The following is a 72089-nucleotide window of genomic DNA, read 5'->3' as shown; positions in this document are numbered from 1 at the left end:
CTATTTAAGAGTCTTTGGGATTTTTCTTCCTTCCTTTTCCTTTAAATTGCTCAAGTCGAGCACTCCACTGAGCAAAGAGGGGACAGTCCCCCAGAAGCAACAACTGCCACCTAATTTCACCAGCAGCACTTCTCCCATCTGCCTGGCCATTCTTCTTAAATTGCTGTCTAATTTTCAGTATAAAGAGTGTCCAAGGTACACACTTCCCATGATCGCAGCTTTATTGCAAACCTGCGAGACGAAAAAAGAGCTTTTGTTGGTTTAATTCCTTGGAACTTCTGAATTGAGCCTCCCCAAAACACATACACAGAAAATGAAGAAAAAAAGGTGCTGTTTGAAAGAGTGCAAGGAAAAAGCAGTGGAGCACATTTTCTTGTCATTCTTTTTTTTTTTTTTTAATAAAAAAACCCAAGCAAATAATCACATATCTGCAATTAGACCATTCATCAAAAAACCCTGTATTTTGAATTAGCTGTTGGAATAAAACCTAAAATTAAAATAAATGTATTTCTGGAGTGACTGATGGGGTGTAATTCTCTAACACAGATCCATCCTCAGAACAACGGGGACCTTCACAAATGCAGCTAATGGCTGATCAGCGGGTGAAAAATAAGAGCAAAAATGAGAGTGAAAAGAAGCAGGGTAAACACTTGCTGTTTGGTTGACTTCTGCCACTACAAATCTAGGCCAGATGCAGCCCTGGGTTTCCAGTCATTGAAGAAAGAGCCTCGTATAAAGAAAAATCTATTTTGCAAAATACACAAGCGAGAGAGCTTGGAAGGTCACCAAACCTAAACAGTTAAAAGCAATCACGTTTCAATTAAGATGAATTGAAACAAACAGGCTTTAGAGAGGATGGTAAACACAGCAATGTTTCACTGGGCACTAGGATGAACAAAGAGCATACATCTCCTGAAATGCCTTTTAAGAGCCATCTCATCCCAGCCCCAACACGAGACGCTGCGCCCAACTTCTCCCCGCAAGCAAAGCACAAAAATTAAACAGTTTCCATCCTCCCCTTCTGAGATGAAATAACATGGGGAGAACCACGTGAAGCAAAAGGGAGAGAAATGGCTGTGTGGTATTAAGAGAGTTAATTATAGATGCAGATTAAAAGGCAAGGCTGAGTGGTGGAAGAAAAGGGAAGAGTAACCTCCGGCGCAGAGATAGTGACATGCAGCAGTTGTCAGTCACCTAGCAACAAGTTTCCTATCCCTGCTGTGCTCTTTAATTCAGCAAATCTGCTCAGGATGTTGGGCTGTTCTCCTGACAAAACGCATTATGTAGTAGACTAAAGGATACAAAAATCCACTGTACACAACACTCTGCTCCCTATTGACCACTGATCCTTTCTCTCAACCCACAAAAGAGCCTTGCATAATGCTCTGAAAAGAGAAAAGTCTCAACAGAGAAAACATTTGCTTGTAATTGAGATTGACTACATAACGAAAATGATGTTCTTTTTTAAATTCAGCTTGTTGAGGCCACGCTTTTTGTCTCCTGGCTCTCAAAACCCATCCCTGCTGGGAAAAGGGGCAAACATTGTACAAACTCAAACCTGTGGGGTTTTTTTCCCTTCCTTTCACTGGGAGCACACACGCGCACGCATGCACGCACACGCATTCTGTGCCTGAATGGGCAAGATGGGCTCCTCAAGACTTAAACAAGTTTAAAAAAAAAAAAAAAAAAAGAGGAGACAAATAAGAAAATTGTGGAGTGTCTTTGTGTTGAAGGGAAGGTGCCTTACTTCCGAATGGAAGCTGAGGTGTGGAGGGCAGAATGTATTTTATAATTGTTGTGGCTGATTAAGGAGCAGCGCTGTTTGAGGAAATGAGTTGTTTTATTCCCAAATCCACACAGTAAGTTATCAGCAAACTCAGGTATCACAGAATGGTCTGGGCTTGAGGGCATCTTAAGGATAATTCCTTTCCAAACCCCCTGCCAAGGGCAGGGATGTCACCCAGTAGTTCAGGTTGCTCCAAGCCCCTTCCAGGCTGGCCTGGAGCTATCCCAGGGATGGGGCAGCCACAGCTTCTCTGGGCAGCTTTGCCAGTGCCTCACCACCCTCACAGCCAAGAACTTCTTCCTCATGTCCAAGCTAAACCTACTCTGGCTCCCCGACTGCATTCCCAGACACACACATCCCCACCTCTGCATCCAGGTCAGGACCATGCTCTGAGATAATAATTATCTAAATACCAAGAATAAAAAAGGACTGAGTTTAAAAGATCTGAATTTGGACACAATGAACTCTACTATGGCCCATGGCAGAAGTTTGGGTGAGTGCTGCTCACAGAGTGGCTGCTCCAGCTGAGGGAGCTGGACCAGCAGTGCCTTCCTGAGAATAATTGTTAGGTCTCATCTGGAGTCCAGAAGGAAGCAGAATGAGAAAAGGTGATGGCAGAGAAGCTCAAGCCCCATGCAGCCCACAGCAAACTCAGCAGAAGTAAACAAGCCCCTGAAGAGGAGTCTGAGTCTCATTGGGCACATTCAGCTCTTTGGGGTGGGAGTGGGTGCAGCTTGTCCACCTTACCACAGCCAAGGACCCTACCACATCCTGGGAGCTCCACAAGAGCAGAAAATGGCAATAAATCATGTCAAGCTCTTCTGCTGACATCAACCAGCCGAGTCTGCAGCTGTGCAACTCCAGATGAACCAGTGGTAATGCCCAAAATCATCTGGAGTTCTTCCACCAGACCAGGTGGCTCTGAGCCCCATCTAACCTGGCCTTGAACACTTCAAGGGATGGGGCATCCACAGCTGCTCTGAGCACCTTCTGCCAGTGTTTCTCCATCCTCATTGTAAAAACTTCCTCCTTACATTCAATCTCACTTGACCCTCTTTTAGTTTAAAACCACCCCTGCTAAAAAATTTGTCACCATCCTTTGGTTCACAATATAAAAAACAGAGAGGTGGCTGTGCACCAGGAAATGCAGCAGTGCAATTTCTCCTCCAAAAAAGCCACACAAAAGACTGAAAAAACCCCTTGGTGCTCCAACTGAGAGAAAATGGAAAGGTGTTTGTATGATTTATGACATAAAGCTCACAGAGCAGCATAACTGGGAGATTGTAGCTGGCCAGGGTGAGGCTGGTGGGTACAAAACTTCATCCCAGGAAAACAAACCCACTGGGAATTTGCTCAAGCTCAGCAATTTCCACCCTCAGCTCTCCTAGAAAGGGAAGGCATGAAAGGCAGAGACCATCATTTACCCTACAAATTACATATTTCCATATTTCCAGGGATGGTAAAACACATTCCCTACTTGGATCTATAACCCCCTGAATATAACACAGAATATAACAAAGCCTGTTCAAGTTAAAGGATTGGGAAGGGCTGACATGAATGTGTTCTTCAGACACAACCAAGAAAAAACAGACTCTTATTTTTTAGGTTCTCTCTCTTAAAAGAGAACTTCTGTTCCTTTAGAAACAATCAGATTGTTTTCAATAAATTTTCTCCCCTTTCAAAAAAGAATAAAAATTATTTTCAATCAGAAAATATAATATAAATTATACAAGAATTTATTTGAACTGATAAATATGAACTTAAGGGAGGTCTTCAGGAGCTGGGAATGTTCAGAAGGTAATGAGCAGCAGTAGGAAAGGAGGCTTTGTGAACCCCTTCAAGAGACACTGAAAATAAAAATCAGGAATAGCAGAAGGGTTAGAGGAATGCAATAGGGAAAAAAAGAAAATGTGAATAATTGTGGCGCAGGGAAAATACACCTTGTTTTCTTCAAAAACAATGTAGTGTTGGTTACTATAGAATTTAAGATTGTCATCAGAGAGTGCTTCAGACAGATTTCATAGATGTGACAAAGAAAATTCCCTGTGAGGGAGCTGGATCTGTCATAGAACATGCAAGAGTTCCAAACTACTGAAAGAAGAAAAAAGAAAAAAAACCAAAGCAATAACTCCTAGAAATAAATAATTTAAAGAACACAGAAAAAAAAGTATTTTCACACAGTTTCTGGAGCTTTTTGAATATGGTCTGCAGGGATATTTGTTGAAATGCACCTCCAATAACAACCAGTGTAAATCTTGCCCTGGTTAAGCCCTGGGTAGCCCAAGCAAACAAGCTGCAAAGGGGATCTTTTCTCCTAAAAGCAGAATTTCTGCTAAGCAGGATATGAATTTGCAGGTATAGTTTTTAGAGAAGTTTTCTCTCAGAAAAGCTAAAATTAAAGTGGACACCGGGGTCAACCCAGAATAGTTGGATCACGTCTGACCAAAAATAGGAATGGCGAGGGATTCTCCTGTTGATATTTTAAACTTTTGTCCGTGCAAGTTTTAATCAATTAAAATGCATTATCCACCCTCTTAACTTTCTCAGAGAGGATTATCTGACATTTACTATTCACCAGTTTTGCCGAAGAGGTTAATAGTTCACGGGCTGGGGCTGGGGGTAAACAGAATTGATCATTGCTAATGCCCTGGCTGGAACGGAGGGGCTTTGTGTTGACAGGCTGGGGGATGTAATGAGCCTCTAGTACATTCTTAAGGCTTGTTTCATTTGCCCCGTGAATGGGGAAAGTAAAATTATAGTCTATAGGTGTTTTCCATGGTCCTTTCATAAGCAGGCCTCCTGACACCAATTAAAGAGATTATGTCATCAACTGAAAAGAAAGCTATAACCTTGTATGTTAATGCCGTGATTACTTAAGACAGGGTCACTGGGCCCAATAGAACAGGGAATGACCTTGGTGAAATTAACTTCAGAGCTCAATTCCTAATTAACTGTTTTCAATGAAAGAATGTGTGATTTCAGGCTATTGGTTAAAATAGTCACTTTTTTCTGTACAAGGACTTTGCCACCAGAAGTTGGTCTCCAGCAGCATTAAAAAAAAAAAAAAAAAAAAAAAAAAGGGAAAAAAAATAGGAATAAGATTAGGAGATGGCAAACAGCATGTTCAGAGCTTTATGAAAGCAGATATTGTCCCCTGGATATTTTGCCTGAAAAACCTAATTCTTTTGAGGCGTCTTTGCCCACAGTGCAAAATGTACAATACTCGGGAGGAAATGGCACATTTGAACACACATCCAGGGCAGGAGAAATTGGAAAAAAAAAAAAAGTATTGAAAAAAACTTAGCTTAAAAAGTAGCAATGTGTAAAATACAAGCCTGTATTTGTAGCATATCAAATTTAACATTTTTAAAATGGAATTGCAGCATATATAAAAATTTGGCCAGGGAAGTTGTATTTTGTACCATTGGAGGAATATAAAAAGAAGGCAGGGAAGGGTTTTAACCAGCTTTCTCTCAGGTAGTGAGGTTCCAGAAGGACACGAGATTGCCAGAACATCCCTGCAGTTTGAACTCTATTGGAGATGCTCACTCAGAGATGCACTCTCAGTCCCGGTGAGGGCACTGGCAGGGGCTGCCCCTTAAAACCTTTTTTGGCCCTTAACCTACCTTGGATCTCTGGCCAGCTCTGCTAAAGTCACACCTGTACCTGCTTTACTTTCCCAGGAAGAAATACACACCTCAAAACATTTTCAACATTAATATCCAGCTGATCTGGTGGTAAAAAATAAGTTTAACCTGTCAGCCTTTTTCTATTTTGTTAAATAACTTTTTTAGGCGTGTCCAAGTCATACTCAGACTGGGAGCACAAGTCCTGAAGGTGTTGTGAATCCAACACTCCAAAACAGCAAATTCCCTTTCAAAATGGTTGCAAAGTTAATGGTAATTGTGATGTGTAGAAACACTTCAGCCCTGAGCTACCCCTCTGAACAGGTTCCACTCCCAACAGGTTGGGTTTCACAGAAGCATTGAATTGTTTGGGCTGGAAGGGACCTGGGAAGGCCCAATCCCCATCCTCAGCTGTGGCTCACAGGGCTCAGTGTTACCTCTGAGCAGGGCAGGGGTTCCTTCCTCTGGAGGCTGCGAGCAGGGCAAGCAGAGAGGATGTACAGGATGTCACTCTGTCCAGGGTGTCACTCTGTCCAGGATGTCACACACTGTCCATGGTGTCACCCTGTCCAGGGTGTCACTCTGTCCAGGATGTCACACACTGTCCAGTGTGTCACACACTGTCCATGGTGTCACTCTATCCAGGATGTTACATTGTCCAGCATGTCACTCTGTCCATGGTGTCACACTGTCCAGGGTGTCACACTGTCCAGGGTATCACATTGTCCAGTGTATCACTCTGTCTGTGGGGTCACTCTGTCCAGGGTGTCACTCTGTCTGTGGTTGTCACCCCATCCAGGGTGTCACTCTGTCCATGGTGCCACTCTGTCCAGGGTGTCACACTGTCCATGGTGTCACACTGTCCAGCATGTCACACTGTCCATGGTGTCACTCTGTCCAGGGTGTCACCTTGTCCAGAATGTCACACACTGTCCAGGGTGTCACACACTGTCCATGGTGTCACTCTGTCCATGGTGTCACTCTGTCCAGAGTGTCACTCTGTCCAGAGTGTCACATTGTCCAGGGTATCACACTGTCCAGGATGTCACAGTGTCCAGGATGTCACTTTGTCCAGGGTATCACACTGTCCAGGATGTAACAGTGTCCAGGGTGTCACACTGTCCATGGTGTCACCCTGTCCAGAATGTCACACACTGTCCAGGGTGTCACACACTATCCAGGTTGTCACTCTGTCCAGGATGTCACTTTGTCCAGGGTATCACACTGTCCAGGATGTCACATTGTCCATGGTGTCAGTCTGTCCAGGATGTCACATTGTCCAGGACGTCATATTGTCCAGAGTATCACACTGTCCAGGGTGTCACACTGTCCATGGTGTCACACTGTCCAGAGTGTCACACACTGTCTGTGGTGTCAGTCTGTCCAGGGTGTCACACTGTCCATGGTGTCAGTCTGTCCATGGTGTCTCACTGTCCAGGGTGTCACACACTGTCTGTGGTGTCAGTCTGTCCAGGATGTCACAGTGTCCCCAACCCAGGACAAGCCATGGGGCTCTGGATCTGCTCCTGCTGCAGAGCTGGGAGATGGAGCTCACTCCCCTCTGATCTGTGATGGGATGAACATTGAAGGGGAAGCAGGAACCTCTGCCCACATCTTATTCTAAAGCAGTGGTGACACAAAATGTCCCAGAGAAGGTCGGGGTACCTGACACTCAGACACAGCAGACACCTCTGTGCCATGGGCAAGACCCCAAAGGGAGCCTGCAGCAGAGCCAAGGATGAACCAGCTCCCTGAAACTCCACCTCTGTTCCCAATCCACATCTGTGCCAGCCACAGAGCATCACTGGCTGACCTGGGCCAGCTGCTCCTCTCCTCACGTGGAGCCAAAATCCACCTGGGCTTGGGCACAGACATCCCTGTTCATGGGAGCACTCTGAAATATCAGAGTGCAAAAAAGACTTTTCCCACAGTGTCCAGGTCATCCAGCAGCCTGTTCCAGTGGGGACCCAGCTCTAGGGGACAGCTAAAGAGGCTGGCACTGGGAATAACTGTGGTGTGACCACCGATACCTGCCTGGAGACTTGGCCTCAGATGGGAAGGGGTCAATTAAACATAGAGGTCTGTGAACCTGTGACCTTGTATTGCAGGCACAAAACACTCAATTCCCTTCAAACCCAACCAAATGTGGGCAGCTGCTCTCTCTAAGAACCAAGAAAACAAAACCTCATAGGGCTTCCTGGCTTTATTTTCATCCCTCTCACACAGGACATGGATGTCATCAAACAAGCCCCAGGGTTGGGCATCACCACCCTCCCAGAACACACTTTGCATAACCACCCTTCACACCCCAGCTCCTGGCAAATAAATGGCAAAGGAGCAGTTGGTAAATTTGCTGAAAGGTGCAATTAAAAGTAAATAGAGACATTCTGCCTGCTGAAGGCAGTGTATTCTTTGCTGCTTGTTTGGGGAGGAGGGAAAAGAAAAAGAAAGGAAAAGATTCCTCCCTTCCCTGTGGACCACCCATGGAACTTTTTTGTCCCCTAATTCTGACTGCAGAAGAAAAAGAGGCACTTGTTGCTCACAGCTCCTAAGCACACCCCTCCCCATACAGTAAAGCTTTGGGAAGTTAATTGCATTAATGTGTTCCCTGAGTAAAAACAGGTGCTGTAACACCTGCATTTTCTAAAGCTGGATTTCCCTAAGAATGGGAATTTTCAGAAGGTTGGAGCATGTGGTTTATACAGAGGTGATATTTAAGGGACTTGGGACTGAACAGAACCACTAAATTAGGAGGGTTCCCAAATAATCCCCCAAATTATTGATGACCAGAGCTAATTCCAGCTGTCTGCAGGAATTCAGCATGGGAGTGATTTTCAGGGAGTGGCACTGGGGTTCCTGTGTGTGCTTCCCCTTTTGGCCAGTGCTCAGCCCCTACCAGGACCTGACAAGGATGTTCAGCACTTCACAGGGTGCAGCTCCTTGGACAAAACCCCTGAGCCCACAGGGCTGAAACCTGCAGGTTCTCTGCCACATCCACTTTGAGGAGCCAGGCCAGAGAGGGTGGGATGAGGCAGCTTTTAGGGAATAAATATTACAAAGATGTTCAGCACTTCACAGGATGCAGCCCCTGAGCCCATGGAACTGAAACCTGCAGGTTCTGTGCCACATCTCCATTGAGGAGCCAGGCCAGAGAGGGTGGGATGAGGCAGCTTTTAGGGAATAATATTATAGTAAAGAGCATGACAGCAACACCACTGTGGCTGGAAAGCCTCCTGGCACCGAGGATTTTCTAGGAACAGGGAGCAGCTTACAGCTACAAGGGCTGAGGCGGAAGATCTGCTTACTCACGTGAGCAAGGGCTAGCAGCAGCAGGAAGGATTGCAAGATTAAGCTCTTAAGGAGTGAAGTGCTAATGGCTGTGACGGTGAAGTGGCTCTGCAGCTGCTCACAGGGCTGAGGAGATGGCCTGTGACACAACAGGCTCAGCCACGCAAGCTCCATGTGTACGTGTCCATGTCACACAACACCAGCAAACCTGCTAAGTGCACACCACCCCTGCCAGCAGAGACAGGGGCTTGCCTCCTTGTAAAGAGCATGTTAAAATCCTGACAATGTGCACTGCCTCGTGCCAACACTCATCTGTACATTGAATCGTGTCAGGGGGATGCATCTGGGGTGAGAGGCCCTTCCCTCAGTCCTCCCCCCCCCACTTCTCTGGGTTTTTCTGTGAATTAAAGGTTCACAGGCACAGGAAAGGGTTTGGGAAGCACTGGTAAGGGCAGGAAGATGATTCCTGCAGTGGAGGAGCAGGAGGTGCAGAGATTTCACCTTCCAGGGACAAGTTCTGGTGCTGAGGGTGTGCAGAATCCAGACCATAAAGAGGCAAAGCACTGAACAAAGCTGGGTGAGAATTAAGACAATTCATTCAAATACAAGTGGAACTGGGGATTTCTTCATGGTTGAGCATATTCAGAAATAATTTAAAATCTGTGTTGCCTCAAATGCAACAGGGAGCATGAGTCCAGCCCTGTGTCCTTCTATGCACCATGGCCATGTGTCATGCAGTGCTTCAAATTAATAATTAATACTTCTTTTTCTTCTTCTTCTTCTTCTTCTTCTTCTTCTTCTTCTTCTTCTTCTTCTTCTTCTTCTTCTTCTTCTTTATTATTATTATTATTATTATTATTATTATTATTATTATTATTATTATTATTATTATTATTATATTACTACTACTATTACTAGTACTATTATTATTATTTTATTATTATTCTTGCTCACATCCAGCCTTATCATACTCTCATGATCAGTAAATAAAGTGCTGCATGATTTCATTCCAACTCACTACAGTTTTTAGCCCAATCAAACCTTTTGCAGACGACTCTCAGTTGTCAGCAAACACAGAGGGAAATGCTGCTTTTTTCCCCACTGAGTGTACTGAGTTTCCTGGCTGGAATGCAGCACTTCCATGGGATGTTTGTTGTCCTGGACACACAGGCTAGGAACACAGCACAAGGGAAATAGTTTAAATGCTGGTATGAGTTAAAACATTTAGTCCAAATGCTTTAGAGCACAGAAAAGCAGTGGAAGGCTCTAAATATCTCCTCCAGAAAGCAGATTTACCTTGTAATGAGTGTGGGATAAAATTTTCCAGGGGGAAATGAGAGATGAGCAGCAGAAATGACCGACATACGTTTCCTTCCTTCTGTTGTGGGCTATTTTCAGACAAGGGTGACAATGCCTTTCCTTGCTTCCTCTGAAGTCCACTCTAGCAAATTCAGAATCACAGAACTGCAGAACTGGTTTGGTTGGTAAACACCTCTAACAGCCCAGCCATTAACCTGGCATTGCCAAGGCCACCACTAACCCATGTCCCCAGGTGCCACAGCCACAGAAATTTTAAATCCCTTCAGGGATGGTGACACCACCACTGCCCTGGGCAGCTGTGCCAGTGCTTGACAAACCCTTCAGTGAAAAATTTACTCCTGATACCCAAAGTAAAACTATCCTGGCACAACTTGAGGCTGTTTCCTCTTGTCCTGTTGTTTGTACCCTGGGAGAAGATCCTGATCCCCACCTGGCTCCACTCTTATGTCAGGGAGTTGTAGAGAGTGAGAAGGTCCCCCCTGAGCCTCTTTTTCTCCAGGCTGAGCTCCCCCCACATCCCTCAGCCTCTCCTGGTGCTCCAGACCCTTCCCCAGCTCTGTTCCCTTCTCTGGACACCTTCAGCCCCTCAATGTCCCTCTGAGGAGCCCAGAGCTGCCCCCAGGGTTTGAGGTGCAGCACAGGGACACGGTCACTGTCCTGCCCCTGCTGCCACAGCCCAGTGGCCTCCTCACCCACCTGGGCTCACCCTCAGCCCTGCTGAGATGCACCCCAGTTTGACTGAGGGATTCTGTGTCATCCTGAGCTGGGAACCCAGTCCCAAAGCCCCAGAGGCCCCTGCTGTCCTTTGGGGCAGCGCTGCTGGCAGCACACCCAAACCTGGGCTGTGGGGAGGACACGGGGCTGGGTCAGCCAGGGCCAACCTCTCCTGACCTCTGACATGCTGGAGCACAAACCTGAGGCTCTCACACAGTTTTATTCAGTGTCACAGAGGCTCTCACACGATTTCCTTCAGTCTCACAGAGGCTCTTACACGATTTCGTTCAGTCTCACAGAGGCTCTCACGCTGTGCTGCCTCCAGGTGTTCCCCCTCCCATCCCCTGGGCAGCCGGGCACAGACACGGCGTGAAAAATGCCAATCTAATTTAAATGTTAAAATTTAGAATGTTAAAAATTTATAAGTAATGAAATAGTTATAAAATTAACAGTATAATTAGAGTAATAATAATTTGGACAATTTGGATTAGGACAATATGAGACAATAGAAACAAAGAGTTATGGACAGTCCAGGTACATTTTTCTGGGCAAAATAAGCCAAAAAAGGACCCATGTTAACAAAGGATTAACCCTTAAAAGCAACAGCCTGCTGCATATTCATACACCTCATACATGATGCATAAATTCCATTCAAACACAGGATTCTGTCTGGTCAGTGTCAGCTTCTTCCTCTGCATCCTGATGGCATCTTCAGGGCTAAGTGAAGCAGGAAGAAGTTCATTTCTTCTGATAATGGGGCAATAAATTCCCTTTCTCAGGGATTCAGGTGAAGATTCAGAGATTTATTCAAAGATTGAGGTGTCCTGTGGCTGCTATTTCACTGCAAATCCTTCCTTTAGAAAATAAGTATCCTACATAGCATAGTTTCTATTTTCAGAAAGGTTGGGTTGTAACCTTATGTTATAACCTAAAACTATATTTAACACACTACTTAAGAAAATTAATACAGCATAACTTTCTACCACAACACATATAATACTCATTTCAATATTTGCGAAAAGCCAATCATAAAATCCGCATTTTTCACAGAGGGCATCTCCTGCCAGCTCTGCTTCTCACACTCAGCCTCGCTGCTCTCTTCTCACAGATTTTTTTTTTTTTTTTTTTTTTTTTTTCACCCCTGACAAAAGGAGCTGGAGCCCTCTTGTGTTGAGTTCTGCGGCTTGCAAGGATCCCTTCGGAAATCCCTTCGGATGAAGCCGCCCCAGCTTCACCGGGATGCTGCGGGCGAGCTGCTATTAATAGGAGCCCATCTGCACTGCTTGTCTGTGCTTCTGGAGCAACGCTGCTCATCATAATGGCAGGAAATGGATTTCAGCTTCCAAAGCCACGTGCTTAATTGTGAAAAGGTAAATAAAAATCCTGTGGTTTGAAGCCCTCCTGCACTAATCTCATCTTTTGAAAAATGTGGGTTTTTCATAGACTCAGAGAATCATAGAATTGTTTGGATTGGATGAAACATTAAACATCATCCAGTTCCACCCTGAAGATGTCCAGGGACGCCTTCCACTATCCCAGGTTGCTCCAAGTCCCATCCAACGTGGCCTTGAACACTGCCAGGGATGGGGCAGCCACAACTTCTCTGGGCAATCTGTGCCAGGGCCTCCCCATCCTCACAGAGAAGAATTTCTTCCTAAAGTCCAACCTAACTCTGCCCTCCATCAGTGTGAAGCCATTCCCCCTTGTCCTGCCACTCCACCCCTTGTCCAAAGTCCCTCCATCTCTCCTGGAGCCCCTTTAGGCCCTGGAAGGGGCTTTGAGGTCTCCCCAGAGCTTTCTCTTCCCCAGCTCTCTGCAGAGCAGCTCCAGCCCCCTGTGCATCCTCACGGCCTCTGGATTTGCTCCAACAGATCCATTTTTTAATCCCTGCTGTTTAATTAATAGGGTACAGTATGTACCACACAGGTAGGAAGCCTGTGCTGGAAAGGTGACTGCAGGATTTGCAATTCCACTCGAATTTCAAAGGTGCATGAGGTAATTAAATCTGCTCACACCTGCTACAGAGCTGTGCAATCTGTCTGATTTCCTCTGATTTCCACTCAGTTTGCCTAAACCTGATCCTCCAGTTTGTGGCTGTGGTAGGACAGCACACACATTTGGGAAGGGGCAGCACCCTAATGGCTGAAAATTTCTGAGATTATTGGAAGCTGATGCAAATTTGGTGTTACTTTTCATTATTTTTATGCATAAATAATGCTTTTCTGCCTCATTTATATCAGCTTGACAGTGAAAGCTGATATTGAAACCACTTCAAATAGAAGCATCAAGATTTTATTTTGAGAAGCTATTACTCAAGCAACCACAACCATTAATTTGTTCAAAGTTGGGAAAAACCTGGCATGATTTTTGCTTTAGGTTTGTGTGTTTGGAGATACTTATATTTGTTGCAATACCATTCTGATAAAAGATTCTCTAAAGCAGTTGGAGCTTTCTGAGCTGATAAAACAAAAAAGGGATGTGGCTTTCTGTGACAACCTCTCCCAAATTTCAGGGCTTTTAAGATGCTTCTGGTTGTTTATTCATGAAAAAAAAAATATAAAAATGCCCCCCAAAATTAATTACGAAACCAAAATCTGTCTGCATTTGGTTAGAAACATAAATTCAGTGCAGGTGAAGGTCATATTTGATCTTTCCCCATTTTGCCTCCTGTTTCTCACCCCATGTCAAAGCCCTTGATTATAATCTGCCACAAAAGCATTTTTGGCAGGTGATGCATTTCCTCTGCTTGTGGTTAAGCACAACACCTACAGGCAAAATGATCTTTTTGTGGTTCAGGACTGCTGAGGAGCACCTGGAAGAGGGGACTGGTTTGTATTTCAGCTTTTGTGGTCTGGGTTTCTGAGCCATCAGGGCCTGAACTGCAGTGAGCAGTGCCTGAGTCCCACCCTAGCACAGCTGAAATGGAAATAATTGATGCTGATGGTACCTTTAAGTGAGAGAGAGTCCCTAATCCCTCCTGCCAGCAGCAGCTGAGTGTCTGAGCCAGAGCGAGGAGGGAAGGCTCTGACACAAGACATTATGGTAATGTGCTCTAATGGGACTTGCTGATTTGAATAAAGTAGCATGTTAAACACTCCACAGCCTCCTTGCTGTGTGCCATGACCCTATTTACAACTCCATATTTAAGATATTTGCACTCAATACAATTTGAGACAAGCCAACACGCCCGCACTACAGTATTTTTCCATTTGTTTTAGTCTTAAAAATTTAAAAAGGGTGCATAGAAACTTTGTCCCTTGGTGGAAATCTGACAGCTCAGAACAAGCTTTGCAGCAGCATTCCCACCATTTACCTCTTGGATGCATCTTTGGCAGTGAAATGCTTGTCCCAAGGTCAGCACAAAGTCACCTGTCACTTGTAGGCAGCACTGCTGATCTCAGGAAAGAGCTAACACTTGGCTTTGTAGTTGTTAGAGCAATAAACATGCTTTATTACCCACTCCTACTGGAAAATAGGAGCTAATGTTAATAACTGTACATGCTGATGGCTGCAGAGCACCATAACCTGTGTTCACACAGGCCCTGGAGAGCACTGTGTTCCAGCTGAGTCAGAGCAGCCCAGGATGGGTGTGATGAAAATAATGATTAAATCATTAAAGATTACACTCTGCTGCTCCCCTGACCTGTGTTCTCCAAACACCCTTTGCAATCCAGCCTCTCCTTCCACATCCAGAGGGGAGCATCCATTCTTCCCTGTCCCAAACCCTCCCTGCACCACCTTCACCCTCTTAAATCATGGTTTCCTTCATCACCAGAGGGCCAGGGGCTGTGGGTGCCTGTCCTGTGATGCAGCTCCTCCTGTTCAGCCCCTGCACTGCTGGTCTTGGACCAGAGGAGAATTAGGGCCTGATCCTCTTCCCAGAGGAAAACTGGGGCCTGATCCTCTTCCCGTCCCTTCCATCCCCTCAGATTGCAGCCTGCATTTATAAAAAGCCAAGGTTTCATTAAGCTGCAAATGTCATTTGTAGTCTTAATTTAATCTTGTGTTTGACTTGAAATGGGAATCTTTTGTTTTCCTTGAAGTTCCTTGATGCAATTTTCCTTAAAAATAAGGAATCTTAAAATGAAAAATTCCCATAGGAATAAAAAATTTCAATATTACTAATGGTTAAATGGCTTTTATGAACTTAATTGCATCAATATGATTTACAACTTATTAAATCTTATATTTCAGAAAGAATATTTCTTTCTGAAATATTCCAACCAGTGATTATTTTTTCACTCATTAGATACCCATCTTGGCCAAGACATTTTGAAGCTGAGTCTTTCTCCCTCTTTTACCTGGGGAGGCTGCTGAGCTCTCGTGCTCAGAGCTGTGTGGCACACAGTGGTGGAATGGTTTGGGTTGGCAGGAACCTTAAAGATCATCTCATTCCAGCCCCTGTCAAGGGCAGGGACGCCTTCCACCAGGTGTCCATTCCTGGGAGCCTTCAAGCCAGGCTGGATGGGATTTGGAGCAACCTGGGAGAGGTGCTCCAAATGGGAATGGTGGGATGGGAATGCAGTGGGAATGGTGGGATGGGGCAGCAGTGGCACTGCACTGCAATGTCACAGGCTGCTGCTGCTGCTGGGGCCCTGGAGAATTCATGAGAACTGACAGTGAGGTCAGGGAGATAATCTGGAGGAGCTAAAGCAGCTGGAAACCTGGAGAGAAAAAATGACAAGTTCTTTTGCACTTTTTTGAAGCTGAACCTTGTTTACTTCTGGGGACAGATGGTCAGAAGGACTGATGCACACCAGGGGCTAAGGTGGAAATTCCAGGAGAGTAAGAGAGCATCCCTTCAGGAACAGTTGGGCTAGCAGTGGAAAAAGAGGCAAGGATAATTCTGCATCTGAGATCAATGCTACTGGAATTTTTCTTTTGATTTAAGAAAATCTGCAGAAGATATCTCACTGTTCAAAAACCCCAAGCACACACCCAGATGCACTCAAGCATGGCTAGATCTGAAGTGCAATTCTCTCAGTGACACGAGCATCACCCTGGGTTTTCTTAGCAAATATGGGGCAGGAAGGAGACAGCAGGGAGGAGGAAGCAACTTCCCTGAAAAGGCAAATCTTTCATTTTGCATAAACCTAAGGTAATTCCATTCTTGCCACTGAATTCCTGGTTCACAGCCCTCTGTGAGCAGGTTTTTAGGGCACAGGTTTGTTTAACACAGAACGGACTTACTGTGTCCCAAGTTTAAGTGCATCACCTTTTGGGTTCTGTAAAAGCAGGAATACAAACTGGCCAACAAACTTTTGTGAATTGGACCATGAGTCATGATTAATTTATCAAGCTGTTCTAAATGCATCCACTGAAATAACAGAAATATAAACAGAAGTTATGTAATTCCTCCTTGCCTGTGCTTGGGCCGTGCTTGTGATGGAGGAAATATAAACTGAACTAGAGGGTATAAAAAGATTTCCAAGAAAAAGCCTTTGTTTAATGTTTCCTATGCATCAGATATCCCACTTGCCTCCCAGACACATATCTTCCAAATCATGCTTTTGCTGTCCACAGAAAATTCCTCCATCTATTTATACTTTTAAATCTATGATCTTATACATTAATAAATAGTAATGAAGTCCCCCAGTAAATACCAATGTGACTGTTTCACTGGAGATCTCGCTGACATTTATAAATATCTGCAGCTTTCATGGTTCAGGACACTGGCAGAGCTCACAGATTCTGTTAAACTTTATCATATAATTGTACATATGGTCCCTCTTTTGAAAGTATAATGCACAGGGCTGATGGAATATTTCTGTTAGGCAGCACTGCACGTGTTTGCCTGCTTTATGAAAAGCCATGTTCCTGTGCAGATGTATTTTAGCTAAACCCACCATTTTTCATCTCAGCTGACACCAAACAGCACACACAGCCTGGACTTCCCCAAGCTATGGAAATGCTGCTATCTATCTTGTGCTTACTCACTGCTCTCACTGAGTCATCCATTTATGTGTCTGTGCATTTATACTCCAGGAGATAATCCAAGGGGACTAAAAGCCACTGCACTCCTTGTGTGTGCCTTTGTCTGTCAGAGGGATTACAGGACTTGGGTCTCCATGGTGGAAAGTTCAGCTCAGTGACCCCAGAAACACTTTCCAATTGAATTCTGTCATTGCCCTGCTCCAAAAGGTAACACAGAGGGATTTCACAGGACAGCCCAGGACTGAACCCTCCACAGGACAATCCTGGGCCAGGGATTTTGTTGCTGGGATAAGCCAAGGTGAAGAGCTGCAGAGCAGCAATGAGTTTGAGTCCAGCTTTTCCAGCTGTTTACGTGACCAAGAGCAAAGGACTTGAGATAGAAATTCAATTCAGCCTCATACTCAGGGGTGGCACAGGGATTTCTAAGCCAGTTTCTTGCTGGAAACATTCAGGACTGCCTAACTGTGTAAAAAGACAAATTTCTCAATTGACAGAGGAGAAATCTGGGGAGATGGGGAAGTGGGAGGGAATTCTCCACTCCAGAGAGCTCTGACAAAGTAGAACTTTGCTCCTCATGCAACAGGGAAGGTCCTCACCGGCTTTAGTCTCCCAAAGCTCCTGTCATCTGAGCAGGAATCAAATAGATGTTATCCCTGATGATAACTGGTAGGAAATTGATAACTTCCAGATAAAATAATGGTTAAAACTCCCTTTTTGCACAGTTAAATTTTCATACTCTGAGGGAGTTCCATGCTCAGTCATGCCCCACCTGACATTCAGTGGAGGCTTTGGGACAACGAGAGCAGGGGAACTGCTCAGAAAAAACTCCTCAGTTTGTGTGCACATGAGACACAGACAGAGCTGCTCCCAGGAACTCTGGGATGGTGAAAGGAACTTCCATCTCCTGCTAGATGGATTCTGGAGCCCCAGCACTGCTCACATTTAAAGTGTTATGTGCTATCTCTCTGGGAAACTCCTTGAAAATGAACTTCTGGGAACAGTTGCTTTAATCCTCTGTCACTAGGGACATGAGACCTGTGACAGGTCACTGCTGCTGCTGAGGATGAGACTAGAAGGGAGCAGCCAAGGCAAATGGGGTGGGCTGCTGTTGAAATAAACACAAAACCCCAGTTCTGGTGGGATTTCTGCTTGCGGGCTGCAGGATGGAGGCCCTGAGCACGCTACACAAACCCAGCTTTTTCAAACAATGCACAAAGCACCTTTAGACTCTCTCCAGATTGCCAGAGATGTATTTACACTGGCCTAAACCAAATGGAGCACAGAGGAAGGGAGAAGGGCTGGTGCATATGCCACAATACAGATCAAGTCAAGCGAAACAGCCAGTGTTGGTGGCACATGAAAAATTAGCTCCCTGCAGCAAAGTAGGCAGCAACTTATTTATGCTGGCTGGAAAAAATGCTTGTTCTACTCTCTTGTTTTCCTCTTACCTACAGTTCTCCCCAGGTAAGGGCAACCAGCCTGGTAATTTTGCATGTCACATCTCTTTGCTGGTAATGTTTGCAGATGCTGGATGTGTGAGTTAAGCAGTGATTCGTTGCCAAGAGATTTAAGACATGTAACCCATCCCCAGTTATCGTTCTGATAGAGGGAGGAAAAGCAGTGATGAAAGCGTGTGCCTAAATGTCAGGATCTCTTGTTTGTTAGAGTGACCCCGAGAAGAGTTTGAAAGTCTCTTTTGCCAGCCCAGACCTTGAAGGAATCAGAGCTCTTCATTTCTCAGTCTCAGGGTTGTTTATTGTATCTTATCTATAAAATTCTTTCTCCTGACCTGCCGAGATCCATTCAGCAGGACAGCCCAGGCACTCTGCCTGCCCCAGGATTATGTTATGTCTTTATACTAAAAACTACGTGTACAATGTTTACAGTAACTTCCCAGTACCCATCACCTATGTTAGACAGTGAGCTTCTACTCTAAACCAGTCTGTAAGTGCCAACATTGCAGCAGAAGATGGAGGCCAAGAAGAAGAAGAAAGGCTGGACACACCCAGATCCCTCCATCTTGCTCCCTGAACCCCCATACCAAAAACCCCAAAATCTACTTTTTTGCCTTGTGATAAATTCACTATCGTTCTACTTAATTTGTCATGGCTTGCAGATCTTCATCTAAGGTTGGGAACTTGCTCCATGTGTCGTAATCAAACCCACAGGGGCATCTTGGGCTCTGTGCCAGGGTCTCTGAGCCCCCTGGCAGGGGCTGAGGACAGCCAGAGGGATGTCCTGGGTCCTGACACCTAAAGGAAGGTTGCGAAGTCTTGTTCTGATCCATATCTCATAGAGTCACAGGATCAGAATATCCTGAATTGGAAGGGACCCACAAGGATCACCAAAGTCCAACTCCTGACCTTGCCTCTGCTTTGCCTCCCCTGTGGCTGAAGACTTTGTCCAATTTGTAGACATGTGTGTGACCCCAACAAATGCTTCATGTCAACACTTGAGACCCAGGGGCTGTGCAGGGCAGCTGGTTGGTTTGAAACCTGCAGAAATGAAGGGTAGGGTAACCTGGAGCAGAGGGAAGGGAGAGGGCAGCTGGATGTGCCACCTCTGTATCCTACTGAGGGAAAGGTAACCAGGGCCAGGAGGGATGGAAGAGGCCTCAACTTGCACCAGGGGAAGTTTGAAACACATATTAGGAAAAAATTCAGGACTGAAAATGAAGCTGGGCATTGCAACAAGCTTCTCAGGGCTGTGGTAGAATCACCATCCCTGGAAGGGCTCAAAAAAATGTGTGGATGTGGCACTTGGGGACATGATTTTGTGGTGAACATGGTGGTGCTGTGCTAATGGTTGGACTCAGTAATTTTAAAGCTCTTTTCCAACTTCAATTACTCCATGATTCTATGAATATTGCTAAAAATGACCACTGGAAAAATGAAGTTTTAACATCCCTAGGTGAACTCACCACATTAGTGCCCTGGTTGCCTCGTTGCAATTTCTCAAGCTGTTCTCCTGCTAGCATGGATAATTACCCCCAGCTCAGATAAGCCCAAAGGTACCAAAATAACATCCTTCCCACAATATTTTTTTTTTTTTTTAAATCTTGATTCTCCGAAGACGAGGTCTTCTAAAGGTCATATCTTGACAGAACTCCCCTTCCCACCTCCCCCTCCATGTTGTGCTAAAGCAGATCAGTATTATTGACCTTGACAACAATGCCTGAAAGGTTTAGTGACAATCCATTCTGTATCAGCGAGCACACAAAACTGCTGTTCATGGGCACGGAGATCGGCTTCTCCTGACAAGGCGGGGAGTAAAAAGATTTAATGTATCCATCTGAACGTGAATTGGATCGGAGCCTCCTGACATGAGATCCCCAGCCCCGGGGAGAGCCCTGCCCGGGCTGTGGGGCCGCATTAGAGGCTCGAAATGGCCACGAGAAGAAACAGAGCATGACAAGAGATAAATAACATCAGAGTGGGGAAATCAGCCCCTCCGCTCCCCCAGACTTCTTAAAACCTGGGAAGCAATGAAATGCATCTAAAGGAGGTTTATTTTGCCTTCCGAACAGCTCTTTTTTAAAAAAATAAGCATTGTGGAGGTGGATGAAAAAAAGCATCCACACATGGCTCGTGTCCAGCTGCTCTCCTGGGAAAAGAGCCAATCACTTGTATTTAACATTTAAAAATTTTAATAATAATGAAATAGTTATAAAAGTAGTAATATAATTAGAGTAATAAAAATTTGGACAATTTGGATTAGGACAATATGAGACAATAGAAATAAAGAGGTATGGGCAGTCCGGGCACCGCTTTCTGGGCAAAATAAGCGCGAAAAAGGACCCACGTTAACAGAGGATTAACCCTTAAAAACAACAGCCTGTTGCATATTCATACAGCTCAGCCTTGATGCATAAATTCCATTCAAACACAGGATTCCGTCTGGTCAGTGTCAGCTTCTTCCTCTGAATCCCGACGGCATCTTCAGGACTGAGCAAGGCAGGAAGAAGTTCATTTCTCCTGATAATGGAGCAATAAATTCTCTTTCTCTGAAAGATTCAGGTGTCCTGTGGCTGCTATCTCACTGCAAGTCCCCCCTTAAAAAAAATGTCTTACATAGCATAGTTTCTATTTTAACCTTATGTTATAACCTAAAACTATATTTACCACACTACTTAAGAAAATTAATACAGCATCAGTTTCTAGCATAACACATTTAATATTCATTTTAATATTTGCAAAAAGCCAATCATAAAATACGCATTTTTCACATCTCCCACACTTAACTCCAGCCCTCAGCCTGTGTGTGCTCTTCTACCTGCTCTGGGGCAAGAGGTCCCTGTTAATGGAATTCTTGTTTTCCTCTTTTCTTCCCTGATGGCCTCTCCAAAATGATCAACAAAAATAAGAATTGAAACTCTGGCCTCAACAAGGGCAAATTGAATGTGCCCCTGGTGTCAGCGGGGGCAGGATTTCACTTGTTCAGTCAGAAACAGGTTTTGCCAGAATCCTGACTCTTTCCCCTCGAGTTATGGTGATTACTGGGGGAGAGGGGAAGGGGGAAGGGAGAGGGAAGAGCTATAATAGATAAAGAGGTGGATAAAACAAACAAAAAGCCCCACATACAGTGGTAAAATGTACACTGACTATTGTTGTTCTGGTGGTTTACAACAAAATTTGGAAAAAAAAGGCACATGAAGAAGACAAGATAAAAAATTAAGGGGTTTATTTCAGAGTTTACCTTTCTGTGGTTTAAGGAGTTGTAAATAATCCCTCCTAAAGGGCTGGGTTACCTCCCATCATCAATCTTATCTCCACAATGCCTGTTCCATCATGCTTGTTTCAGGGTCAAAAAATCCACCTTGAAAAGCCAGCAGCACCCAGCAGATTTCCCTGAGATCCATGCGAAAAGATTTCCCTGAGATCCATGCAGGGAGACTTTTTGCCAGCCCTTCCACTATTCTAGCACTGAGAAACCAACCCAGGCTTTGTGTGTTTGGCCTCAGAGTGGCTTTCCCTGGATCACTGTGGCTGGAAGCAGCATGGAAGCAAACTAACAGCTCTTCATGGTCTCTTCCGGATTGTTGCCCAAGAATGCTTTTATTTTAATCCATATATTATTGAATTGGCATGATTGGAAACAACATTTGGGAAGAAGAAGGGTCACTCACTGCAGCACAAGTCCCAGGCCTGGAGAACAGTGAGCACAGGGACATCATTGTCCAGGGAGGCCACAAAGGGGATCCAAGGCTGGACACAGGCTGAGAGAGATGGGGCTGGTCAGCCTGGAGAAGAAAATGTTCCAGGGACACCTTGGAACCCCTTCCGGGGCCTAAACTGGCCCCAGGAGAGACAGAAAGGGAATGCTTACAAAGGCGTGGAGGGTAGGACAACAGGGAATGGCTTCAAACTGACAGAAGACAGTGCTGGATGGGATGTTGGGAAAAAATTCTTCTCTGTGAGGGTGCTGAGGCCCTGGCACAGGGTGCCCAGGAGAGCTGTGGCTGCCCCATCCCTGGAAGTGTCCAAGGCCACGTTGGACATTGAGGCTTGGAGCAACCTGGGATGGAGGAAGGTGTCCCTGGAGGAAGGGGTGGGATTGGATGGTTTTTAGGGTCCTTTCCAACCAACCTGGCCTGGGACTGTCCCAGGGATGGGGCAGCCACAGCTTCCCTGGCAACCTGTGCCAGTGCATCTTTAAGCATATTTAATTCCTTCCAGCCCAAACCATTCCCTGATTCTCTGATTCTTCCCACCTGTATGGGGATGAGAGACTAAGCTTGGATGAACATTTGTTTGCACACACATTTCCAAACCCCAGTGTTTATGCAGAGACCCTTAGAAATCCCACCCTCCTTTCTCAAAAGGAAGAGCACAAAAGGAAAATCCCTCCTTTCCTTTCTCAAAAAGAAGAGCATAGTGTTACTCTCCCAGTTAAAGATGTTTCTCTATTTCATATTTCACCCACATGATGCCTGCAGTGGCAGAAAGCACAAAGAATTGCCAAAAAAGGGCTTTGGCCATGGTGAGCTCAGCAGCACTGCCCATCCCTGGCAAGCAGAGAAGCACCACCATCACTTACATCATTAAATTAGTGCCACACAGCTGCTGCAGGTCCAAGAAATCCAGCTTGGGTGGCTGGTGAAGCAAATTCCTGCTTCAGTCATTCAGCCAGTTTGCAGATCAAAGGGGTCCTGGTGAAAACTGAGGCACAGGTTATTGGAAATTCAATCTCAGCTGGAATAAACCACTGTGGGGTTTCCTACCTCCAGTTGCTGCTCTGGGAATGCAAACAAAAGGGGAGGTAGCAGAGGATGAACAAAATCCCAGAAAAGTCAAGGAAAGGAGGAGGAGGAAAAGAGAAAAGATGAATTATTCCATCACCAGCAGACTCCTGGGCAGTCCATTTGTTCTTCCAGCGGGAAAAGTCCTTCCTTTGCCATCCACAAAAACCACCTGGCCTCTGCCTTGCCTTCAGCCCTTTCCCCACATTTCAAGCCATAATTACGGGCTCCAGGTGCATCCTCCAGCCCATCCCTGGTGCATTCACGGGGAGGGATTGCAATTCCCCAGCCTCCCCCAGGGCTTTGTCCTGCCCGGCTGTAGCCCTGCATTGACCTGGGGCTGGGCACAAAGGGGAGGGAAATGGAATTTCCCGGGGGAACAAAGGGAATTAGAGCTCCACACCTCCTGCCAGGTGACCCTGCAGAGCTGCCTGAGGGATCTCTGGGGAGGGACAAGGCTCAGGGCAGGGAAAAGCCCGAGCAGGGCAGCAGGGCTGGCAGGTTGTTGAAGATTGCAATGCAAGATGTTTTCTATTACCATCTGTATGGCAGGTTACCTTTCTCAAGTGGGCAGTTTGCTTTATCTCTCTCTTTGAGTGACCATATTCACATCTCCCTCGGGAGGGGACATCTGCTGATAACAGCTATTGAATGTCACTGCATGGCTGATAAGAACTACAGCATCCCACTGGGAGATGTGAGCCCAGGGGGAGGAGCCAAGCATTCCTACCTGGATATAATCCAGAGGTTTTGAGACATCAGCACGGCTTTCTCCATGGGATTCCCCAGAGGAACAGCAGCTGCCTCTTCTTCCACTGGGTCTTCAGAAGAAGAAGACATCCTTCTCTACAGGATCCCCTTGCTCCAGCAGAACCACCCCTGACACTGCAGGAGGGCTGAGCCACAATTCCAACGGGACTGCTGCCAACAGCCTGACCCACAGGGTGTCAGGTTGGGTTCTGACTCTGTCAGTGCTGTTCTGGTGTACTGCATTGTTTATCCTATCCTTTATCTTTTTTTCTTTTCCCTATTAAAGAACTGCTATTTCCTGCTCCCATATTTTTTTGCCTGAAAGCCCCTTAATTTAAAATTTATAGCAATTCAGAGGGGTGGGGAGGGTTTACATTTTACATTTTCCATTTCAGGGGAGGCTCCTGCCTTCCTTAGCAGACTCCTGTCTTTCCAAACCAAGGCACATGTTGTCCTAGAGTGACATCATGATGCTTGTATCCCCATTTGTGTGCTCTGCTTATGCTGAATATTATGTTCTGTGCGTTCAAGACTGGCTTTGAAGAGTGAAAGTTTTGTTTTGGTTTTGTTATCAGCCGCTCCCCCATGGCTGGCAGGACACAGAGACAGGGCAGTACATGGTGCTGCTTTTGCTTTTTGCTGGGCTTTTTGCTTTGCTCTTTCTTCTGCTTTGCTCTTACTCTTTGCTTCTGCTCATTAGTTAGTTTAGCTAAACAGTCCAAATTTCTCCCTGGACTGTTTCTCCTTTCCCTTTTTTGGCACCACTCGAGCCTGCTCCGGGCTGGGCCCTGGCAAACCCCGAGAGTTTGCACCTTGTGGCCCAGCGGGGCCTACTCTGGGCAGCAGCTGCCCCAGCGCTGAGGGACTGAGAACAGAGCGAGCACCCCCAGAGAGACTTTCTGAATTTGTCATCTTTTTCAGAGTGGTGTCACCCAGTATTGTTCATTTTGTGTGCTGGGGGTGCTGTGCCTGTTAAATAAACAGGTTCTTTCCACTTCTCTCCCAGGATTCCTTACCAAACTGGCTTGGCGGCAAGGCCTGTGTGAGTTTGCTTTCTGGAGGGGCCCCTTTGGAGGATTTCTCCCAAATTTGCCCACTCTGGAAAGAGTCACGAGTTTTCATTATTATCTTTTTAGCCTTCTGTAAGTATCCTTTCTGTATAGTTTAGTATCCTTTAATATAATATATTATCATAAAGTAATAAATGAGCCTTCTGAGAACCTGAAGTCAGATTCATCATTCCTCCCTTTGTCTGGGGGGAACCCGAATGCAATACTCCCCTGTTAGCCCTGGCTTTGTGACACACATAGGATCATGAGTGGTTTATGTTGAAAGGACCTTAAAGATCATCTCCAACCCCCTGCCACAGGCAGGGACAACAGGCTGCCCAGGGCTCCACCCAGCCTGGCCATTCCATTGCATGCAAGATTTCTTTGCACCTACCTGAATCAAAGATGTGTCCTGTCTTTCCTGTTGGAAAAATCCCAACAAAAATCCCAACGGCCTTAAGCTGAAAGTCAGTAGGTTTACATGAGGGTGGGGAGGCATTGCCACAGGGTGCCCAGAGAAGCTGTGGATGCCCCTGGAAGTGTCCAGGGCCAGGTTGGACAGGGCTTGGAGCATTCTGGGACAGTGGAAGGTGTCCCTGCCATGGCAGGAGGGTCGGAACAAGATCATCTTTAAGGTCCCTTCCAAGCCAAACCATCTGATAATTCCTTGGTTGCGTGATCCAGGGGAGGGCAGCAGTGCTGAAGTTGCTTTCTCTGAGTGTCCCCAAGGCAGCAGCTCACAGCAGATGAGAAGAGCAGCTCTGGGCTCTGCTGGGCTGAGCACAGCCTCCTCCTAAACCCCTGAGTTAGCCCTGCCAGAGCTCTGCTCCCCCTGCCAGGAGCGTGCCCACTGCTGGCTCAGGAAAACTCAGCTCAGGCACCTTCCTGCTCTTCCTGCAGATGCTTCTGACTCATGCTGATCTCCCAAAGATTAGGGAACCCAGCTTTTGAAGTGCTCTGAGACATGTGTTATAAAAGAAAATAAATTAATTGAAGCAAGATTGGTCTGAGCCCTATCAAGGCTGAAATCAGCCAGAGGCAGGAGGAATGTCCTTTTTTCCATGGCTCCCTCTGACCCATGGGCTGGAGGAGGAAGTGGGCAGATATTTTTAACAGAGACATTACATCACCATTTTTTTTTATATTCTCCATCTGTATGAACTGTAGGACAAAGTAGAGCCAAATGTAATTATTCTTAAAGAAATTAAGGCATGAGCACATGCACAACATCAAGATGGAGACCCCAATATGGGAATCTTCCCAGTTTGAAGATCTGTCCCTCCTTCCTCCACCTCCTCCCTGCAAACCTGCAGCTACCTGCAGAGCTCCCAGGACCATCTGTGCACTCACTGAGACTGGTGTGACTCAAAACCAGGAGTCACTGGGAAATAAATCCCTTGAGGGACACTCCTTTCCTTGGGTATTTGCAACAGCAGTCTCAGCCTTGGCATTTGATGCAGTAAATACTTCTCCCATTAACAAGTTATTCTAAATTGGAAATCAACAGCATTAAAAAAAAGTAATAAAACCTGTCTCCAAGTTGGATTTGATGCTGAGCACTGTAGGAAATGGGCTCACCAGTGGGATGAAGATCTTATTCCATGTGAAGCCCTCACCAGGTTTTTGCCTGTTTCTCCACAATGACCCTTAGAGAGTTTCCTCAGCTGCTGAACAGGAGGAGCACAGAAATGGGAAGAGGCTGCACTGCAGCATTCTTGGAGTTTTCAGACTCACCTGGATCCCAGACATGACAACAGCCTGTCTGCTTGTCCCTCCCCACTGCCTCACTCTGCCCTGGCTCTCCCAGAAGAGGATTTTTCCAGCCCAGGAACAGAATTGGAGACATCATTCCCATGGAAAGGCTTTAACATCTCTGCAAAAAGGAATTTGCTCAGTAAGAAGCACTGCAGACCAGAGATGTGGGTTTACCAGATTGCAACACCCTGATTTTCTGAGCACACTGAAAATGCAAGGGGGTTTTTTTGTTTGTTTGGTTTTTGGTTTTTTTTTTTTTTGTTTGTTTGTTTTTTTTTTTTTTTTATTCAATGACTACAGGTTTAGCCTGTATGAATATAGGAGACTGCTAGCTTTGGATTGTCTATTAATTTTTCATTTATTACATTTGATTTTCTATTAACTTTTTATTTATTCGATCTGTTTTTCTATAATCTATTAGTTTTTCTATTTTGATTTTCTGTTTCATTTCCTCTGCTATTTCTTCATCATTCTGCTTTATAATCAGCTGACACAAACAGACAGTTCTGGTCTCTTCCCATTGATTACATGGGACTGTTTTGGTTTCCATTAGCTTTTTTCTCTCTTTTTTGTTCTGGAAATCATACCCTGTCTGCAAAGAGGAAGAGAAGGCAAGAACAGCATTTTGACCCTCAGATTTCTCTCCAGTTTTCTACTGCTGAGATGTCTGGACCTTTTCTTCACATCAGCTGCTTTTCCCACTGCTCAGCTCAGCAGCAGCCAGACCTTGTGGCAGCATCCCAGGTCCAGCGTTCCCCACTAAGCAGGAGAAGGAGGCCATCCTCTGCTAGGACACCTCCCTGAGAACACACAGACAATTATTTGAAGCACAGGAGGGAAATGAGTGAGAGAACTTCAGCAGTGAGAGAGAGGCTGTTCCACAAGCATTTACAAGTCTCATTTATAAACAGGAGATTACTGCAGGAAAGTTCAGGGCTGGCTGGAAAAACCCCTCAAATATAGTTTCCTTTGACTCTCCCTTCTGCAACAGTTGGGACTCAGTCTGAAATTCAAATTAACTTTCATACAATTCCATTTTGTGCCCCAAAGCAAAATCTCCTGCATAATTGTGTGTATTTAGGTCACTTCTCCATTGTTTGCTTCTGCAAAGAAAATCGCTGATTTGCCAGTGGAGAAAATTCCTAATACAGTTTTCCAAAGCACTTCTGCAATTAGAGATTGTGCTCCTAAATGAGACTGGAACACAGGCATGGATTTGCTTGGGTAATGTCTTGATACTTTTTATGTCTGTTTTTGACAGCAGTGACTTCATTTAAACACAGACTGTATTTGACATTTATACAGGGCTGAGCTTGTTTGCCAAACTTTATTAAAGGAAGTATTTATCCTACTTTCATACTTTAATCAAATATTAGCCATAAGTATGTGATATTTGCAAATATTAATCTAACTAATTAACATTTAATCTAGAGAAATAACATCATCTTATGCTGCTCTAAGGTGCTTTTCACCACAAATTTTTCCCTGCTCTTAATGTTGAGTGAAGTTCTTTTGTTTCTAAATTTCTGCTGGGGTTGGTATCTCCTGTTTATGCCTGACTGTACAGCACCAGCCACATGTATGGGCAGATCCATATAAACATTTGAACTGCTCCAGGTATCAAATTAAAATATTCTGAGCTGACTGCAATGACAAAGAAAGCTCTCCTGGAGGCTCAGTTAATCGGCTGAGACCAAGGATCTACACAAAGCAAAGCTGTATCTCTGGCTCTTGCAATGAACTAAAGGAGCATGACTCAAAATTTATATTTTTTTTTGCATCTTAGAAACCCATGGCTTATGGCTTCACAAATATTTTTTGTGAATGTGCTCCAGAGCAGGCCCAGACATTGAGCAAAAGGCCCCACCAGGGCTGCACTTCAGGGCAATGACACCAAAGGTTGGGCGGTGGAAAGTCAGAAGCTGATGCTGCATGTACATTTCTGGGCATTAATTAAAAAATCAAATCAAATCACTGCCACCCCACCCCCTCCAGACGCGTGCTAGGGACAACAAAGCAAGGCAGATCCACCTCAGGATGCTGGGAGAGAGGGGAAAAAGAATCAGGTCAGAGCACACAATGTACAAATCCTTGTGGTGCCGCAGGGCACAGCATGCAACGACCTCAGACTGTTCTGAAAATCGATTACAGAGGGCCTTCAGCTGAATGGAGTCAATGACCCTCTCCCTGCACAGCAGCAGAAAACAGCCACATCTTCCCTGAGCTCATCCAGAGAGGGGTCCCAGCCCAAGATCCTCGTGGTGGCAAGGAAAAGGGGACAATGATGGGAACAGCTCCTCCCAGCTACCCTTCCTCAGACCAGGAGATGAAAACATGGGCTTTCTTTGCAAAAAGATTTGATTTCCATGAGATCAAAATAGATGAACCCCAGTTTTCCTCTTCCCCCTTGGAAAAACATCACCAGCTGTGCTGGGGGTCAGGATGTAATAGCCAAAGAACGTGTTTAATGCAGGATCTACAACTGCCTAGTGAAATACACGTCAAAAGAGACAGCTGGCCTGAAGGCTTGGGCTGCCCTGTGCCTTTGTCTTAAGGTTTTCTCTGGCTACAAGTACAGGAGAACTGGGACTGGTGAAATGGGGAAGTTTCAGCTGGTATGTCCAATTGCCAGTGTCAGCTTTTCTGCACTTCCAGGATTTGTAACTCCTGCCCAGTTTCAGCTGCTCTGCTCAGCCAGTGAAAGCTGTGACCAGCACAGTGATGAGGTTTGGTGCCAGGGAGCAGAACAGACACAGGAGAGAAACCACTGAGTCATTCTCTGGGGAGAATAGAATCATGATTTGGGTAGCAAAGTGGCAACTCTTAGACTCTTGAGGCTCCCAACAGACACAGAAAAATGAGTTTGGTTGTGTTACTGGTGGGCAGACACTCTGCTCCTGGTAATTGTTTCCATCATCCTCATTAGAGCAGAACTGGTGAAGTTTTTGGTTCAGTGCCATGCATTGAGGCTGCTCACTCCATCAGGGCTGCACCTCAAACCCTTGGGTCAGTTTTGGGCCCCTCAGGACAAGAAGGACGTTGAGGGATGGGCAACAGAGCTGGGGAAGGGTCTGGAACACAAATCTGATGAGGAGCAGCTGAGGGAGCTGGAGGGGCTCAGCCTGGAGAAAAGGAGGCTCAGGAGGGACCTTCTGTCTCTGCACAACTCCTGACAGGAGGGTGGAGCAGCCAGGTGGGGTCAGGCTCTGCTCCCAGGGAACAAGGGACAGGACAGGAGGAAATGGCCTCAAGTTGTGCCAGGTAAGATTTAGATTGGGTTTTAGGGAAAAATTTCATCAGAAGGGTTGTCAGGCACTGACACAGGCTGCCAGGGAAGTGATGGAGTCACCAGCACTGGGGGTGTTTAAAAGATGTGGGAATGAGGCACTTGGGGACATGGGTTAGTGGTGGCCTTGGCAGTGCTGGGTTACAGCTGGACTTGATGGTCTTAGAGATCTTTTCCAATGCAAATGATTCTATGATCCAATGAATCGAGACTCAGGTTGGAGAGCATTGCTTCCACAGAACTCGTAAACTGGAGCACAGGGATTACATCACTTAAAACCACACACTCTTCAAACACTGAGAACATGATACAACAGCACCAGTTCACCAGACAAACATTTTCCAGGAAATTGTGCAAAAAACTTTTGAAGTCAAGCAGTACTGAAATTGAAAAAAAAAATCAAAAAAGGGTCAGAAGCAGCTCCATTAATCTTTTTTGCGTCAGCTAAAGCAGACTGTGCAACTGTGTCTTGTGTTGTTTCTCTTTCTTCTCTCAGAAAATCCCCCAGAGCAGCAGAAGCAGCAGAGGAAATGAGTTGTGAGCTCCGTGGCACACAAACATCTGAGGGGTTTTACTCTGAGCACGCGAGGAGCTGCCTGGCCCCAGCTGGGGATGGATGCTCAGCACATGCTGCAGGGATGCAGCCACTGGGAATGGGCACAGCCTGCCCAGAAGGGCTGGGAGGGTGCCCACACCATGGTGTGTGAGTTACCTGCCTGCAGCAAACTCAGTTTGGCTTTTTGGCGGTGTCTCAAAGCCTGGGAGAGGGTCCAGCCTGCAGAGAACAGGGGAGAACCTCATCACTCTGCACAGCCAGGTGGGGCCCTGGGGAATGGTACTAGTCACTGATATATTTTATGAAAAATCCTTTTGTTAGGATTTTTTCTCCTGAGCAGCTGAGGGGCCTCAGGAACAAAATGTAAACATTGATTATCTGCTGCTGTGGAATGCAACAGGTGCATCTGTGATTGGCTCATGTGGTTGTTTCTAATTAATGGCCAGTCACAGTCCAGCTTGTCTCAGACTCTGTAGTCAGACACAAGCTTTTGTTATTATTCCATCCTATTCTATTCTTACCCAGCCTTCTGAGGAAATCCTTTCTTCTGTTCTTTTAGTATAGTTTTAATATATAATTATAATATAATATAATATAATATAATATAATATAATATAATATAATATAATATAATATAATATAATATAATATAATATAATATAAATAATATAATAATAAATCACCCTTATGAAACATGGAGTCAAGGTTCTTCTCTCTTCCCTTGTCCTGGGACTCCTGCAAACATCACCACAGATACTATTCCTAGAACTATTTCTATTCCTAGAAAATGCAGAGAATATGCAAGAGGGGACACAGTTCCCAACACTGAGGGGATTTTCAGACTTTTACAGAATAGTCTGGCAGCTTCAGGCCCAAAAGAGATGGACAAGGGAGAAACATCAATGGGATCAGGTGCACAGCAGAGGTGGCAAGAGGAATGTGCTCCACTGCACGCAGGGCAAGAGGCAGCCACAGGACAAGACCCAGCTGATCCCTGGGTAAAGGGAATATAAAAATCAGGCTAAAGGCCACAGTCTATCTAGAAACCAGGTGATAAGAAGAGTACACCCCTTATCAAATGCTAATATGAAAGCTCAGTATTGGCTATTTGACAATAAAAGCTGGGCTGTGGCCTGGGGCAGGTTTATTCTGGCACTGAACTCATGCCCAGGCTGAGGTTTTTGGGTGCAGGCAAACTGAGACCCTCAGTCTAATACCTGAAACAGGGCCCATAGGGCTGGCACCTATCAATATTTCCTTACAGATCAATAAAGTTTCCATACTGAGCTTTAAGAGTGTAGAAGCATTAAGTTAATACATTTCTGCAATTAAATATTTGCATTATTTTAATTCATGCTGCACATTTCATTGATATTACTATCACTAATAGCCTTCTAAATCAGCTTTCTGCTTTGCTTTCATTTTCTCCCTGAAACTGATTCCTGACATCTGACCAGTCTCCAGTTCTTTACTGGGAGTTAACAACAACCAGCTGGAGGAGTGACTTCACTTGCTCTCCTATTCCAGTTCTATGTAGCCTGCTAAAGCTGTACGTGAGCATTAAAATCCCCCAAATAAAAAAACAACTTTATAACAACTGCAAATACAAAGATCCAAAATCCACTCTAAAGTGCAACTTCCAGATACTTACAACATGAGCTAAAACATCCTCGGGATTAAGACTGATTTAATCTGACGGTGCCACTTCATATTCTTCAGGTAAAGACTCCTCCTGTAGCTCTGACAGGGATGATCACCAGAAGAATAAATTACTCTTCTAAAATAATACTTCAAAAGGCTTCTGGCATTTTGGAAAAGGTAATTTGGGTAAGAGGGAAATGCAGGAAAAAAACAACCCCACAGCTCAAAAGACTTGGAGGATAGGCTTGTTCAAATAATCCTATTCCTCTTGGCCCAGAAACTCCACAGGCTGTTTTCAAAACAGACTAGAAAATGTTTTGTTTCCTTAAAACCCATTTTAAAAAATCTTTTATTACATGCTTGTAATGTACCCTGAATTGTTTTGCTCCCTTCTTATAGCATGGGACAGGAGTCAAATTTCAGAGGAAGGTGACTGTTCTCAATGGGTTCCACTTGGTGCTCATGAGCCTGAACAAACTCTGGTCTCTGTTCAGAGTAGCAGGGAAGAGCCATGGTGCAGCTCCAGCAAGGTGAAACCTATAAAGAGATCAGCAGGACACTGGACAGTGTCACAAACACTTCTATTGCTGAGGAGCAGAGGTAAAGACAAGAAAACACAGAGCTAATTGTATTTCCTTCATATCTGCTCTACTGTTCAAATAAACTCCTTGTTTCAAATGTCTGTTCAGCAAACCCTTCATTCCAGACAAGTCTAAGCTGTAGGTCACAAAGTTTTCAGTCCTGTTTAATAGGATTAAAAACCCATAGTAAGCATTTTCTTAAAGTAGAGCATGTACCCCAGAAAAAGCTGCTAATTGGGAAAAGAGAATAAATCTCTCCCACAGCTGGGGCTAAGTAGGACCTTTGAAAGGCTACAGATAATTTTAAACTCTCCCACTTCCAGTAAAAACACAGGAAAATTTGCACTAAAATTGGTATGTACAAATTAACTTAATCAGTATAGGAATTCTCATTATATTATATATATGATATATATTTTATATATTATACATATTATTACATATGTTATATATTATATTGTATATATTATATCCAGCCCTGCAAGCTCACAAATGAGTGCCAGCACCATGTTCACCCAAGAACATGTCCCAGAGCCTCTCCTGGGTATGTGTATTTGCGGGGATAATTGTCTTAGTTATTTCTATCACAGAATCATGAGGGCTGGAAAAGACTCTGATTGAGTCAAACCTTCAGTAAATTTAAGATCTTCTTTCTAGTTTTTACCAAATTCTCCTCTGTTCCTTCAGAAGTTGTTAGAATAATCTCCTATATTCTTAAAAATTGCTGAAGACTAAAACTGAAATGAGTGAAATGACTTAACCAGGCTTCAGGGTTCTGCCTCTTTTTAAATTAGCTCACATAAATGCAGCCTCATGAAATTCAGCCACAATGAACATCTGCAGTTGGCCTAATATTTCTTTCTAAACAGCTTGGATGGAATTCAAATTTATTATTAGATGTCAGGATTAAAAAACCCCATTTAAACAAACCAACAATGCTATTCAGAGGTATATTATTCTTTGGCTTTGAGGAAAAATACATTAAAATGCATACTTTCAGTTAGATAGGATAAACCAGTCCTTTTATATACTCTGAGCTGGAAGACACAGGGATATATTTTGTCTCCCATGTCTGCTCCATTAATGTGAACCAAGGCTAATAGTCAATCTTATCATAACAATTCCATTTTTTTAATCCACAGAAAATACCCTTTTCTTTTGCTAGACAATTCAGTGGTTCTGAGTTTTAATCCTTAAAGGGATGGGGCTGAATCTTTAAGTTCCTTTAATAGACAAGTTTGCTCCAGGTCTCAGGTGACAGCAGAATCCCCTCCTGCCCCCTCCCCAGATTGAATTCATTTAATCCATGTCAGAATCCTTCCAGCTCTGTCTATAAAGATTTCCACAGATGACAAATGTGAGCTGGTTACATCCAGGCTCATTTTTCCTTCAAATCATAAAGGCTAAAACCATATTTATTTTAGCCTTTAGCATCCTTAAATTCTTAAAATTATAATACAAAGGTCTAGCTTTTATTTTACAGTACTGGATCCGAATCAGGGCAAAAGATACAAATGTATTTTGCTCCTGTGTGATGAAGTATTCCAGGAGTTGGGCATCCTAATCCATCTCTAGTTCTCTTGGAAGCCCCAGACCAGGCAGCCTCTGGGGAATGCTGGGGCTGGAGCCAAGCACATGCAGCTTTATCTTGGAATTTCAACATGAAAGGGGAAAAAACAGCAAAAAGGAGGGAGTTTAATAATTGTAACTAAAAAGTGATCACGATAAGCCCTCAGTATTTCATTTTAATCTAACTCCCTTGAGCCAGAAAACTGAAGGAGGCCTGGAAAGTTTGTAAATCAGGGACAATAAAAGAGATGTGAGGATGGTTTGTGCAGCACTCAAATACACACACACAATGTAATTGCCTGTTTTATTTAGTGGAATCACTTTTGTAGATTAGAAATATTTCCAATTCCCGTTTACTCCAATGCAAGCCTCCACCATCGACAGGCGTAACGCAGTTTTGTTCAACTGATTCCAAACCAAAAAAAAGAAAAAAAAAGAAAAAAAAAAAAAGAAAAAAAAAGTACAATCTCAAAAGTTAAGTTAGAAACTAAGTTCACACATTTTCTTTGGGACCAGGAATCTGTACATAGTACAAAATATACATTTATTGAACTTTCTGTAAACACACAGTTTGAATTGTGTAAAACTGTAAATAGTGGGTGAACTACGTGGAGAATAATTTATTATATATTGTTATACATTCTACTTAAGGAAAATAGTTATGCTCTTGTATATTACTCTGTTAAATTTATAAATTCCATAATGAAGCTGTGTAATCTGCAAACATGCTTTTCAAGCTTAAATCTCTCCATTCGTAACACACATTTATACAGGTCATCAATGAAAAAAGTTACACTTTCCACAAAATAGATATAAAGAGGTCATGAATTTTCTAAAAAGACAGGCACAGCATGTCACTACAAACGAGACTCTTATGGTGTGGAGTCAATTCTGTGAGAAGACAGGTGAAAACTCTCTAATTCAGCATTTTTGTACGTGGTCTTAGGAACAAGACAGATGCTAGAACCCAAAATCTCTGCTTATAAAGATTTATCAAACAGCTGGTCCTGGAAGTCAAAGCTCACGCTTTGCAGATATGCAGCACTCCCTGGCTGGGAGAACCTCAGCTTTTGTCTCCTACCAACTCTTGGTCACGAGTAATTGAGTTTTCCGAGCAGTGAAATACCCAGCACCATTTGCCAAGAACATTTGCATAATTCAGCACTTACTCCAGAAAGTGGATTCCTGGCACCAAAGAGTTAGATGTGGTTAAAAAATACAATTTAACTCTTGGTGCCCAAGGTCATCAGCAAAACCAGGCTGGGAAAACCCAACTCCCATGGGCTGCAGGGCATTAACCCATGGAATGTGGGGTGACAGCATCCCAGCACTGGGGACTCTGGTGAGCAATGCCCAGTTTCCAATTTAAGGGGCTGGAAATTCCAAATTCTCAGTCTGGCATCACTCAGCAAGAATAAAAAGTTCCCCTATAAACACTATCAAAGATCCCTTCATAGAACGGTCCATAGAATGGTCTGGGTTGGAAGAGCCTCAAAGATCATCCAATCTTTCAGAAGTCCATCACTGGACATGGATATAATTCTATGTAAATTCAGCACATTTATTCCTACATTTTCAAGCTCTCATTGTCTTTCCATTCTGGATACATCATTTTGGATTTCACTGATCTGCAGCTAAAAGCACTTCATCAAAGATCAAATCTCTTAAACTGTGCTCTTCTAAGGTTTTAAAAGAAAAAAATTCTTAGATGTTTAAAGAATTAAGAAATTATCTCAGATTAACCAAACATTTTGCTTTTACATCATCACTGTCTTCCCTTTGGCTTTGAAAAGCTTTTTCAAAACCTAAACTGAATAAAGATAACATTTGTTTTTCATTCCAAGAGAAGTGGGATAGTTAAGGCTCCAACAACAAGTGCAGAATTTGTATGTTGTGAGCAAAAGCTCCACGAATGTCAGCAGCATGTAAAGTTAAGTTTGTGCCTGATTTTCCCTAGCCTGACTCTAATTTTCCCCTGCAGTGTGAACAGAAATATTGTGATCCAGCCTGAAACCCCAACAGTGAACATGAAATTGGGTACCCAGTATTTGCACTGCTCAGACTGGCTGGAATTCAGTAACAGCTGAATTGAAACTCTGGACCTTGCTCTACAGACATCAATAGAATAAAAGTATTGATTGTTTGAGGACCTGCAGTTTGTTTTCTCATTATTCCTAAAGGTATTTCTCAAAATAAATAACAATGGCAGCTCCTTCAACTCCAGAGGCCTCCTCATAACACACATGGGGAGTCCTGTCCACCTGGAAAAGCCCCAGATTCCCACCAAGCTCTTCAGAGCCAACACTTCAAGGAAAAAAAAGGAATTTAAGCTTTGCCTCAATGTTACTGAGCAAGCTGAGAAGTGCTGATGTTGTGCTCCTGAAGGAAAATGGTGCCTGACACAGCACCCATCCCTCAGATACACGGCTGGTCACACAGTAGTGAGGATCATTGGTTTTATTCTTCTTATTTTGGATAAAAAAAAAAAATAAGAAAGCAGGTGCCTAGTGATATTTTAGAAAGTACTAGGGCAGGAATCAGTTCAAGTTATATCTAAAAATCTGGTTATGCATAAACCATTCTATAAACCTGACCTGTCATCCCACTTCTAACCCAAAGTTTTGACACTTTTAGATTTTCTTGGTTTATAAAAGGCATTTTTTAAGTTAAGCCCACTTTCCCAACTTTTGTGGTGCAAAGGTTGGAGGGTTTTGTGGTCATTGCATTTAAAGCAAGCCTCTTCCAAAACAACTTTCCTAAAATATCAATATCACTCCTGTTCCCTTAGCCTGGAAGCAAAGACTTTAGAAGAATGTGTACAAGAGATGGGAAAAGAAAAATCTGTATTACTGCTACTCAAAAGGAACACCTAACAAAAACACAGAGAAAATGAGGAATATGCACAAAGCCTAAGTAACTACAAGTCAACAACTCTGACACAATCAGGAGATTAAAGCTCCAGACATTTTTTTCACATATTAAGCAAATGGTAGAAACACTTGTCATTTTTCTAGAAACAAATTAACAATGTGAGACAATGTAAACTCAACTTTTAACATGTCTATATCTTTTCTACTTGAATGCATTTAGTGGTCCATGATGCTAAACAGAAGCTTCAAGTTTTCCTACAGCTTCCTGACCTCCTGAGAACACGTGCCACAGCCCAGGTGGCTGCTACCTCATTTGTAAAGCAATGTTATTAAGCAAAATAAGGCCACAGAGTGCTTCAGATGTGCACACCTGGGTCTGCACAAAGCTGCAGACTGTGCAAGCACTCCAGAGAAAAAGCTCACAAAAGATTGGAGTCTCTGATCAGTATTTCAGACAGGTCAGTCAAAATTATTTAGCCACAGAGTGATACTTTTAAATTCTGCTCCTTGCTTACAGCTTATAGCAGGAATCACATTCTTTTTTTTTTTTTTTTTTTTTTTTTTGTGCTACAGCATCCTGGAAATTCATGTCTGGAGCCTCTTTTCACCACTTAGAGAGTCAAAAACCTCCCCAGTCAGATGGAGAGTTTACAGCCTGAACTGGCCCATAAAGGCTCAGCTATGATCACCTCAGACACAGGTAGCTGTAGTAACAAGGAGCCACACTCATTATCTAGGAGACTTCATTTTCATAGCTGGTAAAGCTTGGCACCAAGTGACAATTCATTTTCTACACAAGAATGTCAGGTACAGCCCTGTAGCTCTACAGCTTTGCTGCCTCTGAACCTGTGCAAGGTACATCAGGTTTGTATCAAATACTGAATTTGCCAAAGGATGAGGAAAAGGGCACTGGCTTTCCTCAAGGTTAGCTTCTTTTAGACATGGCCAAGTTTAAATACCAAGAACTGAAACACACCAAGTTTTCTGTGCACAAAAGCAGTTCTAGAAGATGCAGGCAGAGATGGAGGTGAACACCTTGCCATGATGAAATCCTGATGTACATTGAACTAAGGAAAGCTGTAACAACCATATCATTAACCTAATTGTGGCAGCCATGCTGTCTCCTACAGGATAGAGATCCAAACTTGCAGAGAATGTGAACACAGAGGAAGGTTGTCAGCACAGAACTCACACACAAGACATTCAGACCAAAGTTTGATGGTTCCAGTTTAAAGAAAAGAAATGTTTGTAAAAAAAAAATTGTTTAAAGTGAGGAAAGATCTGCAAAGGCCAGATGCTCCCTACACAGGCCATCATTTATCTGGGTGTGGTTTCCTAAACTGTGGCAGGAGGGGTGGGGCAAGCATTCCTTTGCTCTCAGTCCTGTCTCCCCACTCTCAATTTTTCCCTAGCACCAGCACCTCACAGCTGGATTATCAATTTACCCAGCTCAAGAGGACAGCTTCTTTCTTTCCCCTAACTGCACACCTACTTAAGGACAAGCACTGGCACAAAAAAAGGCAGTAGGGGCAAACTAGGAGCAATGGTTTAGTCTTGGCCTAAGATCATGAAACCACATCCTTAGACCATAAACTACTAAAAATGGAATGCAATAGGAAGTGTCTCCTATCCCAGTGTATAAAATTAAGGCGGGATTCTTATCAGGGAATCAACTGAAGAAAAAACTGATCCCTAATTTTGTTAAATCATCTTAAGCTTCCAACTCCTGAACTGAGCAAAATGGCTCAGACACGAACCTATATAGTGACAGCACCAGCTTTGCAATAAATAACGTAATGGACATTGAAGTCAGTTTGCTACAAGTAAATGTTGAAAAGATCAGCTTTGGCACCTGCAGGAACTCTCAAGGTAATGCTCCCATGACTCATCTGCTGCTCAGCATTCACCAGGCACCTCTGACACAACCTACGCCTGCCACAGCTCACAGCAGTTCAACCACAGGCTGATGAAATTCCTCTCTCCAGTTCTGACTCCAGCTCACAGTTTAACTGAGCAATGGCTGTGCCTCCAGGTGCTGGTGCTGCTGCTCCTGGGCCAGCTGAGAGCAAGCCCAGCTGAAAGGCTCAGGCTCTGTTCCTGCCCCAGCAGAGTACTGGGGTCTCTAAGGATACAAAGGATTTACAAAGCCTTGCAAATCTAGGATCCTACTTAATGTCACTGCATTTAGTTCATCCAACATTGGTATAAAGCACATTTTAGAAGCTTCTGTCTTGAACATATTTTTGATGCTGAATTAGTGAGAATTATTTGGAACAGTTGTCTATAAAGCAGTTACAGGTATTCTCCCAGAACGATCAGCCAAACATTTAATCTGACTATAAAAAAACTCACAGAAACTGTAGCCAGTGAAGCTGTCAAATGTAGAAGGAAAACAAAGTTGCATGGCATACGAAGCAAAGTAGCTTTACAAATGTCATTTCCTTTTAAAAACAAGCAAATCGGGACCATTCCTATTTGAACATGTATTTAAAAATACATCTGTTAACATCACACAATTTTCATTTTTGTCACACATGAATCTTTTTCCAAGAGGGAAATAAATAGCACACAATATTTCAAAATAAAAATTGCTGCCTTGCCCCTGAGGTGCTAATGTTTTTAGCATTTAAAAAAAAAAAAGTTTCTGGTGCAAGAAGGAGATGCACAAAGGTGCAAAAGTGCCTTTTTTCTTTTCAGAGCAGTGAAAAAAGTACAGCTTGCCTCTTTTCTAGGATGCTTTATATACTTAACTGGTTTATTCTGTAGTCAAAGTCTGTATCTAAAATGGCAGTGTTTATGCATACATCACAGTTCAGTGCTCTGAGCTCATCAAAACGCTGAACGTAGGCGAGAGAGAGAAAGGCCTGAAACAGCCTCTCTGCCACTACCCTCAAACCTACTCACATCACCTGTAGCAACAGCAGAATTATTTTCTTTCTAACCTTCAGGAGACCTCGTCAGAAGAGGCTTCAAAAAATCTCCTTTGTCACTGAGACAGTTTAAGTGATTATGGTTTGAAGTATGGCTTTTCACACCACAGTTTTGCTTCCGATTTTTAAAGTTTAAAACTCAAAGGTTCCACAGTCCAGTTCAAGGTTTTGCAGTTTCCAAAACTAAACTTTAGTCTCTAAGAAAAAAAAAAAGGACAGAACTTTATCTGCCTAGTCCTAAATTAAGTTGAGCTTTTCGCACTAATACACCATGTATTATTAAATATGCTCGTTAATTAGGTGCCTGTGAAGCTATAACTTAACATCATTATAGTTTTGCACTCTACAACAAAATTAGACATTTTAAGCATTTATTCATAGGTAGGTAAGGAACTGGTTCTTTAAGCAAAAATTGCTATAAATTTATAAATACAAATAGTGCTTATGTTTTCTTCATTCATGCTTGAACAGATTACAAACTGAATACAATGAAGTTACGTTTAAGCACCCCACAGAGACAAGAGGGATAAAAGAAAAGTTTGCTGGTATATACTATACTTAGTTCCAAGACACTATAAGTTACTTTTTCACTGTTCAGTGTTCCCTAACTCTGCATTAGTTTTAAGGCTATATATACAAATATGTATGTGTCAAAGTTAGGGAAAGACAAATATAGCAAAATGCATTGTACTACATTTTCCTATCAAAAAGTAATTATACACCAAGTTCTGATTCTGTTTAACTGCAGTAAATGTTACAATCTACTTGTTTTACTGATTTTCCTTTTGAGGAATCTGCCTACTAAATGAGTAAACTACATATTAAATACAATATTCTCAACCAAAAAGACAATACAAGGTGCACAAAACAGCAGTTTTGCAAACACGACTGACTTGAAAACTTAATTTTCGTATGCTCAATGGGAGAAAGCTAAGCTTAAATCAAATTAGTTTATTTTCTTATAAAATTTTAAATTAGAATTTTAAACAACAAACAGTTAAATATTGTCAACATGCTATACCTCAAATCACAAGTACTGTTTAACCACTAGTCTCTCATTCTAAGTAAGTGGGTCAATTAAAAACACACACCATAAAATGTTAAAGATTGTCAGGCTTTGACAAATGTATTTTTATCAAACAGTAGGCAAATTCAAACCAATGCACATCTTCAGTAGGGAGGGGAGAAAAAAAAAAAAACAACACCAAAAAGCCTGAAAAAACTAACATTTGTAAAAAATAAGGTAACGGATTAATCCCACATCATCCTCTAGCATATGGCTATGTCTTGGGCAAGAATCAAAATCCTTCCCATTTTAAAAATGGGCTACCAATTAAGAAAAATATTCTTCCACAAGTAAAATATCATTTACAATGGCACTGACATTTTAAAAGGCAGGAAAAGAAGGAATTACACATTTATGGGTAAATGTCTTGTTTGTTAAATCAAGCTTTATTGATAAAATGGAATTCAAGAGTATTTTTCTTGGAACAGCAGCAGACCCAGCCAATCAGGATTGTAAAAATGCTGCAGACTCCTACTTTATGTAGAAAGTTGTCTTCGTGCTCAGTGATTAGTAGTTTCAGGTAAGGGTTAATGAAAAAGAGGTGCAAAGAACCAAGGTGTTCTAATTCAAGATTGGTACATGTATGAACAGGATACTGTTAACAGGGCATGATTTAACTCCCACTGAACTCAAAAGCACAAATCCCTTCGACTCAACGTGAGAGCAGGAGTGCATCCAAGAAAATGATGTATGTTTGCTGAAAAATGTGCACTGCTCCTAAGTTATTTTTCCATGGCCAAGTGAAATTCACACACTGTAATTTCTGGTAGGTTGCCCATGAGTTCAGCTTTCATATCAACTAAAAAAGTTATCTTTAACAGTTTTGTGCACCTCTTGAGCACCTAGCTGGCTAGGCTGCTGCTCCTTGCAATCCAAAACCACAACATGATTTTAAAAAGGGATATATATTGTTGCATCACACAAGCCAAAACATTTCTTCTAACCTTTATAGTGATTTAAAGCGGTTCATAATTAAATATGAGCATTTGTACAAAGACAATTGCACTTTACAAAAACAAAATCATACAACATAAATTGCTGGAGTCTGATTTACAACATGAATTTATGGTTTGAAATCACGTTTACAGAAGTCTGTTTTACAAAAAAAGATCAGTTCCTGGGCTAGATGTTGTACTGCTGTAGTCACTCTCACCAACACATCATATTCCCTTCTTTAATTAAGGTTGAGGATGGATGTTAAGAAGGGTCACTGAGGTTGGGCTGCACTTTCATTTGCAGGATGAAAGGTGAACTCCACAGCTAGATGAGCAGTTTTACCACATATCATCAGTTGAGGCAGAATCCTTAAAGAAAAAAGAAGGAACCCTTTAAAGTCTGGAGTGCCCATTCTTGCGGCCGTTTCTGGAAAATCCAGACTGAAAAGGGTAAAGACTTAAATCATTTCAGGAGTCTCTTTTCTCTCCCCTTTCAGAAACAGCTTTTAAAAAGTATCTAAACCCCACATATTCTTAATTAACAAAACATCAGAATCAAGAAATTTCAAAATATGACTGTTCTATCAATCCTGAAAACAAGCTCCTGGGCATGTAACTCAAAAGCATTTCCAGAGCCTTTCTAGCTATTTCCTGAGTAGTTAGAAGTGATACAAAATGGAATCTCTCAGCTCACAGGTGTGAGAAAAGAGCAGGATGTGCTCATGCCATGTGTTATCACCATTATCATCTTTTGTCTTCTCAGCCCTCCCTCGTTGCATGGGAGGATACAGACATCAACTGACACCCTGTTATAACTCAGAGCTATTTTAACACTTTTAATTTAAGGTTACAGAAGTGTAGTTTAGGCAACTGAAGGAAATCGTAATTTTGGATGGTAATAAAACTGCAAGGGGAAAAAAAGAAATGTATGCAACAAAAATAAAAATATTGAAAGTAGAAACATGCTGTGCTCCCAATCATAATTCTATGGCCACACTACTTGGTATTTCAATTTATCCAATTCCTGAGTGTCCCAAAAATTCATTCCATTTAGGCCCACAGGCAACAGCAAATTTTGTATAATGACCACAAGCCTGACAAATGTTTAACCAATTCCTGGTTTAATTAGTATTTAATTTTACCAAGTGTTTTTTAAAGCATTTGCCTTTGTGTCAGGCCTGTTTCCTTTTCCCTTGCTCTGTATTCAGCTTTCTCCACCTCATCAGGTGGGCTCACAGGTTAACCAAGAGCAAGTGGGGCCACAGCTCTGCAGCTGAAGTAACAGAGCTGAATCAGCAGCACAGGAATCAGAGCAAACTGCTCTTGTGCACCACCTTTGGTGGTTCCAGCATCATCTGCTCCTTTTCCCTAAGCAATTAAGGGGCAGGATGGGCTTTTACAACAGCTCATCCTGGTGCTTCCACAGCTACACCTCCCCATCATTACTGAGGCTGCAGGAGGTAGAAATATTACTTTTCTCCAAAAGCACTGCCTTAGTGACTCCTTGGAGAGGAGAGAGGCTAATTAAGTCTCTAGCAATGCCACACATGAGAATTTCTTAGCAATGTAGTTCTGCACCCTTCATTCAATCTTGCACACAGCATCCATTGCAAACCAGAGAGGAACAGTTGGCACGGAGGTGTAGTTAAAAAAACACAAACTGAAATTGCCCTTTGCAAAAGTACCACCTCCAGCTTTTCCTTCAAGACCAGAAGTAGCAAAGGAAAGCAATTAGATGAAAGCAAAATGGTTGTTTCAAGAATGAAGAATAAAAGCAGCATGACTAAAAATGCAGGAGCTGCTTGCCAACTATTCCATATGCAAATTTCTGTATCCCAGTAGCCAACATGATCACAAAGTTTGTGTACTGTACATTTGTAGAACAGCAACATACTACAGAATGTATTTTGAAGGTAAAGCATCCTCTTTCAGCCCCTATTTAGAAATTTTAATGCTCAAAATAGAACGAGGGCTGCCAAATAAAACTAGTGCACAGTTGTGAGGCCAACGCACAATCTTCATGTCTGGCTGCATTTCACTTCTGTCACATCCAAGCATGGAAGAAATTTCTGCTGATAGTTAAAGGATCAGTTTAACTGCTCCATGAGAGATTGTATTTTCAGTGGCAGAATGTTGTTTCTGGTGGTTAAAGTGCCACTGGAATCATGCTCATGTTCACTGTTTGGTTTTTCTTCCCCCCATCCTGACGGTGGATTTATGTCTCTCAGCACTGACATGTAAGAACCCAAAGTGTTTGCTTGCTGTAAGATGCTCTGTGCTTAAGAATAAAAGTGTTTACACAGTCCATTTGGTAAACTAATGTATTCTTAACACATCCATTTAACCTTTAGATATAGCATTTTTTTCTTGATATTTAGGAAAAAATGTGTCCTATGAAGAAGGGGGAAAAAGGCTCCCCACGACTCTTTCCACCATTTGGCAACACTTGGAAACCCAAGCAGGGCTGAAATAATGAAATTCCAGAGGACAAATGAATCAACCCTACTGGAGTTTTGAGATGATGATCAGCAGAAGGCAGCAGAAAACAATTACAAAACACAGTCCAAAAAGCACAACAGTGTTATTCCTTTCTTGGGGGAAAAGGGTCTTTAACAGGAATTTGTAATATCTTTCTTTACAAAACAGATCAAATAATTGGGGTGAGGAGAAAGAGAATGTAAGAGAGAAGATACTTACAGCATCATCATTCCTGTAGGGGTTCAGTCTGTTATACACAGCTTCAATCACACTCCGTCTAGAGCAAAGAAAACAAAAAACCCACAAGATTTTAATTTTTTGTATTTTTATTTTTTTCCCCAAGTCAAATTCCCATTTTTAATTTAAATGCAAACTTTAGAAGATTCCAAATTCACAGAACCATTTTTAGTCCAAGTTAGCACTTTAAAACCTTAAAAAAAAAATTAAAGGATTTTTCAAAAAATCCTTTAAAACCTTTAGGCTTAAGACAAACAAGGCTGAATATCCTTTGGAGTTCAGCAGGAGAAGAGCACAACCTGACAGTCAGCTCTTCCCTTTGAAAAAGGGCAGCAGAAACCTCAGTGGACACTGAATGTCCTGGTCATTTGTGCCCAAAAACCACTGCAGTAGTGCCTCATGTATTAAAGCATGTATTATGTATTATTTCCATAGGGGAACAGTGTTGTGTTATTTTCTGGACACACAAAAATTACATTCTGAGGTACATTTTTGTTTGTGTTATGCCCTAAAATGTACTTTCCATGTGCAAACATGAAAAAAAATAGATCTAGAACAATACTCTTCTACAATGACATGGCCAATACTCAATTTTGTCTGGTAAAAAAATATAAAAAAATTTATTCAACCATTTTTACAGTTACCTCCTTTTAAAAAGGCCCCTACTTAGCATATTTAAGATAGCTTGAAATTAACCTTCATCTCTGGGATTCCTGACTTTTCTAATAGTGATAGAAAATTGATAAGAAATAAATTGATAAAAGATGAATACATTTGCCATCAACATGCAAATGAGCAACATGATTTTTATTTATTTCTTTTAACATAGGGTGAAAAACTGAGGGTTTAAAAACCCCTTGAAAACAGGCAATAAAAAAACCCCAAAAAACAAAACACAACCAAATGTGAGGCTGAAGGAAGAAGCTGCCTATGCCTTTAGAAGTATATAATGAAAAAACTTTGAAGGGAGAACAGGAAGGAAAGAGGGGAGTAAAAACCAGAAATTACATATTGGACTTCAAATGCAACTTTTTTTTGGATCCCTTTCTGCAGAACTAAGTAAGATGAAGTAGCAGATTGTGGTGCAAAGCAAAATTCAAAGAGCAACCTTTAAACTGCTGATGAATGCATGCAGAGCAATCACAAAGGAGTGCAAGAGAAGAAAAAAAGCAGATGACAAGCTTTGTAATCATCCTGCAACACTGAAGAGTCAGGAACTACCATGTATAAACATCATAGTGAATGGGTATAGGGCATGAAAGAAGAGGTTGGATTCAAAGCAATAAAATCAAGCAATTACACACAAGGTACATTACACATATGGATTGGAAAGTTTCCCACATCTTTCAAGAAATAGGTATCTTTGATTCTAAATACAGGCAGGTTTCTTGGAAAGCATTATTTTCCTTCCAAATTGGCAACAGTGCTTTAAGTTACATAAACATCCAATTAAATCAATATTTCTCTAAGTCCCTATTCAAGCTAGCATCACTGAGATACAAAATCCTGCTGAAGTCACATCACTTCAGCATTTCTTCACAGCCATGATGCCACTTCCAGCCAAAGGAGATGAAGAAAAATCAATTTGTATGCTGCATTTCATGAGTAACTGACTCACTCATACTTCAACAGTACAGCAGCCCGTCCAAAATAGATGCTATTATACTTTAAATTGCCATCTCTTCTTCTCCTAGTCAAACAGTTCCTATAGGAACAATATTGTTTTCTAGAAGCCATCTTTACAGTTATCACTTTATAATTTAATTATTTTATCCCTTCATAATTTGTTCAATTTTTAAATTTATAATTTATTCAATTACATGCCTGAAGTCCTGCTGTTTTGTGTAACAATACAAGCATCATACTCTGAAAGGTCAAAAATATTCTATACCACATGTGCCCTATCCTTTTTAACACAGCACAGGCTCATGAAGAATCTTTTGAATCAAAAAGCTCTTGGTTTGGGGTGCAAACAAGCTGAGCACATTGCTTCCTTAAAGACTGAATATTTGAGAAACCACAGAGCATCACCACCGAACCCTTCAGGGACAAAGTCAGCTATATAAAGCTACAAATTTAACTTCCCACTTTTCTTTTTTTGATAGATTTCTATCTGGCTTTCAGATTTGTCACAAGCAGAGAGGAACAAAAGCAAATTTTTAAGCAATTACAACATGGCTACAGACAAGAAAAGAAAGCTGCCAAGCAAAACATTTTATGCATATAACTTCTTGTTGAAGTGTAGAACACTTCAACCCAAGTCATTAAAGTCAGGGCATTATTTTCACATGTTCAAATGTAACATCCCCCCAGAAACCCCAGTTAAATTAAAAAAACAGACACTCAGGCCACCCTTAAAAACCCCTCATTCCTTCCCAAAAACTACAGTTTGACATTTAATTTTTGCAATGATTCACAGTCAACTCCACTCTTAGGCTTGTCCTTTTCATCCAGAACAACTGCGTAATAAAAACTGGAGAACAGATCACCACCTTTTGTGCTGTGCCCTTCCTCCCTCCCTGCCCCCCAACTTTTTTAAGAGTGGCCTTGCAGTCCCAAAGTGATTGAAATGAACCCCCACATGTACACTGATGTGAACTCACTTGCTTGCCAACTCCCCTCCCGGTGGGAGGTTTGGGATGCTCTCAGTTGCTAACGTACGCATCACGTGGACTAAGTCTGGCACTCCTTCACCCTGCTTCTTTATGATCTCTGGGAATCAGAAGTACTTTTTTTGTAAGTGCAGTCCAAATTTAACTTCAAAAGATTGAAACACTCAGTTTTATAAAAAAAAAAAAAAAAAAGGCAGCTTAACATTAAAAATAAAATTAAAAAATTAAATTAAAGCGACAGATCGTACTCAACATGGTAATTGTTAACTTTGGTTCCGTAAGTAAAAATCTGTAACAGATTTGACACAGATTTACTGCTGTTCACATGCTGACTTGGTTTTAGAAATACACAGCTACCTAGTAACAGTGGGGAAAAAAATCTTTAATGGCTTTCCTGCTATACATTAGACAGAAGATGTAATATCTTCCCAAGGCATAGGGCAGATATTAACATCAGCTTTATCACTGCAACACAAGATAAAATATTATTGCCATCACAGAAAACAGAGTATTTCCAAGAAATAAAGGGTTAGACATGTCAGAAGTAATTCCCATGGCTGTATGTGTATAAACCAATACTTGTACCTCACTGCATTACAGCAACATGCATATTTTAAGGACTATTACACATAAATTAAAAGCCAGGGACATCACATCTAATTGACAGTTTCATCCTCAACTCAGGAGATATTTAAATTCAGGGCAGAAACTTAAAGCTGATCCACTCCAGCTTCTGGGTGAAGAGAATCTGTATTGTAGCCACAGCCACATTTGCCAAGACATTAATTCTTTAAGTTTATTCTCAGGCCTGGTTGGTTTGTTTTGGGTATGTGTTTGCTTTTTTCACTTTTCTCCTCAAGTCAAAAGTACACAGTTTTATTTGAATTCAAGACATTCAAGATCATACCAGAAGAAGTATGAAGAGTCATTCCTTAAACAGGCATTTTATGAAATTTAAAGAACATTTTTTAAAATGCATCTCATTCATTTCTCTGTAAACACGAGCTCTCAGAAGTTGCAAAACATGTGAATTATTAAGACCTGGTGCTTTTCATCTCCAAGTGAATGCTGCAACATGCATACAGCAATGTGTACATATGTGCACATCTATACATGCATGTATGTACATGCACACTGTTCTTCAGCTAATAAAGCATTTACACAGTTTGAAAGTAGTTGGAATTCATCAGTACCACTTTTGAAAAATACTCAAGCATTCAGATTTTGCCCTAAATTCCAGAAGAACACACCAAGTTTCCATTTTATAATTTGTGAGATAAGGTACATTGAAAGCTTTTAAAACCAACATGTATCCAGTCTTTTTTAGTCAAAACAAAACCAAACCTAAAAAACAATTGTGAATTACTTTTTGTGTATGTAATGGTTTTTCAGGGCTGTGTGTGTTTACAAAAACCATCAGCTCTGTTTTGCAGTCAGGCTGTGTAAATTATTTGCAAGGTATAGTGGAAACACTGCCTAGTCCTCAACCAGCATCAAACTCTGCAGCACAAAGCTTTAAGCTGTTTCCTTCAAAACTTAAATTTTAAATACATGACACTGCACACCAGAGACACCTCAAAAACTTGCCATTTCCTCAAAATCTACAGCCAAAGTTCATTTTACCATCTTACATTTAGCAAAGAAATAATCTATGAAATCTTAAATCTGAATAAGAAGCCAAGATCTCAGATTTGGTTTGCCAAGTTCCTTTATTGTGCAATTTTGAACATCTAGAATATGCTACATTGTGCTAGTTCTAAAGTTCTGCTGTACAAAAATAAGGAATTTATACTTGACCTATACTACACAGTTTCACAACCTGTAACTGCAGTACATTTAACATACAGTCTCCACTAAATGAATACATTTATATTTTGATAAAACTATAGATACAGACTGAATGAACACTGAAGACACAACAAATGGAGTCGGTCTGCTAGCTGTGTTTAATTTATTGGAATTATCTTGTTTCAATACACCTTTAACCCTCCCCCCAGTCTTTAATTTACTTTTAAACCTTCTACACATTTCCATGGCATCAAGTACTGGAAAAATGTACTTACAACCCTAAAATAAAGGATTCAAAAATGGGAATTCCATACAAAGTTTAAGAAAAAGCCAGAACTTTGTTTATGTGAAAATCAGGGAAGGAACATATAACAGCTAACTTAAAATTATTTTTCTCTACATAGGTATAAATATTGCAGGGAATATCTATTACGGAATGGTTTTATGTAAAAAAAAAAATGAGAACAGAAAAAAAGCTTAGACAAGTTTCTTTTTAGAGTCAACACATTGATAACACATATTAGTGCAAATAATAGCAACACATTTTGGAATGATTGATTACTTCTACCATGAAGTTCACATGATACTTTAGGAGTAACATTGATTTATTGCAAGTAATGGCACAAGGATGCTTCTCCACACTTGCTGCTTCTTCCATTTTTTGGTGCAGCTACAAATCTGGACCACAAACATATCAGGAGAGTCTTAAGTGACATGGTAAGTAGAAAAGTTTCTACATTTTTTAAAATCTGAATCATCTCTCCTTATTCAAGATGACCATCATTATTAAATCCTATTCAGTCTTAAAATTTGCACTAGTTCTTAACAGTATAAAGGTAAATTCTGGGCCAAGGGGATAAAAATACAACCAGAAAAAAATGCACATTAGAAAGGATCGACTCTCATTACCTGTTGGACTTCACTGAGTACTGAAGTGCATAAAAATATGTAATATGCATTTTAACCAAGCTTCCATCTTAATGAATTTTAAATTTAAATTGATATTACAGATTAGTAAGATCATTCTAAAAGTATTCTTTATATTTTTTAGTTCCTTCAGCCCAAAATCAGGCTTTTAAAGTTAAGCACTGCCACTCTTATAATATCCTAAGATAAGAGCAAGATTATTCACTGTAGTGTATAAAGTTTCAGATGCTGCAGCAGTCCTACCTTACTAGTCAATAAGGCATTATCCACTTACTTCAGAAACAATGCAATGGCACATTAATTAATTAATTATATATTAAATATAATTAAATTTATCAACTTCTGTTCTTGAAATTCTGCCTTGGTTCAGGCCTTTCAACTTTCCTCATGCATAAGTCCTAAAAGGCCAAATTCTGCTAACAGCTGATACAAATCACTGCTGGGTTGAATAGTGTTTACTAAATATTCATTCATTTAAATAATCTTTTTGTGCAACAACAGACAAAAGATTGAGGATAACTCTAAAATTTAAGCAAAGACCCTTGAGAGGAAGTACAGCGTATTTCCTCAAGTTGTTCAGACACCATCCCATTAAATTAAAGTGCTTTATAACTACATACAGAATCCTTCTGCCTCTATGCAATTACCACACTTTGATCATTCCTGCAAATTTCCTATTTGTATAAATGCAAAGTACCAGCAGCCAAATTCCTGGTATGTACCATAACCACATGCAGGGCCAGTGTTTAGGCTGTTCCTTTACCAAATGAAGCAGCTATACAAAAATGCCAGCTGTCCTCACTGTAACACTCCTGGGGTAGGATGAGGCCAGCTGAAGATGCAGCCTTGGCTTCATCATATTTTCATATTCTAGGTCATGGGTTTGTCTGAGCTCAGCCACAATATCTAAGCTAAGAAGGCAGCACTTGCCCAGATCAGGAGAGTTAGCAGGCTGTGAATCAACGTGTGAATGTACAGCACACTTGTTCCTCAGCAGATCTGTGGGTGGGCACACACTGTGAGCTCCTCCTGGTGCAAACCTGCTCCCTGCTCTGCTGGCACCTCCCTCCTGCAGTGGGACTGCACGGGGACATTCCTGCCACGCTGCCAGGGACATTCACACCAGCACTGACTGTGCACCAACCCCTCCTCTCCTCTCCTCTCAGGCAAGTGTGGGCATTAAACACACAAATGTCTGCCTGGGCACTTGTTCAGGGGCAGAACAGATGCAGTTTGCTGAGAGCTGGCAAGTGAGACCTAGGAAAAACGTGGTACTTTCTGCAGGAGCACCTACACAGGTTGTAAGTGCTGTAAAAATTGCACATGGATTTGGCTGAGCCCAAAATTCCCATGCAGGCAAGTTCTCTGCGAAATTTCAGGAGCTGCAATGTGTTACCATCATGCAAGTTAAGGAGGAAAAAGTGCATAATGTACTCCTCTAACTTACTGACCACTGCTGGCACAGCTGTGGAGAACTCTGCCTCTCGTGCCCTGTGTGCTATTAAGGGTTCTTGGAAGGATACACACACATAACTAGACTTGTAACATACAGAGGAGTCCACTTCAAAAATAGACTGAACCTATGCAAATAATGCATACAGCATGTCTTAGATTTCAGAAACAAACTCCAAGATGTAGTTGGTTTTAAATATCAAAAGGCACTATAAATGCAGTTTTAATCAGAAATTATTTGAATCTACTTGATTTAAATATCATTTCTATGTGATCCAAAAAGCCCCAGACTCACAGTTTTGATTTAAAGTTTAAGAAAAATTTTTAAGTTACTATCAAGATGAGTTCCTAGCTTTTGTTTGTCACAAATGCTTAAAGATTAGTTTTGACCAATTTCTGACATACTTTCAAATAAGTAAATATGTAAGCAGGTGCTTAAAGATTATAGTAATTGAGTTGTAACCATACTATTATTGGATAATAAAATATTACAGCTAACTGATTTGCACTTAACTATAAATGGCACTCAAATTATCATCTTCACAGACACTTTGTAAGATATTTTGATTATTTTCTTTAACTCCATGTGACAGGAACCAGGATTCACTGGTCTGAAGTTAGTGCTGTCAACAGACTCAGGAAGAACACTGGGCATAAATGAATTCTCTGCCATCCTGAATAATTTTCAGGGCTACAGGCTGCTGCACTTTCATGGCAGAACTTTTTCAGGATATATAGAGTGCCTTTTTCAGAGGTACACAGGATGGCCAATGGCACTTGAAGGTCTATTAAAAAGCCTGTATGTGTTAAGGGTTTAATTGTTGGAAGGGGAAGGGGGCCAGGGGTCTGTTTAGAAACAAAGTTACTTATTTTTTTTTAAATGATCCACCTTCTACTCTGCTTTCCAGGTACTTGTCCAACTCTGCCTCTCTTTTCACCGCCTCTGGTGATACCTTTGGTGCATTCGGAAAACAGATCAATATCACACTCATGTTGTCTCGACTTCCCTGGTGGAAAAGAAAACATGATTTGAGAAATGTATACACACCAGGCTAAACACACATCAAAGCATTTTAAATACAGAAATTCACAAATCATATGGTATCAGAATCCAGTTTTGACTATTGTGGAATAATACTACCATTAGAATTCATCTCCCTGTACCCCTTAGAGAATTCCAGGCCCATTCATTTGGTACAACTCTTCAGTCATTGTTTTTTCCACTTTTATGGTTTGAAGACTACAGGGAGGCAGTTACAGACACCCCACTGTCATTTAAAAACTGACATTAGTAATGAGTGATGTATAATTACAAAGTTGTGTTCCATCTTGTTTTAAGTGCCATCCAAACATTTTGGGAAAACAGCTGAATGGGTGAACAAAACCATGACTGCTCAAAAGCACTCATCAGGAAGGTGCTAAATTCAGACAGTGCTTCCACTAAAAATCACAGCTATTAGGTTTTTCCTTCATTTTCCTTCATTTTTCCTTTTCATTTAAAACATGAAAAGTTGCAAGTGACAGAATTTGTTAGAAAACCAGCTGTAATGTACTGAGATCTTCCAAAAATGTTTACATTTAATACTCCAAATAAAGGACCCTCAATACTTGGATATTTAAAAATACAAACACATTCTGCTTATGCAAAGTAAGTGTTTGGTTTACTTACAATAGTCCTTTGCTTTGGCCTACAAATATGCATCCACAGGCTTAACTTTTAACACTAATTAACTCCAGTGATGTCAGAAAGACCAAGAACAAGCCAGTGTGCAAAAAAAAACCAGTATATGGGCATGGGAAGGTGCTGACAGTTGGCTCCTGCAAAGCTTACAGCATCCACAAGCCACTGTTCCCTTCCTGGTATTTGCTTTTAGGATTCCCAAAGAAAAATAGTAACCAAAAATGTAACCATTATCAATCTGCCAAGGTGTTGGAAAGCAATTCCAATTTTTCATATGGGAAACAATGATACTATTAGCCATGTGGGAAGAGCAGGGATGTTGTCTTGTTTCTCTAGAAAAAAGTTGGCTTTTTTTCTTTATGATTGCCAATTTGCCTTTGCAAAATAAGTATCAAGCTTATGAAACTCAGTAACTGCATCACACTGCAACTCATTAACACAAAGTAGAAGTTAATGCAGACAAAGTTACATAGTTTTGTTAACCCAAATAGTCTCCATCTACTAGAGCTGGTTTCAGAGCTGTATCACACAACAGGGAGTAAGAAATACAGTAATTAAACCAAAAGAAAAACTAACTTAGGAAGCCAAGTCTTCAAAACATGAAGTCAAGGTTCACTGATTCTGCATTTATCTTGATGTAAATATGACAGTAATGTTAATACTATGTGCCCAAGAAAGCAGGGGAAGATTAGGAAGGGGAAATACACTCTCTAGCCTGATTAAGTCTTGAGAGTTGAGGTTTTGTAAAGTACATTATGAAACAAAAAAGGGCAGTTATTGTCTTTAGCTTGCCCATAAATTCCCATTAGTTTATAGTTTTCCACTGATCACAGTGTATCTGTACATGATTATAATCTCTTAATTAACCAAAACCACCCAGAAAAACATTGTTTCTGTTGTGTGTTCATTCCCCCTCTATCACCACTTTTGTAGGATACATGGTCATCACAGTCAAACTCATGTTACCATAAACCATTGAATATTTATAGACTGGAAGCAAAGTTATTATTAGCTTGCTCATAAACTTCTAATAGGGAAAGCACAGTAAACTCCTTCTCTCAAGTCTGGCTACCTTGTACAAGCAGGTGTCAACTATCTCATTGCAAACTTTCTCAAGGTCATCAGTGACTTCAAGTCTGGATCTTACAAAGTCACACAGCTCTTCATTTCCCATAACATCCCAGATACCGTCGCACGCCAGGATGATGAACTGATCATCTTCTTCTGATCTCTCAATTTCATAAACTTCAGGCTCTGGTGAGACCAGCTGTTCTGTTGGACCTTTCCCATGGACACATTTGTAATCAAAGTCCCCAAGTGCCCTTGAAACAGCAAGGGAGCCATTCACACGCTGAATCATGACGGAGCCGCCTGCGTTCTGGATACGCTCCTTCTCCAGAGGGTTGCTTGGTTTGTGATCCTGTGTGAAGAAGTGAACCTTCCTGTTTCGACAGAGCAACCCTCTCGAGTCTCCACAGTTGATGAAGTACGTGTGTTGGGGAGAAATCATGACACCCACAGCTGTTGACCCACTTCTGTCTGCGCCATGCTTCTTCTCAGAGATGACTCTCATGTGTTCGTCAATTTGCAGAAAACCTGTTCTGATGCCGCTCTTTACACTTTCCACAGATGGTGGCCCATCTGGCCCTTTAAAATCCTGGTTGCTCGTGATGTGATCTAATAAATGCTCACAGCAGTACTTGGCAACTTGGGATCCAGCGTGCCCATCATAGACAGCAAAGAACGACCATCCATCGAGTCCATTTGGCAAACCGATCACAGCCGTGTGCGCGTCCTCCATTTCCACGCGCCAGCCCTGCATGCTGCTCAGGCCGTAGCGCAGCCCGTTCCCCTGCCCCTGCGCGTTATGCTTCTCCATCTTTGGCTTGTCTAAAAATGCTCCCATGGTGACCTTCCTTCAGTTCTACAAAGATTAAAAAAAAAAAAAAAAAAAGGATTGTTAAGATGTTTCTTAAAAATCCTGCTGGAAGATGTTAAATAAGGGTACAAGTAAGATGCCTGAAGTACACAGATGGAAAGTTGAATTTTCTGTGTCTCCAGTTAAATTTGCATTGCTTTCATCTAATTTAAACAAGGACACTACTACCAGCTGAACTGTACTTTTCATATTTTTGTATTTTCAGCTGTTTTACTTGAAAAATTCATGTTCACTGTCATTCATGGCTCTGACAAAAGCCTCTAATAGAACTGTGTATGCAACGAGTTTCAAAGAGGATTTGTTAACTGGCACACATCTGAATGGCTGTTCCCTGCAACTACTGAGCCATGAAAGAGTTCAATGTTTCTAGGACACTGGCATTCCCTAGATCCCTACCTGCTGGCCACAAATTCCTGCTAACACTGCTTTTCTGGTAGTGATGGGAAAATGAAAGCAAAATGATTAGGTTTATTTTTTTTAAGATGGGGATTTCAGGGGTTTTTGGGTTCAGTTGTTATTTGGCTTTTTTAAAACAGATAAATGATAAGAATGACCAAGAGGATGCCAGAGTCTGCATAAAGGAAAAAGCAGCACTGGATAAACTAGCAGCAGGACTGGGAAGGAACAGAGCAGCTGTCCCTTTAGGCAGCAGCAAGCCATTAGTTTGGCTCAGCCATCTTGTGAAAGCTCATCCTTAGATTTTCGGTTAAATTACGCAGCAGCTTCTCAGATGTCTGTGCTGCAGATTTACTTAAAACCCTCATGTATTCATGCTTCACTGAAAGACAACTGCCCCTGACAAATCTGAGGAAATCTGGGTGGAAATAAAATCACATCTATTGTATATTCTTGTGTGAATCAAGATTCAAGCCAGACCCATACACTGCACACCCTCTCCTCACTGGGATGTGATACAGCAAATATTCATGCTTAAGAGAATAAGTGATATTTGCAGGCAGTGTAAACTGACTGGTTTATCTTCATGGTTTTCACACCCTAACCATCCAACCCACCCTTCTAATCCACATTGCTTTATTTGTGCATTCATTATTAAAAAAATCGTACAAAATAGGTCACACATTTTACATACTTGCAAATTATGCCTTGGGAAGCATCCAAGAGCCTGCAAATCACTGTTATACAATACAAAGTAATGGAACAAAACTATGAGCTTTTCTGTTTGAAGACTGTGGACAAAAATTATCTGTGAAAAGAACCTCAAAAACAGATTTTACCTGAGGCCCCAACTAACAGCTGCACTAGCAGAAAAATCAGTACATTTCAGAAATGTTTAGCTTGACCATGGAATATATCTGACCAGTTTTCTAAGTGACAACATCACGTTTTTATAGCATGCTTTTACTGCCATTAATGACACCATCCATCCAACAAAGCTCTTCACACTGTCTCTTCCAGCCACTGTCAACCTTTCTGAAACATCTGTGTTCAAATAAACAGTCCAGAAATGTTTTTATTTGATCTCACCACAACAGTGATTCAAATGTGAGGCATGGGGACTGGTTATGCACTCTTTGGCTCACATGCTTTGCTAACAAAAACAAAACACATACTTCAGCTGCAGGGGGATGGCAGCAGCCATTCACCTCTGCTTCCCCTCACCCCAAACCCTGCTCTGGAGTTCTGCCTCTTCTCAAGTGAACACAAAATCCTGATGGCCAAGCAAGCTGTAACTAACCAACAAAACAGAGGGTGCACCGTGTGTCGTGTCCCAAGCACATGCAGGAGGTTCACATTACTGCAGTTGCTAGGAAAAAAATACGACTTAAGACTTTTTTATCTTCACATGCAACTCTAGTGAAGTCAGAGTGATCAAAATAATTACAGAATGCTGCTATAAATCCTGTGGGTAATTATTTTGCTGAATAACACTTTTTATTCGTTTTATGATAGGAGCAGAGTTTAACACTGAATGTTCTCTTTGTTGAGGAGATCATTAAACAGAATGCAGATATTCAACTTTTTCACCTTAATTTAGAGCTGAAAAAGCAGACACTGCCCTGGCCAATATAATTCTGTGAAGTATTTGACATTATTGCTTTATTTAAAATAAAACAGGAAAACATTAAGAGCAGGGTACAGTTATACTGACCACAAACACTGCCAAAATCTGGACTAAAAAGGGCCATTTTTCTTCTAATCTCTCACCTTAGTATGCACACAACATTCAGAGCTGTGCTTTGTAAACTGTTTGTCCTGCTCAGTAGTTTATCATGTAAATTAGAAATACTTACAGTCTGTGTGAAGTTCCAACAACTACAGAACTGCCAGAAGTTAACAAATCACTCTCCATTTAAATACCAAATCGCCTTATCCCCTCCCAGAAGGAACCCTAAAAGCTGGTGGTCTTTGAAGCTAAACTTTGTAGGTGAGATGTTGCTCTAGGATTCTTCAGGGGTGAGAGCTGCCCACCATGGATGAGAATACAGCTGGGCAAAAGGAAAACCACAGGGTGGCCATGGAACAACTCCTTCAGAAGCTGCCCACAGCAGGAAGTGATCCCCCTCTGAAAGCTGCAATAACAGACTGCAGTTGTCTTCCCTGCCATATTCCAGCCAACCTGACTTTTACCAGAGTAGCAGTCTAAACCTGGTTTTCAAAATCCTCACTGTATCTGCAGAAAAAGCATTGCTTACTTGTGGATAGGATGAATGTGCCAGATCTTTAGGTTTTTTCCCAGAATTCCAATTCTCATTCAGAAAAAATTCAGTCAGTTAAAACAGAACCATCTGTAACTTGTGATGAATTGGAGACTACCTGCTACTTCTCCCCCCATATCCTCAATGTGCAGTTAAAACCTGAACAATTTCAAGAGTCTTAGCTATGAACAAAAAGAATTTTAGTTTTACAAGAAGGGAAGGACACACACAGAGAGATGCTGACAAAAGAAAGCCATGCCTCCTTCCTACTAAAATACCTTTTAGAGCTGTTTTTGAGTTCACATCTTTCACACACTGGGGTCCACCTAAATTATGAGCACATTTGCCATTCTTTGATGAGGTGCTTTGTGCACTCCAGTGACTGAGCTGGAATGACACCTTTGGTTAAGCACATAACTCTGTATGCAAACCTGATTAACCTATAGCAGTGCAAGTGCCCAAGTTCCAGCATGACTTTGTTATGTAAAAACACAGAACAGAGTGCATGCAATCCATAAAACAGATCCTGAACATGGCTTAACTCAGCCTCTCTTCATGTCTTTAGTCATCTTTCTTATGAGGAGCCCTCATTTTATGATCTTTATCCTCCAAAGAATTTTACTCTCTTAATCCAGTCACACATTTCTACAATCATGCCAGAAAACTGCAGCCTCATGGCAGGAAACAGAACCAGTCCTCTACCCTGGAAGCCTCAACTTTTGGAAGGCTTGAATGATGCACATATGTACTGAAGGAGACAGACATTCTTCCTATTAAAGGCAAAGTAAGAGAAGAGGCACTTTAATCATGAAGTTTAGTGGCAAAATACATCACCTTTTTTTTTTTTTTTCTTAAAGCAGGAGCATTCTGAACAGTATTTTAAGGGTGGTGCCTTGTAAAAGGGTCAGAGGTGCAACATTTTCTTCATAAATGGTGGCTCTCACACATCATCTCATGCTACAACTGTACAGCCATCAGCCAACAAGCCTCAATTTTAATCTAAGATGATTTTTGGATCACCATTTCCAAATCAGTGACTTCCATTAGTTTTAGGTCCTAAATAAGAAGAACTTTCTGCAGTCAAAATTTCTGGATTTTGGCTCTGAAGAAGAGAGAGGCATGTGAACAAAACTAGATGTGAAAATGGACCCCTGTGAACAGAAATGAATGTGCAGGGGGTGCATCTCTGCATCTCCCAGTGCATTTGAACCACAGTTTCTGAAGCACTGATTTTGTGGAGGTCAAACTGAAGGACAGTCTCTCCAGCAAGTGCACAGAAAACTCAAGTTGAAGTCTGCAGACAGAAAAGTAAGAATACTGTACACAACCTAGAAAAATCAACACAAATAACAAGGTCTTGGATAAAACACAAGAGTGCCAAAATTCAGAGGACTGCAGCATTAGAAACAGAACTGAAATAATGAATGGAGCATGCCAAAGAGTCAGTACTAAACTCCTTGAAAGTAGATGTAACTGGAGAACAGAGTGGCAAAGAAAAAGGAGGGTAATTAGTATCCCAGGCCATGGAGAACCAGGGACAACCACAGATACACCACTGGAATGCATGAAATCTCTTTGCTCCTTCATTTGTTCCTCAAATTGTGCTATCCAGGCAGCACAACTGCAATGCTTTCTGCTACACAGGAAAATAAATTTTACTGGTTTGCTATTTGCTTGTTCATTTGCCTGAAGGTTCAAATGAACATAAGCCCTAAATTGTTCACAAAGGACAGCTAATGCAATTCCACACAGCCCTACAGAAATACAAATTTATTTCTCCAAGGAATTTGGACAAAGATTTGATCATTTTGTCCCAGCAAACTAACCACCCCCATCTGAAACTTTCACTTGAACAATATGTAAATTAATAATCCTTTTTAAACAATGTCCAAGCTGTATTCCTTCCACTAGGATAAGCTGCTTACATGAACCACACTGAAGTCACAGGCACTTGTTCTAACTAAGCTGAGAAATACCCCCACACTCCAATTTCCTGGAACAATTCTCTCAGTGACATTACACCCTGTGTGCTGTAATGAGGAGCACAGAGAAAGATTACAACCTTTGCTTGAACTACAGGACATAGAGCAAGTCACCAAATTATACAGACTAGAAAAAGGGTGTTTGTTCACTTCAACTGCAGCCTGGTCTGCTGTACTGTTCCCTCTGCCTGGATGCAGTAGCAGACAGCATGTAATTCTGCAAACATGGAAACATTTTCAGAAGTTACAGCCTCCTGAATGAAAAACTGACAGTACATAGTGGATGCCCCAAATCAATTAATTTTAACAAACAACATGTCAGAGAACATCCCAGGGATCGGAAGAATGACTAAAATAAAACAGAACACGCAGATGAGGAGACATAATTACACCACAGTCATGGGCTGAATGAAGTCATGAAAAAGCTTCTTGCCAATGAAACTATTTAAAAGCTATTGGAGGCTATATGACTGAGTTCTGGCACTCACAGTTTGAAACATCAATAAAACACCAAAAAATTACAGTTGATGTTTCTGAATGTGTACTTTCAGACACAGGAATATATGGCAGCTAGGAGACATGAACTGTTTATGTAAAAGAAGTAAAAGAAATAAAACACAGAGCTGGGGCTATTTCAATAAACACAGACTAACCCACCATTTCCTCACCAGAACATTTGTTTCTTGGGGATCCAACTCAAGTCTGTGTTCTACTTCAGTAAGGCAACTGCAAAAGGAAGAACATAAACTACCCATATGGGTAAGAAAATTTCTAGTAACATTAAGAACTTTTGGTTTAGAACAGATGTAGGAGGTATGGCTTGTGGCAGACTAAAAAAAAAACAACAAAAACCAAAACATCAGAGGAAGCTAGTTAATAACTCTGTGTGTATGAAGGAAAGTATGAACTATTCCAAATTTCCCTACTTATCCTCCCTCCCTCCCAGTAATTAAAATGCAACAGTGATGGCTGTTACAACCTCACAGCACAGCAGAAAATACTAAATCACTGCACCTGTGATACAAACACCTATGAGCTCTGATCTCTTAATAGCTGCTCCACAGGCACTGCCATTTCACTGAGCTAAGTTGTTTGGAGAGTTGTTTTTTTTAAAACATAACTTCTGTTTAAAATCCCTTCTCCTTGCTAGGAGCTGACAGCCTTTCCAAATGCCTCCCTGTACTAAGCAGCAAAATATTTGATGCCACGTGGTGTGTATGGCAGGGCAGGTAGGATTTAGGAGAGGATTATTAAAGCCTTCTGGAACACTGAAGGTAACCATTTCTGAGTTAACACCCTCCCTCCAACAACATGTTTCAGCTTCTTCTTCAAACATTATCTTCTGCTCCTACCTACCTTTCCTGCAGACAACTAAAGCTGTTCCAAGGTTAAATGAGAAGCTTCTCAATATTGAGTGTATTTTGGCTGAGGTTCAAACTCTCTCCAGCAGAGACATGTGTAATCTGATTTCTGCAAAAGGAAGCCCTGGACATTGAAACAGATAATTCACCTCTAACAAATGGTTCCTTCAAAAGTTTGAAAGATGGTGATGTAATTTCAAGAATTCTTTATGGAGTTAATTTTGCAATCTGGACAGTTATGGAAAGTTCTTTCCAGAATTACCAAGAGCACTGCTGGGAATGAAAATTCACTACACTGATTCTGAGAGGAGATACAACTTGCATCCATGAGTGCCAGTCACTCATCAGGATCCTAACATGACTGGCACCCTCAGAACACCATTCAGTGAGTATTTCTTGGCCCAGACAGAATTCTTGCTCTTTTCTAAATATCTGTACTACAAATTAGAAGTGGGAAGGTATAAAAAAACCACAGCAGAATCAAAGTATGAGCAGCCCAATCACTAAGAAAAACTATGGAGACAACCAAAATGGCACTAAAAGAACTATGAAAATCAATGAGGTAGCTCTGCATAAATTCATGTGCTGCTGTCTGAACAGCATGAGAATGAAAACACCAAAGTCCTGGCTTGAAAGCATTAATAATCAGAAAACATGTCCATGCTGCTGCTGCGTTCAGCACCTTGCTGGTTATACTTCATTTTCCAAAGATTTCTTACTTAGAAGTGTTGGAAAATAAACAAAAGTCACCCATTTTAGACAAAAAGCTCAGACAAGTGCTTTGTTAACAGCGCAGAAATTCCTGCAGGCTCCAGCCAAAATTCAGAGCCCCATTGAAACAACAGAAAAAAAAAAGAACTGGAAGATCCAAGGAAGCTGCAGTCTGTGTAGACAGAATTTGGGAGAAAGAAAGGCCTTGCTTCAGTTTATGTATCAATGAGATGCAGTAAGATTCAAATTTTTTGAAAGAGCAAGGCAAACAAGTGAATTTAAGGATTCCAACCAAGCTGCTCATGACAGAAGGAGTACACAGAGCTAGGCAGCCTTTCCAACAGAGCTGCACACAGCAACAGTTCCACCACAAAGAAAACACGGCTGAAAAGGAAACAGAAAGAGACAACCCAGAAGAATGGAGCTATAGTGAGTTATGAAAGTTGAATTACAATTTTTTCCAGTATTTGTAATACCACGAGGGCTCTGCCACTGTCATTTCTCATCACTGCAGATCATTTCCCCACTCCTAAACATTGTGGGCCTAAGTGAAAATTCCTACTTGGGTACAAGCCACTCAGAGTGCACAAATTTAACAAATCTGAACATATAAAATTATTCAAAGAATAGCTAAAATCCTTATTTTCTCTAAATTGCTTTTCTTTGATCTCTTATTTAGAGCTTGAAGCCTCAATATCTTCATTCATTGTCAGTTTTACCAAGCAAACAACACTTGCCACAACAAGAAAGTTAAAGATTCACAGAGGAATTTTTTTTTTTTGGAGGAAGGCTCATGTAATTCCAATGCCATTTCTGTGTCAAAGGAAAAAAACCAAACCTAATCAAACAAAAAGCATTTATTTTTTTAATCAAGTTCAGCTAAATCTATTCAGACAAATCAAGACAACTGGGGAGTCCTAAGCCATTCTGCCCCTACCCAAAAGAGTGAAGGTTTTGGGTAAAGAGCCTCTAGAGCTGAATGGGTTTTGTCCACAACTCTTCTGGTTGTTCTAATGCACCTGAAGTCAAGCTGCTGCCACTTTGTCAGTGTTTTAGCTAAGTGTTAAAATAAACCAGGAAAAAGATGCTCCATGCAAAGAGGTCCCAATGGGATTATTTGCTGAAACTTCAAAGACAAAGGGAGGCTCGAATTACAATTTTAAAATCAGCAAAACAGCAATTGTATTAATTGAACTATTCCTGAAATATAGGGAACAAATTATACTCACACAGTCACTCTCAGGTCAGGAAACTGCCATTTTTTTTTGCAGTTGATATTGTTTGTTGCCTGTGGCAATGTGTACGAATTCTTACAGGACCCCACCATCCCTCTGCTGTATGGTTTCACTGATAACCTCACCACAAACATCTTAACAATTTAGTTAAATTAACAATTTAATACAGTCCTAAACAGCTCAATAAAACTGAACACATGGAATCATTCCTCTGTCTGCTCCTTAATTTCTCCTCTCTGTGTTTCTAGTTGCTCACCAATATCACTGCTCCTTTTAAAAACTAATTATTTAAAGCTTTCAAACTTCAGATCTTTCTAACTTCAACAAGAAGCATCAAGCAATTGTTTACAGTTTGTCTTATAAGCAATTTATTTTAACAATATGGCTGAATGAAACCCAAGTGAAAATAAAGTTTATACAGACAGAGCTTGGGAGTAAAATAAAAATAAACTATTTGGAGAAAACACAACCAGTATGTGTGTGCCCAATAATTAGAAGATGATGTTTCCACGGAGGCCCCAGAACTTCCTGTTTAGTCAAGCACTCAATATTATGAAATAATGCACTAACAATTTCCCAGACCCTTCACTTCACATGAAAACATTTGTGGGGTTCTAATCTCAGCAACATTAACACTGTTCTGGTGAGGATATAGGAAAAGCAGCACACAGGAGAGACTTGAAACCTGATGACTACACACGGGAATAAAATGGCAATAAAATAGGAAATGTGCTGAAGTTACAGCTGGAACCTGGCTTTGCTTGCAAGGAAATGACATCAAAACTATGCCAGAAGCACATTAAGACCTGGAAGTTAAATCCTCAAAGCTTAGGAAAAGCTGGAGTTTGCTCATTTGTACACACACAGAGCTTTTATTTACAAAGCTATTTTGCCCTCACGTCCCCAGCACTCCTATCTCATTAAAAGAACAAGGACAGATGATGACTGCTGCAATAAAACAGATTTTTCACCCAAGACTACATAAAAAGAAACAAATAAAAAACAACCCTTGTTCTTAGCCTTTTCTGCAGACAGAAGCTTTCAGGACAGAAGGCTTTCCTGAGGGCACACTGATTGCCAAGCTCACTTCTATCACTCCCATGATAAACAAGGCACTAAAGCTGCTCCTCTCCCTCCAAACCAGAGTTCATGACAGCTCTAAACATTCTGGCCACTTAATGAGGACAATGTTGAATTCACCTCTCCTTCAACAACCAAAGCAGTGCTAATGCCAGCATTTCCTACGCTTACAGGGCCTTGCTCTGCAGCCTCAGAGTGGTTTTTTACAGAGAGTAGCAGCAGTTGATTTTTAACAAGGGTCTGTCCAAATACTTACTGTAATTGACTGAGGGAACTAGAAAATTATTTACTGACAGCAACTGATTCTTTCTTCATTAAATTTTCCTACAATTTAATGCTAGCTGCTTAACCGCCCACGTTTTTCCACATTCTGCACTCCTTTCCACAGCCTGGGTTTTACTCAACAGCTGGAGAATTCCTTCAACTCATCCTCAAACACAAAGAGCTCAGGCACAGTTTACACATTTCTCGTGGCTACTGCATTTTGGAGCATTTCTAAGGAAAAAAATACCACAGAACTTAATGGACAAATAGCTATGATATATGGTCAAGAAGAATAGAGGCTGCCATTTGAATTTCAGATGACAGGGACAGTTGGCAGTAAAAATGAATTGCACACATAGATACAGAAAATCCTTCAAGTTACAGCTGAGACCCAAATATGAGAGCACATTTCATTCTCTAGGTCACAACCCAGCAAGGCACTGAATGTGAGAGCAACATCACAAATCTGTGCAGTCCCACATAATTCAGCTGCACGTGGCATATCACCACAAGCACACTGAAGTGCTTTGCTTTATTTAAACTGCAGCTATCAAAATACAAGCCATGTTACACTTGAGTTTGTTTGGTTTGTAAATTATTATCTTAGAAGACTTTAGAGACCTTTTTATCTACTAAAATATTCTTACTTTTGAGAATTAACCTGCTAGCAATGAAGAGAAGAGGCTAATGTACTTTTTCCTCTCTCTGTAAACTGCATTTCTCTACATTTCAATATTGAAACGTGGTTAGCCAGTTTTGTTTTTTCCTTCCTGGCACTTTTAGATGCTCTTCTGATACATATAGATATATACTGCTATAAAGTTTACACTCTAAACAGCAGAAGTGTACTTCATTGCAACTGTCTGTCAGTGCAAGAAGTTTTTATTCTGTTGTTTTAGTCACATATAAACACCTTTCGAGAAGAGCTGTTAAAAAAATCAGAGCAAGTGTTTCATGTATTTATAAACACACTCTGTTCTGTAGGCTCCAACAGGCAGCTGAAATATCCATTAGTGAATTGTACTGGTGTTTGTGTTTAAACACAAACAAAATAAGAAAAAAAGATAGCAACTTGACAGAAATCTGTAACTCAGTTTGTGGTTTAACACAGAGCAGAGTTTAGCACACAAGTATAGAAAAGCAGACCTTGCAGCAGTGGCTCAACACCAGTAACACCCAGTGGTTACTGCCTCTACCCAGGAACAGAAATCAGCCTACTCACTCCCATGGCATCACCCTGATTACAATTCCCTTGGCCTAAACATTCCTCCCAGTCTTAAGAGTCAAGTGATTTACTCTAGAAATATGAAATCTTATTAAATGCTAAATTGTTCCTTCACAGACAGACAGCGACATTAAGAAGCTCCAAGTAGAAAATGTTATCTCCGCTGTGATCTGCACCACATCATGGCTCAAATATATAAATCCTCCCTTAAAAATGTTTTTTAGCACTGATGAATGGAATGTACATAAAATGCCATAAAATGTACATTTATGCACGTTCCCTGGATCTTCTAAATATCCCAAGAACGCTGTCATTTTTTCAGGGATTACATATTGTATACACAGACTTGATACTTTGCATTTGCCATTCATTCATTGAAGAGGATTGTAGTTAAGCATGAGTAAATGTTACAAAGTTTATTTCTTATCCTAGTATTCTTAACTGCAATTTGGATCATCTGATTAAAATTACAGAGATCAGTAAGAGCTCAGCAATCAAGTATTAGCCAAAAAGAGATTAATTTCCAAAAGAACAAATGAGACTACATGTTGCATCATTTAGAATGAAACAGATGATACATCAATTTTTTTAAAATAAAAACTGAAAGTCATGTATGATTTATGAGAAAAGAGGAGCAAAAATGACAAAGGTCCACATGCCATAGTAAGCATAAATGCAGTTTGGCTCAGGTTTAACTATAATAAACCACTACTGCCTTGAATTCAAACATTACTACTATTCAAGTCCTTAAAATGTCTCTGGTTTGCAAAGGTAAAATGAAAACAGTTATTTTACAGTACTTCCCATTTCAAAACTTGTTTATTTATTAGCACAACCTGCATCATTCCATCACTTAGTTGCAATGATGTTCTGCTTAGCCAATTACGTAATATTTTGTACATCAGAATTGACCTGAACACATAAAAATTAAGCCAGTAGCAATGTCAACATTTTAGTAAGAAATATGCTATTCTTGAATTATTTATATTTAGGTCATCTTGTAAAAGCAGCTGCTTTAGATTCCCTACTTCCACTAAAAAAAAAAGGCAATGAGATCTCTTATTGACAGCTGCATTCAAAAACATAGCAGTTACATAAGTTTGCAAATTACACTGTGCCAGAGTTAAATATCTAAGCATTTTAACGACAGTTCTCAAAATGCTACCTCAGCAAGAATGACTCAACTCCACTGGATAAGCTGCACTCCAGATAAGAAGCAATGAGCTTGATTTTATAGGAAAAAAAAAAAAAACCAACAAGCCCAACTTTTAGTATTCTGCTTGAATTCAAATTGCCCTGAGTGAGTTCTGCTTGTTTGGACCTGCAAGCTTTGCCACTCATTTGGCATTTCCATCTCTCCTCACTTTCAACAGAAGTATCCCGAGCAAACCTAGAGACAGTTAAGGAAATACTTGGAAAACAGGAATGGTTTTCTACTGTACCTCCAGGGGAGAGATTTACCTGACAACCACCAGGCAGAGGACTAGACCTGAAAACCAGAGCTAGGCCTTGCTTGTATGTGAGAAAACATGGCTGTGCCAAGGGAGAGCAGAGGACAGACAAACTCTTTCCACGTTTACCTGAGGATTTTAACTAAGATCTCTGAGAAAAACATTAATAATTGGCATGATGCATCAGCAAGATTTTAGCCCAGTCTCATATACAAAAAGGAGACCCAGAAACTTTAGGGAGTGAAAAGTTTAGGAGCAGCTAATGCTAGCGCACCAATCCAAGCTGCTGTCCTTTTTTAACACCTTCCCTCTGAACACTGCTGTGACTAGATAGGCAAAACTTCCCTGGCCCACGTTTTCTCTGATGTTATTCACAGAAGAAACTATGAACAGCAACAGAAGGGAAGCTATCAGAGAAGAAATGTGGCTAGAAACTGCAAAAGAATCGACCAAATTCTTGGTAATTTGGCAACTCACTCAGGGTCCTGAGTTAAATCTAGTCTTTATTCCACCAGTACCTCACAAAACCTGCTTCAGCCACCTGATCACTGGAACAGCTCAGCAAAGTGCCACAGGGGCTCATATTTGGAAATTCATTCCCTAGAATCACAAGAGTTAGAACTTCTAGTTCATAAATTGATTCTGCTTACTGTGATGCTAAATATCACAATCTAAGGAAAACATGTCACCTACCTTCCTTCCAGCTACTGCTCTCGTGATCTAAAATTGCCTTCTGTTTACCAAAATAAAAATAAAAATTTCCTTTGGATGAAATACCTTAACGACCTTAAACTTTAAGGTTACCACAGATGCCACCCCAGTGCAAGCACTTTTCCATCTGACAAAAGATATAGCTCCAGAAAATTTACTTTTTCCCAAGTGCTACTGTAAACTTAAACATTAGTTCTGTACCTTCAAAATTTTGCCATCCACATGGCAACACTAAGAAATATTTTAATCGTACCAAATAAATACAAATACATATCGAACACATGTCAGCAAAATCAATTCTCCTGAAACTGTCAAGCTCTGGCTGTTGTATCACAGCTACCAGAACACAATCTAATGTCACAAAAAGGACAGACCTAAACTCAGAACCTCTGGCATTTCCAAACGCAAGCCCAATTCCCCAGCAAATCGCCGCACAACTTTCTCAGCGAGGCCAGCATTTTCCTCCACGGCCTTTTACCACGCACGCCGTGACAGATCACAGACCGTCAGCGCAACCTTTGCTCACGACATTGTTTTCAAAGGCACCGAAACCTCTCACAAACTTTAAACGCCCGAAAGGCGTTGGCGAGGGAAAGCCGCCCGCTGCCTCACAATGTCACTATTTGGGGAGCGCTTGATGCTCCGACCCTCGCCGGGGAGGGGTGCTTTATAAATAGATGCGTGGTGTTGTTTTTTCTTTATTTTTTTTCTTCCCCCCCCCCCCCCCCCCAAGTCAGTGCCGTGCCCCGAGCGTCAGGGCGGCGATGGGAGAGGAGGCTGTTTATAGCCTTTATTAAATGAACTCTGGGCGAGGAAAGGAGGGGGCAGGGAGAAAGGGAAAGCTGCAGCTCCTACCTGAGCCAGGCCCAGACCCCGCTCGCTGCTCACCCTCCTCCCGCCGTGCCCGGGGGGCTCCGGGGACACCCCCACCCTCAGCGGGCGCCTGCAATGCAGGGGGCTCCCGGCAGCGGCATCCCAGCGGGATCGCTCCCCCCGTCCCCTTCCCCATCCATCTCCCTCCTTCCCTCCCTCCCTGCGGCCGCCCGACCCGCTCCCAGCTGTGCCGCCGGGGATGGCGCCGAGCTCCCGCGCTCTCCGCGCTCCGCCGCCCCCGGTTGTTTACAGGCCCCGGGGCCCCGCAGCGCCCCGGCCCCGCCGCCCCCTCACCCCGCCCCGGCCCCGCACTGCGCAGCGCCACTTACCCCCCCGGCCGCGGCGTCGGCGCCGGCTGTGCGGGCAGGGCCGCGCTCCCGGCGGTGCGCGGGGGAGAAGGGGAAGGAGGGGGGACAAGGAGGAGAAGGAGGAGAAGGAGGGGGGCACCCGGCTGGCGGCCTCGCCTCAGCTCATTCACAGGGCGGCTCTGTGCCCAGGGGGAGCCCAGCGCTCATCTCGCCCCCTCCGCCGCCGCCGCCGGCCCCCCCCCCGTCCCCGTCCCCCGCCGGAGCTGCTCCGCGCCCACCCGCGCAGCGCTGCGCGGAGCGCCGGCCGCGGACGGACGGACGGACGGGCGGACACACGGACACACTCGCACTGCGCTGCCGCCGCCCCTCTGCGCAGGCGCGCACGCCGCAGGGGAGGGGAGGCGGGAGCGCGCGCGCGCGCCCCCGCGCCCTTTCCCTCCTCGCCGCCTCCCCTCCCCCCGTTAAAAAAAAAAAAAAAAATTTAAAAAATCAAATAATTAAAACACCCCAAAAGCGGAAAATTGAGCTTTTTCAGATTCAAAAAAGAGAGAGTTAAAAAATATATATAAGGCGGAAAAAAAAAAAAAAAAGCAGCACCCCGGCAGGGTACCCGGATGTCGGACGGAGCAGGGCCGTTACGAGTATTACATCACCCTCCGCCCCGGGTCCCGCGCCGCGCCGCGCGGGGCGGTGACGTCATCGGCCCCGCCCCTGCCCCTGAGGGGGAGAGGCTGGCGCGAGAGCCGGGGAGGGTGTTCCCCGTCCCGATCCAAATCGCGATCTTCATCCCGATCCAAATCGCGATCCGCATCCCGATCCTCATCCCCATCCCGGTCCTGCTCCTATTCCAATCCGCATCCCGGTCCCGGTGCGGTGGCGGCGGCAGCTCAGCCCACCTGAGGACGATGGAGCGCGCAGTGGGTCCCGAGGCGCTGGCGGGATCAGCCTCGTCTCCCCGAATCACAGAATCATTTAGGTTGGAAAAGATCTCTGGGATCATCGAGTCCAACACTACCGTGTCAACCAGACCATGGCACTGAGTGCCGTGTCCAGCCGTTCCCTATCGATTCCATCACCTCCCTGTGCAGGCCGATCCAATATCTGATCACCCTTTATGTGAAGAAATCCCTCCTGAGCTCCAGCCTGGCACAGCCTGTCACTGTCCCCTGCTCCTGAGGGACTCACGCTCGCCTGAGCCGCAGCCCCGCAGGATTTCCCGTTGGAAGCACAACCGCTGGCAGAATCAGCAGCGGATTACCAGTAATGAACGCATAATGGGTTTAATAATCCCACGGGTTTCAGCCCCCTTTGATGAAGGCTGGCCTGTGGACAAAAGACATGGGAGTGTGTTCACGGAGCGACTCCCCCGTCAGCCTGCGGGGAGCACATTGAGAGGAGAAGCTTTTAGACAAATCTCTCTTTTGTCTCAAGGAGGGGAGGAGGACGCCCGAGGAGGCTGCCATGGCAGGGGGTTGATTCTGGGAGGAATGGCTGGTTCCAGCAAGCCAGGGTTAAACCTTGTGGCTGGGGATTTCTGAGGGGGAATGAGTCCCAGGAGTGCTTCAAGGGGAGGATCAGAATTGCACGGTAGCTCTGAGGATGTGAAGAAGGAATTGAATACAGAGGGAGAGATGCTGAGGACTGGAAAAGGTGAAGTGGGTGCTTGGCAAGGTTGTCTAGATAGTTTCCATCTTGAACAGTAATGGCAGCAAGCAGACATATGTTAATGGCTTTAAACTGAGGGTAGTTTTGAATTGGAAATTATGAAGAAATTCTTTACTGCGAGGGTGGTGAGGCCCTGGCACAGGTTGCCCACAGAAACTGTGGCTGCCCCATCCCTGGAAGTGTCCCAGACCAGACTGGACAGGGCTTGAAGCAAACTGGTGTAGTGGAAGGTGTCCCTGCCCATGGCAAGGGTTGGAACTGGATGGTCTTTAAGGTAATTGCAGGTTGTGTTCCCACTGTTGACAGCCATTAGTGCAGTTCATCAGTGATTCAGGGCAGTTTACAGCAAAACCCTCCCAAGAGTGATAGAAGAGCTGTGAAAAATACAACCAAACCTCATTGCTCCATGGCTTTCCTGTGACAGATGAACTGACCATGTTTTGGTACAATTGCAGAATCTCCATTTCCCATTGCTGCCTGTGGCTGGATGGAATGTTTGGACCCAATCTCCCTGTATTCAGCCTAATCGTGATCCTTATCGGGATACTGAGCACTGCTCAGTCCTGCTCAATGTTCTGGTAACTATTAAGGGCCTTTAGTTTAGAAATTTCAGGCCTTTATAGTTAAATGCAGTGAAATTTGTTGATGGAAACAGACCTTTAGAGACATTTGAATGCAAGTCCTAATCCTTCCCTTCCCAAGATTACACAGAATTGCTCCTGCATGCATGTGACACATTTCTTTCCCTTTCCCATTAAAAAAAAAAATTAATTTTTCACCCCTCTTTTCCACTTTAATAAAGCTCTCCTAGCATTTCAAATGATATACAATTGATGGATTTAATTTAGATTCTATGTTACCTACATCTGTGTTTTGAGTGCTTTTTATTAAAAATAAAACTGAATGAAAACATGGCTCTGTATCTTTTCGGCAATGCCCTCATTTTAAGCTGCAAGAATGTAATGACAGCAGAGAGTTTGCTGCTCTCATTTGCTATTTATACATTTTTCAGGGGAAATTGGACTAAGTTAAATTACTACAATATTTTCTTAAAGCATAATTTTTATTTAGCTCCCTAGATTTGCTTGGCCTGTTGCACTGACAATGGTAATAAATATTTACAAGAAACTCAAGCATCACTTTTAATTAGGATAAAACAGATGTGTATATAATATCCCTCTACAAAATGTATTTGTAGTTGATAAGATTGCATATCCCAGAGTACAACTATTTATTTTCTCTTTAGCTGTACACCAAGTTGTGATACAGATGGTTGGGACCTGTAGTCACCACACTCATTAGCAACACAGTAACAAGAACCATTGTGAAACTCAACTCTGTATCATAAATCATTTATGAGTTATTGAGAAGGATCATATTTCACTGTTTGGAACAAGAAAATTCTTTTAGCATTATAGTCATATTTAAAATGATATGCTGTTCCCCAGCCTATTTTTAGAAAATGTTATTTTGGACAGTTTTAATTCTGTTTCCTGTTACAGCTTTTTAAAAGTCTTTAGATAGATAGTAGTTGCCAAGAGTATTTCTAAAAAAAAAA

At 42.2% G+C, this 72089-nt stretch overlaps 1 protein-coding gene across 3 annotated transcripts; it reads right to left on the bottom strand.

Moving 5' to 3' along the window:
- Positions 1 to 34383: 34383 nt before the first annotated feature.
- Positions 34384 to 69097, bottom strand: PPM1A (protein phosphatase, Mg2+/Mn2+ dependent 1A). 3 transcript variants are annotated; one of them, XM_063159744.1, is made up of 6 exons: positions 68888 to 69097; positions 54142 to 54993; positions 52278 to 52395; positions 47213 to 47321; positions 44592 to 44649; positions 34384 to 42335 (listed from the first exon to the last, which is right to left on the bottom strand). In XM_063159744.1, exons 2-6 carry the CDS (start codon positions 54973 to 54975, stop codon positions 42288 to 42290), a joined length of 1167 nt encoding a protein of 388 aa, XP_063015814.1. In that variant the 5' UTR covers positions 54976 to 54993; positions 68888 to 69097; the 3' UTR covers positions 34384 to 42287. The 3 variants fall into 3 exon arrangements, with proteins under 3 accessions (XP_063015814.1, XP_063015815.1, XP_063015816.1); XM_063159745.1 differs by having other exon boundaries at positions 34384 to 42263; positions 68888 to 69096; XM_063159746.1 differs by lacking the exon at positions 47213 to 47321 and having other exon boundaries at positions 34384 to 42263.
- Positions 69098 to 72089: the final 2992 nt, after the last annotated feature.

The sequence above is a fragment of the Melospiza melodia genome, chromosome 6 (assembly GCF_035770615.1).
Source record: "Melospiza melodia melodia isolate bMelMel2 chromosome 6, bMelMel2.pri, whole genome shotgun sequence".
In the NCBI taxonomy this organism is placed as follows: Eukaryota; Metazoa; Chordata; class Aves; order Passeriformes; family Passerellidae; genus Melospiza; species Melospiza melodia.
The sequence above is the reverse complement of the archived record's forward strand: the minus strand, read 5'-3'. Positions and strand labels throughout refer to the sequence as shown.

Excerpts from the sequence above, each read along its gene's own strand:
- PPM1A (XM_063159744.1), bottom strand. The coding sequence starts at position 54,975 with ATGGGAGCATTTTTAGACAAGCCAAAGATGGAGAAGCATAACGCGCAG. Across the intron at positions 47,322-52,277 it reads CCTGGAAAGCAGAGTAGAAG|AGATCATAAAGAAGCAGGGT; the intron begins GTGGATCATTTA and ends TCTGATTCCCAG. Across the intron at positions 42,336-44,591 it reads CCTACAGGAATGATGATGCT|TCTGGATTTTCCAGAAACGG; the intron begins GTAAGTATCTTC and ends TACCCTTTTCAG.